Consider the following 70,435-nt stretch of genomic DNA (forward strand, 5'->3'; position numbering starts at 1 on the left):
GGGCAAGCACTCTACGAAGTGAGCTGTGCCCCGAGCCTCCCAAGGGTGTTTGTCCCGTAGGCCAGGCAGATTCCAGCACACTGAGGAAGTGTGCATGGGGGCGAGTCAGATTGAAGAATCTGAATTTTTGATTCCTTTTTTTAATTGCCTGGCTTCAACCTGCACCAAGGGGACGCCTCAGTGTCTCTATATAGACAATCTAGATTGCTGTCCTTCCGCAGTCCTCCCAACCACACGAGGCGACAAAGAAAAACATTATTTTTTGGCGAACCCGGAGAGCCTCTTTCTCACGAGCCTTCAGGGACCCAAGGCACAGGCGCCACCCACTCGCTCCCTCACGCCTCCATCTATCGTTCACTGCGCACGCGCGCCCAGGCTGGCATCCTGGGGCGGGGACACGCCCAGGTTCTGCTTGCACGGCGGTTGGTCGGAAGCCAGGCACGTGACCGCAGTGTCTTCGCCCGAGCATGCGCAGAGGGGCCCAGCGTGCCCGGGACGGCACGCTGAGGCGTGGGTGCGCGACCTCGCCCGCCCGCCTCGGTCCCCGCCCCTTGGCCTGCCGCTCCGCCCCCGCGGGGCGTCCCGGGCCGCTCGTCCCCTCCGCGGCGGCCGCGCGCGGCCCGGGGTCGCCGTGAGTACTCTGAAGGCTGGCGTGTGGGGAGGTTTGCGCGGGATGGGGCGGGGTGGCCGGGCGGCGGGCGGGGTCCGCCCTGCTTGAGGGACCGAGTGAGGGGCGATGACAGGCTTCGCTCGCCCGGGCGGCTGGCGGCGGTGAGCCACAGACGGCTTCTTAACGGGGAAGGCCGGGGCTGGGGGCCGACGGGGGACGTCTGGAGCAGAGGCCTCGGGCGCAGCCCTGCCAGCGCAGGTGTCCCCGCGAGCATCCCAGTCCTCTCCCTCCGCAGGTGCCCGGGTTAGCGCTGGCCCTCAGGAAGCGCCCCTCCGCGCCCGGCTGCGCCCTTTGTTTAGTAGCTTAGTCCTCCTGACACTCCTGTTGGAGTTTTCCTCTCCTAGCACACAGAGCTGGGAGTCAAGCCCAGCGTGTGGACGTTGAGAGCAGAGGCTTCTCTGGCTTGGTAGATGTCAAACGGTCACTCTGAAAAGTGCCTGTGGACCTAGAGAAAAAGACCTTTTGTGAGTCGTCCTAAGGATTATTTACCTTTGGCAGAATCTCGTAGAAATAGATCAAGCGTGTGTGCAAGCTGCCATCACCCAAAATAAACAAACACTGAGCGTAACAGCACTCTTCTCTGGTCACTCTGATAGTCTTTGGCTCAGCTCCTCTTGAGAGGTTCCAGGTCTTTTTTCTTCTCTTAGTGCATTAACCCCTGCATTAGTTACTGCCTCATCACATGAAAAATGGATATATTTAGGACCTATCAAATGTTCGAGTTCCCTGTGCAAGTTATGTGACTTCCCTAGGTTGGAGTATTAAATATATAACATGAAAACTTTGAATCAGGTCATCTTTCGCCCACCCCTCTTCTTTAGTGTCTGTGAATCCCATGATCCACCACCTGCCCCTTCCCACTCTCCGGCTTTCAAATCTGCTCTCCATCCCTAAGGGAAGAGTATTTAGTGTCTAGGGTTCAAGTCTCTTTCACTAAAACATCCTGGTTTGAAAAGTTGGTCATTTCATAACCGTCTTTTCCTTGGAAAAACTGATTTTTTTTTTCTCTTTTTAATAGCAGAAGCCAAGCAGCAAACCTCGAAAAGATGCTCACTTTTTCTTGACTTCTGCGGTGAAAGACCTTTGAAAAAGTTGGCACTTGTAGTCTAAGCTGCCATCGTTCTCCTGCTCACCCCAGGACAACCCAGGCTGGACAGTAGTGCTTCCTTCCCTCTGTATTCCTCCATGGTCGTCCATATCAGCACTTGACTGTTTATTTTCAAATCTCAAAAAAAACAAAACAAAAAACTCCAGTCCCCAGAACTTCATAATTTGCTTCTCGGCTGCTCTTGAAGGTGAAGGAAGTCTTGACTTTTAAAAAGCATTTTGTGGTTGTTGCTGATGTATGGAAGCAGTGATAAGTTCTTATGTTTATCTCCTATGTAGCTTCGGTACATAGCTGAGGGGTCATTCACTAATTCAGTAAATGTGTTATCGAGGCTGAGAACAGTGAAAACAGTAAAAATCTGTGCTTTTAGAGCTTTGACTCTGGCAAGAGACAAGTGTGTGTGAGAGTAGCCAGAGTGTGGGGAAGGAAATAATTGGAGAGGGATAGGGAATGCTGGTATCGGTATTATTATTACTCTAATTATTTTTTAGTGGATTTTTTTGTTTGTTTGTTTGTTTGTTTTTCCCCGAGACAGGGTTTCTTCGTGTTGTTTTGGAGCCTGTCCTGGACCTTGCTCTGTAGCCCAGGCTGGCCTCAAACTCACAGAGATCAGCCTGGCTCTGCCTCCCAAGTGCTGGGATCAAAGGCGTGCGCCACTGCCGCCTGGCTAGTGCAGGTATTTTATATAGGGTATTTAAGGTGACCTTTGACCAGAGTGTGAATATCTAAAAAGGCATCCTAAAAGGGGAGAACAGGAGAGACAAGGCTGTGTAGTGGAACTATGCTTGCTGTGTTTGAAGAACAGCAGGGAGACCAGGGGAATCTCCCCGTTAATGTGTAGAGTTGACTTTCTAGGGAGAACCTTTGATTTTAAATTGCAGTTTTCCAACTGTATACCAAAAACCAAGAAGTGTAAGAAACCTTTGTGTGGTGATATTTTGTTTGTGCTTTAACAAATAAAGCTTGCCTGAAAAGATCAGCGGGCGGAGCTAGCCACTAGGTAACCATCTCGGCCAGGCAGTGGTGGCATATACCTTTAATCCCAGCATTCCTCAGCATCATCAGTTACCAACTTTTTTTTTTTTTTTTTTTTTGAGACATAGCACCAGACTGGCTGAGAACTCAAAGAAATCCACTTGCCTCTGGAATGCTGGAATTAAAGACATGTGCCACCATGTCTGACTCAAAGTTATCAACATTTTGCAAAATTTATTTAATCGGTTTCCCCCTTATTTTATTTGGAACTGGGGTAGTACTTAATTTCTAAAATTAAAAATAAAATTCTAGTTGACCTACAAAACATTGAGTTTTTTCATACATATAATTGTACTCTGCTCATACTCATCCCCTCAGTAGATTTCAAAGCACTTACCAGATACCAGGTTATCTCGTCTCTAAGAACTTCAGTTGTAATTGACTTTTGCATATTGTTTTTTAATCAGTGAGGCAGTACTGTCAGCTCAAGGACTGCTATGTAGAGTTTGCTTTGGTATTGTGTTTTATAGCCACACACTGGACCAATTCCTAGGTTTAACTTGGTATCTGAGAAGAAATGACAGACCCTTGAAAGATGCAGTGACCTAGTTCTCAAATTTTATCATGCAGCGTAATAACTTTAGGGCTTGTTAAAACATCACTGAGTTCCAGCCCTGGTTTTTCTACTTCACTAAATCTCAGGGGGTGAGGGCTAAGAATTGGCATTTTAACAAGTTCCCAGGTAATACTGATGCTGTAGGCACACCAGCCTACTTAGAACCAATGATGTAGAAAAGTAAGGTTTGGTAGAATCATAATAAGGACCAAGAACACCCCAGAGTAGTGTGGAGTATGTTAGATTGAGGTGTATGTGGAGCCAGGAAGGACTAGAATAGTGATTCCTAGTTTTGGCTTAATAGTAGACAGCATTTAACTGATTTAACTTTTATGATTAATTCCTATGAAATTGTACGAGTTGGTTATGGGATAGGGCTGTGTGTGGTCTAAGCTGAAAGCTCCCCAGGCGATTGCAATGTATAGGTAATGTTTGTGGCCTACTGATCTAGAGAGCAGCAGAAAGCTTTAAAAGCCTACTATTATAGTAGCTTTGCCATCCTTTACCATTCAAGCCTTCATAATTTCATAGCTGAGTGTTTTTTCCTGATATGTTGCCAGTGAAGGCTTCAGTGGGGCTAAAAATAACCTGTTATAGGATGAAGGTCTTCTCGAAGTGGGGGAGGAGCTTAGTGCTCTTCTGAGTGCCTGTTTGGCCATTACTATAACTGTGTGGAGGTTAGGTTCCAAGACAACCCTGATAACTCAGACAGTGTTTACCAGAGCATCCTCAGTATTACTGAGAACTAACTCCGTACATTAGATGGTTGTCATAGAGTGGCTTCTAGTAATATTGCTTTTATTTTTCAAAGATTTATTTTTAATTTTTTGAATATGTGTATTCAATCCCCTGGAGCTAGAGTTATAGGCAGTTATGAGCTGCTCAGTGTGAGTGCTGGAAACCCAACTCAGAGCCTTTGTAAGAGCACTATTACCCACTAAGCCATCTCTCCAGTCCCCTTGAATTAATTTATTTTTGAGACAGAGTCCTCAATGTAGCCCAGGCTGACCTCAAACATGTTATCTTCCTGACCCTAGATCCCCCTCCTTATTGCTGGGACTATGGGTGTGCACTACCAAGCTTAACTAAAGCTGATGTTTTAAAACCAATAATGAGGGATTAGGGATATGGCTTGTTGGTTAAAATGCCTGCCATGCAAGTGTGAGGACTAGAGTTTGGATCCCCAGAACCTACATAAATGTCAGGTGGGCACAGTGGCTATGTGTAGTTTCAGCTTTGGGAATGTGGGGATAGGATCTCAGCAAGCCTGCTAGCTAGACTGAGATCTTTTCTCAGTCAGGCAGAAAATGAATGAGAAAGACTCCAAGAGTCAGCCATAGGAGCCTACGCACACGCACATGCACACGTACTTGCATATACATTTGCCTGCACACACATACACATGCAAAGAAATAAAAAGTGATAATGGCCCTTTATGGGAAAATAGGAACAAAGAGTGTAAGAAGAATCTGGTTCTGGTTCATAAGGCTGGTGAGGATTGGTATTGTGAAAGCTGTTCATAAATGAACTTATTGGACACAGAAGCATAAGCAATTGGTCCTGCCACTGTTACTTTTCGCCTTAATCTGATTGTAACCTTATAGACTAGAGCAGATAGTTACTCCAGTCCCAACTTTCAACTTTCAGTGGATTAGACAAATGTATATTCTATTTGTAGTGCTTTCAGCTTGGATAAGAACTACCAAAGTATGTGTGTTTGCATGCATTATGCCTCTTTATATGTGACTATATATGGATAAAATATACCTGTGTATATACTACCCAGCTAATAAATGGTGAACCCAATTGTTAATCTACTTTCCACAGGACAGTGACTTATTACCACAACAGCAGAGCCTGCCATCCCCAGCAGATCGACAGTACCTATGACATCATCACCTCCTTTTTCTCATCCCGTGATCTCCTAAATGCTCATCTTGTTGGCCTGGGTTCAGTTGGTGGTATGGAGGGGTGCTGCCTAGCACAGACCTGAGAGTGTGTGTGAGACCCACTGACCCAATGGTGAGGACTGACTCCTCATGTCTCCTAACTAATCATCTAAGGGGCAGATAAGACAAAAAGCTGACTTCACCTTCTCCTGGTATTTCCCCTCTCTTGCCCTTTTGGAAATATCTATTTGAAGTTAAAGGAAGGAGGAGTGTGGAAACAGTGTTACTTGAACTGTGTAGGGCTGTTGTCTTCAAAAGGAAAGGGAGAGGTAAACACTTGGAGATAGAAGAGTAGGAGTGAGCGTTGGCTGTGGTGGCTTGTACCTTTAGTCCCAGCACTTGGGAAGCTGAGGCAGGTGAATTGCTGCAAGGTCCGGGCTAGCCAGGGCTACATAGTGAGACCCTGCCTCAAAGACAAAACATAAAACGAGAGAGATGAGGAAGTGATGATGGAGAGCTTAGGTATGTTTTCCTCTGTCCCACTGAGTCAGAGCTAGACCATAGATAATATTGGACTCAGTAAGAGTGAAGTGAAAGGTGTAAGAGGATTAAGTTATTAAGGCTTCAGTTATTCTATCCCAAGAAATGTGAGGGTCTGTTTCCCATCCTGTTACCCTACACTAGTCCATGTTGTTTTATCTCCAGGACATCAAAGGCCAGTTCTGGAATGATGATGATTCAGAAGGAGATAATGAATCAGAGGAGTTCCTATATGGAGTTCAGGTGAGGTTGTATTACCCCAAACTCACGTTGGATGATTTAGACTTTATATGCTGGGTACATCAAGAAGGAAAGAAGTTCTGTTGAACAGAGATGAACTAAGAGAATGTTAGTGGGATCTGATCTGATGGGAATCTTTGAGAACTGATGTGTTGTCCTTGCTCATGCCTAGGACTTGTCATTGTCCCATAGTCAACTTCTCGGCAGAGGCAGGTGGATCTCTGTGAGTTCGAGGCTAGCCTGGGCTACAGAGTGAGTTCCAGGAAAGGTGCAAAGCTACACAGAGAAACTCTGTCTCCAAAAACCAAAAAAAAAAAAAAAAAAGAAAGAAAGAAAGAAAGAAAGCCTGCTTGTTGGCCTACTGAAACCTTCTTAGTCTGCAGTAGAGAGACTTGTTCCATGGAATTTGTGCTAGGGTTACAACCAAGAGCCTATGTGCTGCACTTTGGTTTTTCCTGTTCCTGGTGTATCTTCGTATTCTTTTTACTCTCTTTCTTACTTTCCCTTTGTTTATCTCTTTCTACCCCTGCTACCTCACTATTTTCACTGATGCACCAGGGGAGCTGTGCTGCTGACCTGTATAGACACCCACAGCTTGATGCAGACATTGAAGCAGTGAAGGAGATCTACAGTGAGAACTCTGTGTCTATCAGGTGGGACTCCACTTCAGGATGACAAGGATCTTTAAAAGGCTAGAGTTTCCTTTTGATGGTGTGATGGACTGATAAATTTATGAGTTTAGCAATAGAAGGTTGCTCAGAGTATTTAAACATGGTTGACTATGGGGTATAGGAGTTAAAACTACTTTTCTTAGCTATTCCCTCTCATCCTAAATACCTCTAGGTCACTAGTTCCCTTTGATGTAAGAAGGGCTATGGTCGCCGGGCTGTGATGGCACACACCTTTAATCCCAGCACTCGGGAGGCAGAGGCAGGCAGATCTCTGTGAGTTCGAGGCTAGCCTGGGCTACCAAGTGAGTTCCAGGAAAGGCGCAAAGCTACACAGAGAAACCCTGTCTCAAAAAACCAAAAAAATAAGAATAAAATTAAAAAAAAAAGGAAGGGCTATGGTCATAAGTGGTCTGATACACAGCTAAGATCTTAAGTATGGAGCTACCTTCCACCCTTCTCCTGTTTCCAGGGTTAGTTCTTCTTTACCTCTCTATTCCCTCCTCTCTTAATGAGCCTCACATGTGGTTGCCTGTGTCCCTGTAGAGAATATGGAACTATCGATGATGTGGACATTGACCTCCATATTAACATCAGCTTCCTCGATGTAAGTGGTGCCAACAGCATGTGTAGCTTGCCTTACCGATTTTTTTCATGTAGGCTTTGCGTCTTGTTCTTGAGTGCTATATTTGGAGCATATATTCTTCACCTCTGTCTTTCCTAGACCATCAACAGACACTGGTGTGTACTGTTAGGTGCATGTGTGTGTCATATAGAGGAAACTTGTAGTCTGTTCCTCTCTGTGGTAAACCAAAAGCTATTTCTCTTACTCTCTTAGGAGGAAGTATCTACAGCTTGGAAGGTCCTTCGAACGGAACCTATTGTGTTGAGGCTACGGTTTTCTCTCTCCCAGTACCTTGATGGACCAGGTAAAGGCAGTGACTTTGGGCGAGTGGATAATCTATGTGTGGTCTGATCCAAAGTCCTAAGTTAACTGAAGTAGAAATGAAATTGGAAATAAGACCTTTGTGCTCACCCTTTGTTTTCCATTTCTTGTCATTAGTGTCCTCGTCCCCAGTCATCTGATAGCCTTCTTCTTGACTCGTGAAATTGTTTTCTCTGATTTGAAGATATTTATTCTTCTCCAAACCTCTCAACTTCCTACTGAAAATACTTGAAATTTAACAAATAGCTTCTAGAGTCTACTGCTGTCTCGGGTTTTCTTCCTCCACTATGCAGGCATGTCCAACTTGTTGACATTCCAACACATTGTCCTCTTCAGAATCCACACTCAAGAACTGAGCTATTGGTATACCAAAAATAAATAAATAAATAAACAAACAAACAAACAAATAAATAAATAAATAAAATTTACAAAATTCTCATAATGTTTTAAGTAAGTTACAATTTTGTATTCAGCCACATTCATAGCTATCCTTAACTGCAAGTTGGATATGCCTGAAAGTATGTAACAACTACTGTGTCTAGAGTCTGAGGACGCTATCCTACTAAACTGTGACTTGGACTTTGTGGAGATAAGAGGTATGCACATATTGGAAACTTTCTCTTTTCTTTGCAGAACCATCAATTGAGGTTTTCCAGCCATCGAATAAAGAAGGGTTTGGGCTAGGTCTTCAGTTAAAAAAGTAAGAACTTTTTTTTGTTCATGGACATATGAGGGAAAAGGATTGAGATATATGTATCTTAGCCAGCTTTCCATTTCTGTTACAGAATAACTGAACTGTTCAACTTAGAAGATAGAACATTTTATTTTAGCTCACAATTTGGAGATTTCAGCCCACAGTAGCTTGACCCTATGCATATCTGACAGCACAGTACATCATTGTGGAAGCATGTGGTAGAAGGGGTCTGTTCAACTTACAGTGTGGTTGGCAAACACAGACAGACAAAGACAGACACACATACACATGAGGGATCAAGGTACCAATATCCCCTGCAAGGATATGCCCCCAATGACTTAACTTTCTTCCACCAAGTCCTACCTCTTAAATATTCCACCACTTCCCAGTAGTGTCACAGGTTGGGGGCCAAGCCTTCAGCAGGTTAACCTTTTGGGGACAGTCACAATCCAGACTATAACAACAAATGTGTCAAAGCCTTGAACATCATATTTTCTTCCAAAAATGTCCTTCTCAAATATTCCTAGGAAAAGTTAAAATAAATTTGGGAATCCCGGTCTACAGAGCAAGTTCCAGGACAGCCAGGGTACACAGAGAAACCCTGTCTTGAAAAACCACCACCATCAACAATACGAATTTAGGAAGCCAGATTTGTGGCTTCTTAGGATGGGAAGCCTATTTTTTTGGGTGTCTGACATGACACTTCATGGAAATTCAGAGAAAGGCTCATTATTACCTAGCATTTAAAGAAAAGTAGAGTCAGCAGCCTAGAATCAGAGCTCCACTATTCTTGTTTTCTCTTATGGTTTCCTCAGAAGGGTTCCGGAGGCTTAGTCAAGTTTAGGGTATAGAATGTATTAAGATGTTTGTGCTGAAGTTTTGAAATTTGAGTGTTTGATACACAAAGAGAGCTAAAGCACATTTTCTATGTCAGAGTTCAGTCAGGTTTAACAGTTTAGAAGGACCTAGAGGAAGGAGTGGCTCAGTCTGTGGGCAGGGGAGGGCTGTGAGTGAAAGAATGAAAGGAAGATGATAATGGGTTTGAAGTGTGGCTGAGAATTACCCACATAGACAGACTCAGAGTACATAACACTTGCAGGGACATAGTCAAACAAAGTAGCCTGTGTGTAGGGAGATGTTGATGGTAAAGCCCAAGCAATGAAAGCAAGAAAGCCAGAAAAGAAAGCTTCAAATCCAGGAAGATGCTGAGCTTTTGGCTCAGGCAGTGGGGACACTGAAATGTGGTTTGTTGGTTTGTTTTGCTTTATTTTTTTATTTTTATTTTTGTTGTTGTTTTTGAGACAGGGTTTCTCTGTGTAGCTTTGTGCCTTTCCTGGAACTCACTCTGTATCCCAGGCTAGCCTCGAACTCACAGAGATCCACCTGCCTCTGCCTCCAGAGTGCTGGGATCAAAGGTGTGCGCCACCATCGCCCAGCGCTTTGTTTACATTTAACATAATTTCTTTATTGAATCTTTGGGAATTTCACATCATGTACCCCAATTCTGCTCACCTCCAAGTTCCTTCATATCCTCTCCTTCCCACTGCAACAGCCCCCCAAAATGAAAATTTAAAAAAAAAAAAAAATCAGACCAAACCAAAACAAGCAAACAGAAACAAAAAAGAAGCCAAAAAACAAAACAAAAAACTTCTTCCCTCCTCCATCTTTCCTGCCTCTCCAACACCTCTTCATTCATCCTGGTGGCATTGGGAGCCTCAGTACCTCACCCAGTCTACCCTTTTGTCCAATCAGCTTTATGTGCAAATGTTCATTGCAATGAGTCATTGGTCTGATTCAAGGCCTCTGGTTTCTGGTACATGCTTGTTTGTTTTTTAAAGTTATATATTTATTTATTTTGTGGGCATGTTTGTGTCATGGTGCATGTGTCACAGTGTGTATATGGAGATCAGAGGAGAATTTGTGGGAGTTGGTTCTCTCTTTCCATCATGTGGGTCCCTGGAATCAAACTCACTCAAGTCTTTATTTACTAAGCCATTTTGTTGGCTTCTATTGAAAGGCTTTTTTTAAAAAAGATTTATTTATTTTTATTTTATATGTCTTAGTGTTTTGTCTATATATAAGTGTGGTAGTGTCCATGGAGGCCAGAAGATGTTGCTGGATCCCCTGGAATTGGCGTTAAGAGTAGTTGTAAACTTCCATGTGGGTTCTAGAAATTGAACCCTGATCCTTGGGAAGAGCAGCCATCACTCAAAACCATGGAGCCATCTCTAGCCCTCATGAAAGGTTTTTAGCAAAGAAAGGACATGGTCTGATTTACTTTTAGAAAACTACTCTGGTAGCATGCAAAATACTAGAAATTTTTTTATTGCCAGGCAGTGGTGGTACACACCCTTAATCCCAACACTCAGGGACAGAAGCAGGTAGATCTCTGAGTTAAGGCCAGCTTTGTTTACCGAATGAGTTCCAGGACAGCTAGAGCTACACAGAGAAACCCTGTCTCAAAAAAAAACAAACATTGAGTTACTCATATTATATACGAATGTTTTCCCTACATATATGTAGACAAAAGATTTATATGTTATAAACTTAGTAATATTTGACTGATTTGGATATATTGAATGTTCTAAGAATCCAGAAATATTGGAAAATTCCTCTTGGGTTTCTAGCCCAAATATCTGGGTAATCTTATACTACCAAAAAGAACATAAGAGGAACAAGTTTGTAGGATAAGAATTTTAAACATGCTGTTTAAAGGCAACTTTGGAATATGCAAGGTGTTCGGTATACAGTATATCAACTTGATTTGTACAGGAGAGGTTAGGGTTGGAGAAATGTTCTGGCCCATTGGTTAGGTAATGAGAGTGAATGTTTATTCCTAGGATGAAGACAGTGCTTTAGGACAGATGGTATTTCCATATGCCAGTGTCATATCAAGGGAGGCTTTAGGCATACATTATTCTATCGTAACTAGTTTTATAGTGTATGAGTCTGTAGATTAGTTGCCTTTCTTTGTCCTTTTCTGCCTGATCTTGCCTTTTGATCTTGATCTCCTAGGATCCTGGGTATGTTTACATCCCAACAATGGAAACATCTGAGCAATGATTTCCTGAAGACCCAGCAGGAGAAGAGGCACAGTTGGTTCAAAGCAAGTGGTACCATCAAGAAGTTCCGAGCTGGCCTCAGCATCTTCTCACCCATTCCCAAGTAAATAATTCCCTAGAGTTGATCACTTCCAAATAGCTGTCTTTTCATCTTCTTAAATGCCTAAGTTGATTTCTTCTGTCTTTAATAAGAGTCTGGTAAATTCTGTACCTTTTACTACTAATAATAGCACATGGCCCTGGTCTCCTTTGTATCCTTACCTTTCTACTCTGATTCTATTTATTTATTTATTTATTTATTTGTCTATCTATCTATCTATCTACCTACCTACCTACCTACCTACCTACCTACCTATTTATTGTGTATGCAGTGTTCTGCCTGCAGGCCAGAAGAGGGCACCAGCAACCATGTGGTTGCTTGGAATTGAACTCAGGACCTTTGGAAGAGCAGCCAGATGCTCTTAACCACCGAGCCATCTCTCCAGCCCCTTGAGTCAATATCTGTAACTAATTCCTTATGTAAAACACAATACCTAGCTTTTGGAGACATGTGTATTATTTTTCCGTCGTTTTAGAAAATTATTTTTATGTTTATAGGTGTTTTGCTTGCACTATGTGTGTGCCTGGTGCCCTCAGAGGCCAAAGGAGGGTGTTGAATCCCTGGAACTGGAGTTACAGATGGCTGTAAGCTGCCATGTGGGTCCTGGGAACCAAACCCAGGTCCTCTGCAAGAACTCCTTAACTTTTATAGCCCTTTATCTTTCCATCTTACTTCAGCTCTCATCCTTATTTCTTGTCATAAAGAAGCAGAGTAATGGACACTAACTTCTTGCTCTTATGTAAGATGTACTGATACGTAGGCTCTGTAAATAAATATTGCTCCATTCTTTGACACTGGTTCTACATTTCTACACTTTGGTGTCTTCTGATTCTCCAAAGGTAGACCCAAAGCTATATTTGTAGTGTCCCACGGACCACCTTTGATGGTTAATAGTTGATGTTAGGCAAGCTTTAGGATCAACTACTTGCCTAGCAGAGTGTTGAATGCTTAGTCCTTTTCTCTCACAACATAGAATAATTATATCATCTTTAAGGAGTGTACTTAGTCATACTTGGTCTTAATGACATGGTAGCCTAGGCTCTGCCTCTGCCTTTTCTGTGCCACAACCTGAAGAACATACAGATAATGATAGCAGAAGTCAAATTTGTGATTTATTTTTCTCTTTTGACATTATTTAAGATAACATAGACTATCCCCTTGAATTTATGATCATCACTGGCCTACGATGTTCTTTTCTCTAATTCTCTTCTAGAACTCATAATGAATTCCCAGTTTTATTACTTTTTCTTTGTTCTTTCTCTGCAGATCTCCCAGTTTTCCTATCATACAGGACTCCATGCTAAAAGGCAAACTGGGTGTACCAGAGCTTCGAGTTGGGCGCCTTATGAACCGTTCCATTTCTTGTACCATGAAGAACCCCAAAGTAGAGGTGTTTGGCTATCCTCCCAGCCCCCAGGCAGGTCTCCTGTGCCCCCAGCACGTGGGCCTCCCTCCCCCAGCACGGACTTCTCCTTTGGTACATGGGCTGGGGATGGTGTGATGTGGGCATCAGGAGGGTGGGGGTGGAAATGTAGGGGAATAACTTTTCAAAGGGGTGAGGGGTAGAGCTGTCCAGCCAAGTTCAGACATAATATCATGAATGTATACAATGGAAGTTTTTAATTATTAAAAGCTTGTATCTAAATATATATAATTAAATAATGATTTAATTATTAAGTGCTTGTATCATGTCTGACAGGCCTGTCTGATAGTTTATAAAGCAGAGTCTGGAGATTGGCATGCCACGGAGAAGTCATGTATAATATAGTTAGGTTATGGTTACTTGGTAATCAGCTGCTGTGCCAACCTATTCTAACTTTGAAGGGAGTTAAAGACAGGTGAACCTTTCCAGAACCTTTAACAAAAACTTCTAAAGGTCTCTCCAGTTTTGTGATTACTTAGGCTGATCTGAGCTAAGGCTTAGCTATTTTAGGTGAATCCTGGATGAGGGTGTGAATGAGGGTATGTGTTGGGCCCCACTCTATAGGAGACTCATAGGATCTGTCTTGAACTCTTACTAGGTCAGTGGTCACTGCAAGAACATCCCCACTCTGGAGTATGGATTCCTTGTGCAGGTAATCAAGTCCAGAGCTTTTTCCCAAAGCTCTTCCCTGTTGCTTACCCATCTAACTGCCTAACCCACAGCTCTTGAGTTAGTTACTTCCTGAGTTGATTTGTTCGCAGAACTATATTGAGTGGACAAAAGGAAAGAAGACATAGATTCCATTCTTAAGGTCAGAGCATTATCAAGAACACTTAATGCAGTGGTTCTCAACCTTCCTAATACTGCGACCCCTTAATACAGTTCCTCATGTTGTGGTGACCCCAACCATAAAATTATTATCCTTGGTACTTCATAGCTATAATTTTGCTACTGTTATAAATCATAAGGTAAAATATCTGATATGTAGGATATCTGATATGCTATCCCTGTGAAAGGGTCGTTCGACCCCCCAGGTTTAGAACCACTGACTTACAGGCTTATTAACCAGCCCATAAACATGTGAACAGCCTAATTTATACACAGGAACAAGTTAAGTCAATGTTAAGTAAATAAAAATTTAAAACCAAATAGTTTAAGATATTGTTGCAAGAGCTCTGGATTTGTGCCATCTTTCTTCAATAGAGTGTGCGCTTGCGTGTGCGTGCGTGCGTGCGTGTGTGTGTGTGTGTGTGTGTGTGTGTGTGTGTGTGTGTGTATGTATGCATGTGTGTGTTTGACTAAGAGATGGGTTAATTGTCCTAGGTGGTAGACATGACTTAAGTCCTGCCTTCTAGCATCCAATCTTGGATTGAATACTCACATGCCACAAATAGAAAGTCTGTAACGACTATAGCTACTGTAACTGATTAGTTAGTACCTATTTATAAAATACTTTCATGAGAACCTGTGAAATGGCTTAGCTGGTAAAAGCACTTGCTGTGTAAGTCTGACAACTTGAGTTCACTCCCTAGAATGCCTGTGAAGGCTCAAGGAGAGAACTGATTCCGTAAAGTTGTCCCCCATGTCTCCTCCTCTCATCAAATACATAATGATGAAGACTAAAACTAAAATTTTAGTTTTCAAATTTAATTAATTGAGGAGAGAGAGAGTATGTATGTGTTTGTGTGTGTATATGCATGCATGCACACACATGCATAGTGTAGCACTTGTGTGACTGTCAAAAGACAGCTTGTGGGAGTTAGTTGGTTTTACCTTTCTATATATGTGTCTCAGGAACTCAGGTTGACAGGCTTGATACCACCTCCCCAAATTTAAATACTTTCATGGACAGATCTCATTTCTTGCAGTATACTTATGAGCTGCATAATGTCCTGCTTTATAAATGAAGAAAACAAGGCTAATGTATCTGACTTGCCTAGTTATATTTGATAGTAAATAATAGATGTGAAATGTTAACTCAAGACTTCTATGTCAAAGATCCTGCTGGTCTACATGTATAGTATCATACAGGGTTAGTAGTGTAGTGAGGACATCAGTTTAAGTTCAGAATCTAAGCTAGAAAAGATTCAGTTGTTTCCATTATCTCCAAAACAACATGAAAAACTTCTATACTTCCAAAAGATATAGAATCTGTTCTCTCTCCAGATCATGAAGTATGCAGAGCAGAGGATTCCAACATTGAATGAGTACTGTGTGGTGTGTGATGAGCAGCATGTCTTCCAGAATGGATCCATGCTTAAGGTATAGGCTCTTGCTCTGACCCTCTTACTTGGCCAAGGCATTTTGCTTCCTATCTTTTCTTTCTTCCTATGCCTTTAGAAAAGGATACATTCTGTTCACAATCCTATAGACTCTAGAAAGAACTGTTTTCTTAGAAAACAAATTTCAATAATCCTCTCTGGAGAGATAAGGGTATAAACATAATTTTGAAGACACCATTCCCACCTAACATTTATAAACAGGGTGTATTTGGCTGTTCCCAAATCTAGGTGGGTAGGCAGAACACTTAACTATAAATTATAATCTGTGTGTATATATTTAAGAACAAGGAACACCATTCTGGAAACTCAGAAGAGAGAACATCCAACTACCTTAATGACCAGAGAGAATTTTATAGGTAGATAAGATCACTCAAACTTACTAGTAAGGCATTTAAATTTTTAATTGATAGTCCCCCTCAACACACACACATATCTTCTCAATACACAACTCATCCCTTCTTATATCTTCTCCATACATGACCCATACCTCTCCTGTCTGTTCAATATGTCTCTTTAGCCAGCTGTCTGTACTCGTGAACTATGCGTCTTCTCCTTCTACACACTGGGAGTCATGTCTGGAGCTGCGGAGGAGGTGGCTACTGGAGCAGAGGTATGAGAGAGGAAAAGGACACTGGGGAATTGGGATAAGAAAAGCGAAAGAGGCCAGGTATGGTGTCAGTGCCTTTAACCTCAGGATTTGGGAAGCAGAGACAGGAGGATCTCTTGAGTTCGAGGTCAGCTTGGTCTATACAGTGAGTTCTAGTACAGCTAGAACTACATAGTAAGACCCTATCTCAAAACAAACAAACAAAAGCAAAGGAAGCCAGCTATTTCATTCCTTAGAATTTAACCCCAAATATGCTTTCATGCTTAATGGTGCTCACTAAAGTATAAAGTTTATAATAAAGCTAAAATGGATAATGAACTCTGTAGGAGGTCCATCCAAATTATGGCATATCCTTACATTGAAAATACTGATAAACGCTGGGCGGCGGTGGCACACGTCTTTGATCCCAGCACTCGGCAGGCAGAGCCAGGCAGATCTCCGTGAGTTCGAGGCCAGCCTGGTCTACAGAGTGAAATCCAGGACAGGCACCAAAACTACATAGAGAAACTCTACCTTGAAAAACCATTAAAAAAAAAAAACCTGTAATATGTAGTTATGTCCAAAATCAAATACCAAGCCAGGCTTGTGGTAGCATGTTCCTTTATCTTCCTAGCTGCTTGGAGGGCTGAAGCAGGAGGATTACTTGAATTAAAGAGTCGCAAATGCAGTCCCAGCACTTGGGAGGCAGAGACAGGCGGATCTTTGTGAGTTTGAGGCCAGCCTGGTCTACAGAACGAAATCCAGGAAAGGCGCAAAACTACACAGAGAAACCCTGTCTCGCAAAACCAAAAAAAAAAGTCACAAATGCTTAGCCTAGATGAGGTCGTCAGTTCGTTTTCCGCCCCCTTTGCCCAAGAAAGAAAGAACAGATAACTATTTGTATATCAAAATATCTGGAAGGATATTCATCAAATTTTGTAGTTACTTGGGAGCAAATGAATTTGTTTGGTGGATTGGAGATGGTATCTCTGTTCTTTAATTATTTTGCTAGTATTTGAACTTTAAAGATTTATTTTTATTTTTATGTGTATAAGTGTTTTTCCTGCTTGTATGTATGTGTACCATGTGGGTGTCTGATGTTCATAGAGGTCAGAAAGGGTTTCAAATCCTCTAGAATTGAAACTACAGACTGTTGTGAGCTGTCATATGGGTGCTAGGAACTGAACCCTGGTCTTCTGCAAGAACATCAAGTATTCTTACCCACTGAGCCATCTCTAGCCCTATTATTGAATTTTTATAAATTTGTATTTTCGACTTAGAAAGCATTGAAAACATTTGCAATAAAAGGAGCGGCGGGACATTCTGGAGACCACTTGACTGCCAGAACTGGACAATCATTTAGTTCTTCCCTCTCTTTTCTCCTAAGGTGGTAGATCTGCTGGTGGCCATGTGTAGAGCAGCTTTGGAGTCCCCTAGAAAGAGCATCATCTTCGAGCCTTATCCCTCTGTGGTGGACCCCACTGATCCTAAGACTCTGGCCTTTAACCCTAAGGTATAGTTGTTTGGGAGGAAAGGGCTAAAGGACAGAAATGTTAATGGTGGGAGGTGGGGTTGCCATTCCAGTACACACAACAGATTGAGTAAAGGACAGAAGAAATGGAACACTTGTTTCTTGGTACTCTTGAACACTGGGGTTAATCTGATGAAATAGCTGAGCTTGTCAAAAGAAAGGAAGAAAAATTAGTACCTGTTACAACATGATGGAAAGAATACAGGCTTGGGCTAGATGTGGTTGCTCATACCTATAATCCCAGCACTTGGAAGACTGAGGCAGGAGAATGGCTTAGGGTTTAAGGCGAGCCTGGACTACATAGTAAATTTCAAGCTTGCTTACTCTAAGAATGGGATTATGACTGGTGGGAAAATAAAACAAAACAACAATGACAGGATATAGGCTTGATGGGAGTAAGCCAGACTGGATTCCACCAGAGGGTCTTTGGCTTCATCGTTGAATGATGCTAGGGAAAGTACTTAATCTTTCTCAGTTTCAACTGCCCTGCCTGTAAAAGGGGGTAGTGGTTATTTTGTGGACTATAACAAAATGAGAGATAATATATAAAATACCCTGTGGGGATTCTCTGGAGAAACAGCTAATAGGCTGTGGATAACTATAAATATATTCCATTCATTTCCATATATATTATAGAGGGAGGATTTTATTATGAGGAATGGTCCCACCTAATTAGGGAGGCTGAGGAGTCCCCACATCTACAATCAGCAAGCTGGAAATTCTAGAAAGTCTGTGATGAATGATGTTCTAGTTCTAGTTCAGAAGCCTGAGAACCATGTAGGCTCAAGACCCACAAGGGCCAGTTTTGTAATTCATTCAAATCTAAAGCCAGGAAAAGGCTGATACCCAACTTGTGAAGAATACCTTTTTATTCAATGGCCAGGATTGGGAAAAATTAGCTTTCTTACTCTATTTGGGTCTTTATTTGGCTAGATGAGATACTTATTAAGAATGGCAATTGACTTTGCCTAGTCTACTCATTCAGCTGTTAATCTGAACCCCAAAATACCTTCACAGACAAACCCAGAAACCATGTTTGACCAAATATGTAGGTACCTTATAACCTATTCAAATTGACTTTTTGCAGCAGTAGCAGGGGGTGGGGGGTGGTTCAAGGGTTTCTCTGTGTAGCCTTGACTGTCCTGGAACTTGCTCTGTAGACCAGGCTGGCCTTGACTACAGAGATATGCCTGCCTCTGCCTCCCAAGTGCTGGGATTAAAGGCATGCACCACCAGCTTTCAAATTGACTTCTAAAATTAATTAACCATCACTGCATATCACAGTGCCTCATTGTTATCTGTCAGTACTATATGTTGGGCACAGTGCTAGATTTATACATTTATTTAATTCTGAGAACATCTCTGAGGATGGCCACAGAAATATTTTTAGTTACAAACGGGCTGGAGTATAAGTCAATGTAGAGCACTTACCAGCATGTGTGAGGCTATAGACTCAACCCTAGCATCACCAAAATCCTGACATGAAAAAAAATCAAACAAGCAGAATACCCCCTGTCATTTGTAAACAGGGCGTGTAATACTTGAAGGTGTTCTGTGACTTACTCAATTAATTTCAACTGGTAAAAGACTAGTATACAACGCTAAACGTTTCCTGATAAAGTTTGTTTTTTCCGTGGCATACTTGAGTCTAGACTTAAACTGACCTCCTTTTTTTTGTAAATCATCATATCTTTGTATCTACTATTTTTCTTCTTCTAATTCTTTTCTTCCCATTGATTATTAACAGAAAAAGAATTATGAGCGGCTTCAGAAAGCTCTGGATAGTGTGATGTCCATCCGGGAAATGACCCAGGTATTTTGCCCTCTCTTTGCCTATCTCAGTGCCCTTTCCTGCTTGTAATTCACAGGACTAGGGTAAAAATTTACAGAAGCTACTCAAATTCTTATGTTTTCTTTGTTTCCTTTGTAACCTTCCCAGTTCTTGTTCTCTGTTTTGTTAGCTTTCTTACCCTAAGTCTCCTAGTGTCTCTCTCAACCTTTATCTTTGCTGCATATTTTTTCACAAGTTGTTCATGTTTTAACTGTTTTTCATAGTTCTTGGGGAATTAGAGAAACTAGGGAAAGACCTCTGCCCAAGGTTGGGAGGGTGAAGAGGGACTTGGAGATAAGGAGCTAGATCCAGGGGCTGCGTCTTCTGTCCTTCTAGGGGTGGGGCAGCCACACGGAGCAGTGACCATCCTCTGACTCAAGGCTGTCCCTCACCAGATTTCCCCACCCCTCGTCTGCAGTCTCTGCATGAATAGACATTCATTTGTACTCACATTTACAGGTGGGCCTCTTCTCAGCAAATCCTATATATCACAGTGCAGATTAACACAGAAGGTACACCTAGAAGGGATGTTTACTATTAGAAAGACTGTTTTATGTGAAGATTTGCACAGGATTCTTTAGCCTAATCTTTGGGGGACATTGATTTTATTTATTTTTTGATTTATAAGCACCATCTTTAGAGCTGTAGGAGTTGCATAAAATGAGGGAGACCCACCTGCATGTTGTTTTGTAAGCATCTTCAGTCATTTTCATATTTATAAGTCTTGCCAACCTGACTGAGCCTCTTTAAGGGTGGGAACCCCCTTGTCTTCGTTCTTCCAATCGCCTATCTTGCCTTGGGTCCCAGTAGTCTGTTGAGAGTGGGAGGGGTCCTTCCTCTCCTGGGAGATAATCTTATGGCCATTGTCTTGCAGGGCTCATATTTGGAAATCAAGAAACAGATGGACAAGCTGGATCCCTTGGCCCATCCTCTTCTGCAGTGGTATGGATAGAATGGCTCAGGCTTTACAGGGGGTGGAGAAGGAAAGAGTTGTAGGCATGGATCTATACTTTCTCCTAGAGGCATTCAGCATTCTTTACAAGGCTCTGTATTATGACTACTTTCTCTTGGTGTTTTTCTGACAAGTCTCAACTTGACAGTAACTACAAAGCGCTCACAAATTCTGATGTGATTTCTCAAGTTCTCTTTAAGTATTCCATATTTCCCCAAATGTTTGTTTCCTTACTTAATTCTTTAATTATAAGATTTGTAGAAAGTGTGTGTATTTGTCATGTACAACATGCATTATATAATGGTTCATTAGAGTTTTTTCAGTGCTAGGATATTGTCCATGATGGCTCAGCAGTTTTCAAACATTTATTGTTATTAACTATTGTTGCCATTAGGAAGTTTTGAGTTTTTCTTATACAGTTCTTTTCAACTTAGTTTTCTGTGTGTCCAAAGAAATTCATCTCCACCTCCTATCTCCTTCCCTGATGAAGAGCAGCTAGAGCCAGATGCACTGTTGTTTCCTGCTGCTAACAAGAGGATTGGACTGTTCCATTCCTCTCCCTTCCTCCTGCTGCTTTCTCCTGTTTTCCCGACAACTTCTCTTTCTAGTTTGCCTCCGTCCAGTGCAGTAGATTATCCCCACATAGCATGAGTAATTACCAGACATAGACTTCTTTTTTTTTTTTTGGTTTTTCGAGACAGGGTTTCTCTGTGTAGCTTTGCACCTTTCCTGGAACTCACTTGGTAGCCCAGGCTGGCTTCGAACTCACAGAGATCCGCCTGGCTCTGCCTCCCGAGTGCTGGGATTAAAGGCGTGCGCCACCACCGCCCGGCCAGACATAGACTTCTAAAGTAGCATCATAAGTTATGGGGAGATTGCTTAGTTGGTGAAATATTTACCATATAAGCTTGAGGACCTGAGTTTAATTCCTGGCACTCACAAAAACAACTCAGGGATGATGGCATATACTTGTAATCGCAGCCCTGGGAAGCAAAGATAGGCAGGTTCCTGGGACTCACTGACCAGCCAGTGAGCCCCAGATCCCAGTCAAAGACTTGTTTCAAAAAACAAGGAGGCAGAGGCAGGTGGATCCCTGTGAGTTTGAGGCCAGCCTGGTCTACAGAGTGAGTTCCAGGAAAGGCGCAAAGCTACACAGAGAAACCCTGTCTCAAAAAAACTAAAAAAAAAAAAAAAAAAAAAAAACCAAGGAAAAAAAAACCCAAGGTGGACATGTCCTAAGGAACAACACCTGCGGTTGACTGTGGCCTCCACGGACCTTCCCAATGCATACTTGCTTATACATACACAAAAATTTAAACAACTACAAAATAAGTACATAGATGATGTACAGAGAGTACTGTATCCACTGCAGGAGATAGTACTCTTGCTGAACCCTCAGTGTTTTATGCCTTTGTTCTCCTACCCTTATGTTCAAGCTATATACAGCCTAGTCTGTCCTTGACTCCTCAGAAAGTTCTTCTAATTTCTTTTGGGTTTTTACCCCTAATCTATACAGTGTTTTTCTATTTTCCCATCCCTGAGATCCTTTAGGATTCCTTTGAGGTTACACAGGTTTTAAGACTTTAAACCCAAACACAAGTTTAACCATTTTTGATTCAGACCTCTCTCTCTAATTGGTAACTTCTGATACTCTTTTTGTTTGTTTGTGGTTCTTTTTTGTTTTTTCAAACAGGGTTTCTTTGTGTTGCCCTGACTGTCTTGGAACTCAACTCTGTAGACCAGGCTGGCCTCGAACTCAGAGATCCACCTGGCTCTGCCTCCCGAGTGCTGGGATCAAAGGCGTGTGCCACCCTGCCACCACCCCCAGCTTCTGATATTCTTTTTGTTCCATGCTTTTCTCTCCTTAGATGTAGCAGCCTTCCCTCTGACTCTTTTTTATCCGTTATTTAATTCCTTGATAAGTAACTGGTCTGGTTGGTAGCTTCCCTCTAAAATCTATATAATTATATGTGTAATTTCTATGTAAGCATTATCACTTAAAAGAAATATCAACTATGACCTGGAAATAATCGCACAATTCAGACATTGGAATCTTATTTGCATACCTAGATCAGAGGAAAGTTGCCTTTTCAGGATAGCCTCACCACATACTTTTTCTGTCCCTTCCCCTTTTTCTGTTTCTTCCCAGGATAATTTCTAGCAACAGGTCACACATTGTCAAACTACCTCTCAGCAGGGTAAGTAATTATTCTCCCTCTGTAAGCTTCAGACTTAACAGTGAGAGGCAAGGAGGGGCTCTGGCCCACTACCTGTATTGGTCCCTAATTAGCTTGGTTGGTACTGTCTGTCCATCAGCATAGTCTTTGAGCCTAAACAGATTTCCCTTGATTGGGGTTAGTGTAAATCTGATTTGTTTCCTGTTTCCAACCTTTCCCTCCCTGATCTCTATTTCTGTTCTGTTTTTTTATCCCACCCCCACCCTGGGCAGCAGCTGAAGTTCATGCACACCTCACACCAATTCCTCCTGCTGAGCAGCCCTCCTGCCAAGGAGGCTCGGTTCCGGACCGCCAAGAAGCTGTACGGAAGCACCTTTGCCTTCCAGTAAGGCTGGTGGAGCTGGGCAGCAGTAGGTGGGATAGGATGGTAGGGCCTTGAGATATATGAGTTTTGTTTTTTTTTTTTCGTGATTGTCAACTAGTCAGCAGCTATTTATTAAATGCCACTGTGGTAGGTGCTCTACAAAGGATAAAGTACTGTATGTGACATGGTCTTTATCTTTAAATTACTTATGATGTAGTTGAATGAAAAGAATATTTACATGCAAATAGATATGAAGGAACAGATTGGAAGGATAGATTTGAAAGTTTGGAGAAGAAATCCACAATTTATATCTAACTGTGGGAGAGAAGAAAGAGAAAAGTATGAAGGATAATTTAGAGGGAGTCTTAGTGCTTCTTTAAAAAATACAACATGGCTGGGCGGTGGTGGCACACGCCTTTAATCCCAGCACTCGGGATTAAAGGAGGCAGGTGGATCTCTGTGAGTTCGAGGACAGCCTGGTCTACAGAGCGAGTTCCAGGACAGGCTCTAAAGCTACACAGAAAAACCCTGTCTCGAAAAAACAAACAAAGAAAACAACAACAACAACAAAAAATACGATGTGACCTCTAGACTAGAAGCTATATTTGAGATCAGTGATAAGTTTATTGAATTTGAAATTAACTTATTGAATTTGAAGCATCAGGAAAATAGGCAAATGAAAATCCAGGTTTAGGATGTGGTTAGTTGAACAACCGGAGATGTAAGGTTTAACCACACACTCACATACATACATATACACACACACACACACACACACACACACACACACACACACACACACACACACACACACACACACACACACCCTTGCTGCCTGTGACTGTATCTGTGAATATATCAGTCATTAGGTGTGTCTGCTCATCTGCATGTACTGTGTGGGTAAGGGGGAGGGGGGTAATGGCAGTCTTGAAAGTACTCCTAGGAATCTCCTACCATGAGGGGACTTACATTCTATCCTGCCTTACAGTGGGTCCCACATTGAGAACTGGCATTCCATCCTGCGCAATGGGCTGGTCAATGCATCCTACACCAAACTGCAGGTGAGGCAGCGTCCTTTTCCCTTTCTTTCCATTCCCTGTCTCACTCAGCTTGTGGTAGTCTGCTCTAAAGTGCTTGAATATCTGTTCATGCCTCAGCATCATCATGCCCAGCCTATCTTGAGAAAGATAGAGCCTCTCTACAGAGGAAGTTGGCACTGTAAATATAGAATGAATGTGGCTGTTGTATATTTTAAGTTGAGCTCTGTTTTTTGGTTTAGTGAATAGAAATTAACCTATTATGACAGAGACTTTCCATTTTGTGACTATTGAAGTTGTTGTTACAAAGACTTATTTTATTGCCCTGAGAAACTACTGGGAGTGGTTTTTGTTCCTCTTCCTGCTACCTCTTCCATAGTTCCTTTGTTTGAGAATCTGAAAATGTATGAAGGCTTGAGGTCCTAATTATGAATGCTGAGGCAGGGACTCAGTGGCTCTGCTACTCCCCGTTCTCCAAGGCATTAATCTTTAGTATTTTGTAAGCAAGCAGTTTAATCTGATCCCCTTTCCAGCCAATCAGCTTTTCAAGAGTTAGGTGCCTAGAGTTATTTGAATGAGTGAGAAGGTAGATAAATGAAGGGACAAAGGACTGTATAAGTGTTGTGGATGCCTAATATACAGCCATGGGGAGCCCAGGCTCATATATTCATCCTGGTGTTTCCCTGCAAGCTGCATGGAGCAGCCTATGGCAAAGGCATCTACCTGAGCCCCATCTCCAGTATTTCCTTTGGATACTCAGGTAAGCAATATTCTTTGGCCACCTTGACTCTTTATATTACATCCATTTGTGAATACATGATCTGTGCTGTCTTCTCTCCCATTGTGGATACTTGGTCTTTGTCAGAGCCCTCCTCAATCATGGATACATATTCTGTCTCTTTCTATTTTTCTCTCATTAGAAATTTAGATTATTTATGAGGCAAGGGTAGTTATTGTGAAAAATGGTAGTTTTATACATTGTAGGAACTAGGCCATGGGGATGGGTTAATGAATAATAAATAGAAAGAAAAAGGTCTTTGTGTAGACCAGATTTGTTTTCTTTTCTTTTCTTTTTTTTTTTTTTTTTTTGGTTTTTCGAGACAGGGTTTCTCTGTGTAGCTTTGCGCCTTTCCTGGAACTCACTTGGTAGCCCAGGCTGGCCTCGAACTCACAGAGATCCGCCTGGCTCTGCCTCCCGAGTGCTGGGATTAAAGGCGTGCGCCACCACCGCCCGGCTTTGTTTTCTTTTTTTAAGACTGACTTGTGTAGTTGATGTTGTCCTTGAACTCAGTGTGTATCCTAAGATGACTTTGAACTCCTGATCCTCCTAAGTACTGGAATCACAAGCATGTGCCATCATGCCTACGTAAACCACATTTTTTATATAAGCAATTACAAATTATGTGCATACATGTGAATTCATGTGTGAATATTCTTGAATGTTGGGGTCTTAGAATTTGCTTATATTTTTGGAGATACTGTTCTTTTCTCCCTCCACCACCTTTTAAAATTTAAATGGTGTATAATCACACTATTGTAATAGTTAACATTGAGTGAAAGAGAAAGTGCTTCATTCTAGAGACATGAATGAGGTCCAGATTGTAAGGAGATAATTCTAGCATTATTTAGCTTAGGAAAAGAATTGAAGTTGGAACTCTTTCAGTCTTCCAGGTTCCTGTTCCTCTTTGGTCTGCTTTTGTTCTTGTTCAATGGAGTCTCTGTCTAAGCAACAGCAAACCGTGCAGTTGCATGCCCACTATAGGAAGGCAGTTATACTAGTTTTTTTTTTAATAGATTATTGTTTAGTATTTTTAGTAATTATAGCCATTATAGAAATAAAATTAAAAAAAAACATATCTAGAATCACAGAACTAAGACAGGCAGTAGTGACGCACGTCTTTTCTTGATTTTTTTTTTCTTTCTTTTTTTGATTTATTTATTATGTATACAGAAGAGGGCGCCAGATCTCATTACAGATGGTTGTGAGCCACCATGTGGTTGCTGGGAATTGAACTCAGGACCTCTGGAAGAACAGTCAGTGCTCTTAACCTCTGAGCCATCTCGCCAGCATGACGCACATCTTTAATCCTCACACTTGAGAGGCAGAGGCAGGCAGAATTCTGTGAGTTAGGAGCCAGCCTATTTTACAGAGTGCGTTGCATTCCAGGACAGCCAGCCAAGGATACACAGAGAAACCCTGTCTCGAAAAGCAAAAAAAAAAAAAAGCAAAACTAATAATCTGTGTGTGTGTGTGTGTGTGTGTGTGTGTGTGTGTGTGTGTGTGTGTGTGTATATGTATATATGTATATATGTATATATTATGTATGTATGTATGTATGTATGTATGTATGTATGTATGTATGTGTAATCCCAGATATTCAGGAGGCTGAGGCAAGAGGATCATGAATTTAAGGTCAGGCTGGGCTACTTATTGAGATCTTGTCTCAAAATAAATTCATAAGATGCCTAGAAATGTAGGTTGATAGTGGAGTGTTTCTTAGCATACATGAAGCCTTAAGGACAATCTGCACTACTACAAAGAAACAAACAAGGGGCCTGGAGAGATGGCTTAGCGGTTAAGAGCACTGACTGCTTTTCCAGAGGTCCTGAGTTCAATTCCCAGCACCCACATGGTGGTTCACAGCCATCCGTAATGAGATATGTTCCCCTCTTCTGGCACACAGGCAGAACACTGTATACATAATAAATAAATAAGTTTAAAAAATCTAGAACCCTTTTTAATGATAGAACAGAGGAATCAAAAAAGAAGAGATGATGATAGGTAGGAAGGAAAACCAGTGTGCTAATACAGACACTATAGGGAAGGACTGAAAAAGCCAGGTGATTCAGCTGGGCATAGTGACTAGTGCCTTTAATCCCAGACCTCAGGAGGCAGACAGGAGGGTCCCCATGAGTTCAAGGGCAATCTGAATTACATAGTAATTTCCAGGCCACTCTTGATTACAAAATGAAACCCTGTTTCAAAAACTAAACAAAATGAGAGACCAAGAGGTAGCTTAGTGTTGCAGTCCTTGCTGAGCATGTCAGTGAGGCAACAAAACAAAAATAACTGGTAGGTAGATTGTGGTTAGTTTAAGAAGAATGGGTACACACGTGAACAAAAACACTAGCATAACTATAGATGTGCCAAATGATTTGAAGCTTAGAAGAAAAGTCTGTGAATGTTCTAGCAATAATTTGAAACCTTTTGGTAAAATGCCTGGAAAAATGTAACTTGATAAAACTGACTAAGAGAAATTAAAAACATGAATGACGACCAACTCTAAATACTATTTGGGGGTTTTGTTTGTTTGTTTGTTTCTTTGGCTGGGGAACCCAGGGCTTTGAGCATGATAGATAAACACTCTACCTCTGAGATATCCCTCTCTAGTCTTTGGAGTCTTAAACTATCAAGGAGCGGATTGTTTTTAATCTTAGACAAAAATCTAGAGAATGGAAAAAGGCATACAACTAATAGAAGTTTGGCAGAATCTGATTGAAACTAAGCACTCCATTCATCAGAGCATATCTTAAAGAAAATGTAAAGACAGGCTACAGACTTGGAGAAGATAGTTGTAAGATGCATAAAATCATAAGATTAATCATAAAATGTACTTCAAAGGTGCTGGAGAAATGGCTCAGTGGTTAAGAGCACTGTCTGCTTTTCCAGAGAACCCAGGTCCAGTTCCCAGTACCCACACAGCAGCTCACAACCATCTGTAACTCTAATTTCAGGAGATTCAACATCCTCTTCTGGCCTCTGAGGATATGCACATGGTGCACAGTTATATACTTAATACTTTATGTATGTATTTATTAATAAAGAATTTAAAGTGTATCTTAAAATTTCTTAGCCAGGTGTGGTGGCATACGGTTGTATCTTGGGGAGCTGAGAAAAAAAGGACCACAAGTTCATGGCCTTCCTGGGCTAAATAGCAAGTTCAAGGATAGCATGGGCAACTTAGTGAGACCTTATTTCAGTTGTTAAAAGAAGGACCAGGCTGGGCCAGTTGTGGCACACACCTTTAATCCCAGTACTGGCCAGCCTAGTCTACAAAGCAAGTTCCAGGACAGCCAGAGCTGTTACACAGAGAAACCCTGACTTGAAAAACCAAAAAAAAAAAAAAAAAAAAAAAAAGTCCTGTATACACCTATGTGGTAGATCATGTACCAAGTCCTGAGTCCAATCTCAGGTGATATTAAAAAAAAAAAAGTATGGATCAATACAAAGCCTATTCGAAAAAGCAAGCAAATAATGTAAATGGTGATTCCATTGAAGAAATGCTCCTCCCACCCCCATGAAAGCTGTTTCTAGAGGGAAGTAAAATAAAAAACCAAAGTGACTTGTACCCATGTGGATCAACAAAAAACCAGAAATCTGATAATACCTAATTATTCCAAAGGCTATAAAATCCACAGGATCTCCTTTACTGTTTGTAGGAATATGAATTGATACAGCATGTTAGGAAACAGTTTTCTTTTTCTTTTTTTCTTTTGTTTTTGTTTTTCAAGACAGAGTTTCTCTGTGTAGCTTTGGAGCCTGTCCTGAAACTTGCTCTGTAGACCAGGCTAACCTTGAATTCACAGAGATCCACCTGCCTCTGCCTCCGGAGTGCTGGAGTTAAAGACGAGCACCACCACAGCCCGGCCTAGCATGAGCATTTTAATCTGCATCATACAGGGAGGGCTGACTCCCTGGGCACGGGGAATAGAATGAGGAAGTCAAAGCCAGTGCACCTCTGGGCTACAGTGGATTCCTGACATGTGGAAAAGGCAAAATGATTTTTATATTTTTATATTGCTCAAAGGCAGACAAAATCAAACTTAACAGGGCTGTGTGTGATAAAACCAAATAAGAGTGAAAATATGAAAGACTTCTAACTCTGGGCTGGGCATGTCAGTCACAGTAGAACATTTGCCCAGCATGTTGGGCCCTAGCTTCAGTTCCCAGTGCTGCAGAATAAATGTTACCTGAGTTTCAGAGCAACAATTCTCTTAGATGTGTCACTTAGAGTCAGAATGTCTTGAAGTACCACGTTTAATCTACACAGGGTAAGTGCCCTATGCATCCTGAAAGTGTAAATGAATCCTCGGCTGTGTTTCAGGTTCACAGTGGGAGTGGGTTGAGTTAGTCTTTTTGGCTTCTTTGTCAGGATTTTTAGTTTTTATCTTTGTTTCAGCCTGAGCGTTCCTCTGGTTAAGTTCTTATTTTCCAGGTAATCAGATTCTCCCGTCTTTCAGTTCCCATATTCTTTCCCTTTCTTTTCTCATCTCTTACGAAACTTTTCCTTTTCTTCAAATAAGAAGTAAGTACTTGAATATCTTCAGTTACCAGGGTAGAGCCAGGAATCTTTATAGATTTCTTGTCTTTCCTTAGCACTTTACTAACTACATTAAAACATCTTATCACACTGCCCTTTCCAAACCGTAGGATTATAGATCCAAACTGTCATAGGATTTTAATAAGAATTTGCTGTTGGAGTTATTGATCATCTAGTTTAATTCCATATTATTTTATGAATAATCTGATACATAGAAAAGCCAAACACAGCCGGGTGTTGGTGGCGCACGCCTTTAATCCCAGCACTCGGGAGGCAGAGGCAGGCAGATCTCTGTGAGTTCGAGACCAGCCTGGTCTACAAAGCGAGTTCCAGGAAAGGTGCAAAGCTACACAGAGAAACCCTGTCTCGAAAAACCATTAAAAAAAGAAAAGCCAAACACTTTCTTTAGATCATACAGCTTTGAGTAGCAGAGATATGACTGAAATCCAAGTCTCCTGACTTGTAGGCCATTGTTCTCATTATTATATTGACTGACACAAGGGGAGGCTTTATTTGAATCACTGGGTTGTTGGGGTCCCAGAAGATAAATAGAATCTTTGCAACACTGGGTGGGATGTATGCAAATGTCCCAGTTACCATTTTTATGGCATTTGACCAACTCTCTTGCATGTTTTCTTCTCCTTAGTCTCCTCTGGTTTTCTGTTTCTTTTTCCTCAGGGTACCTTTGGGTTGGTGGCATGGGGTGTGCTTAGAGAGCATGCATTTGACCAATGGCACTGCTAATAACTTGGCCATGAATGTGAGAAGAAATTAGGGACAGTGAATGGAGTTGGAAATTTTCTTTGTTTAGTCCTGTTTAATTCTTGGGGGCTGAAGAGAAGATTCAGAGGTTAAGAGCACAGGCTCCTCTCCCAGAAGTCCTGAGTTCAATTCCCAGCAACCACATGGTGGCTCACAACCATCTATAGTGAGATCTGGTGCCCTCTTCTGGTGTGCAGGTGTGCATGCAGGCAGAACATTATATACATAAATAAATAAATGAATCATTAAATTTTTTTTAATTAAAAAAAGAAATTAATTCTGGCCAGGCGATGGTGGCATACGCCTTTAATTCCAGCACTTGGGAAGCAGAGACCGGGAGATCTCTCTGAGTCTGAGGCCAGCCTGGTCTACAAAGAGAGCTCCAGGACAGCCAGGGCTACACAGAGAAACCCTGTCTCAAAAAGCCAATAATAATAATAATAATTCTGTACACAAAAGTGTCCAGACATTATTCTAGACATCAAGTAGTATAGTCTGAGCACAGGAGTGGAATAATCACTGGGTCAATAAGAATGGGACAGTGCCATAGTTACTTTAGTTACTTAAAGTACTGCCTCTAAGGCTACCAAAGAAATCAAATTATTCTTTTTTCTTCTCCTGGCTGCTTTCTCTGGAATTGAACCAGAATGGGAATTTCTCTTAGAAACTTGGCAATGAAATGTCTTGGCTGAGATCATGATGTTTGGATGCAGAGTTGAGCCTTGTTAAGGATGATGGAGAAGGTGTCCTACAGGAAGAAGGGTTTGGGAGTTCAAGCTGAGTTTTGTTCAGGCCATGAATTTACCATGAGGTTATAGTGTAAGTGTGTGTTGGGTTGACAGCCGGCTTGCTCAGTGAAGAATTTCAGTCCAGTGGTTATCAACTCCCTCTTCTACACCGTGGCCATTATAAAACCAAGATAAACTGGTGAGATAGTTCAACCGGTAAAAGTGCTTGATGCCCAAGCCTCGTGGCCTGAGTTTGGTCCCTACCATCTTTTAAAAGTAGTCTTCTGAGCTGGGCATGGTAACACACATTGTCTTTAATCCCAGCACTTGCAGAGGCAGGTGCTCTTTATGAGTTCAAGGCCAGCTTGGTCTATATAGTGAATTCTAGGTCAGCTAAGACTGGAAAATCAAAACCCAAGCAAAAGAAAACAAAAACAAATCCCAAACAAATAAAAACAAAACAATAAAACCCAAAAAGTTTTCTTCTGACCTCCATATGCACCTGCACTCACATCACATACACATAATAATAAATAAAATTTAAGTTAAAATTTTGATATAAAGACAGTGGCAAAACCAAGAATTAAAGCAGAGTGAAGTTGTAATAAAGTAGAATGGTGAGGCTGGAGCCCTGTTTGTGGCTTGTAATGATAACAGCATCTTCATATTTGTCCCATTTCCTTGGTTACAAACCCCTAACTGATAAGGCTGTGATTATGGTAAGCTTGGAGACAGGCTGAAATCCTGTCCTTAGGCCAAAAAAGGGGGCATATAGGTATTATTTGATTCGTAAGTAAAAATCCTATTTCAGTCTTTACAAACAAGGCCTCTTCTATAATTGCTAAGAATGGTAGAGGGAAAAAAAGAATTTTTTGATTAAAAAAGCCAGGCATGGTGGCACATACCTTTAATCCCAGCACTCGGGACACAGAGGTAGATTGATCTCTGTGAGTTTGAGGTCTACAAAGAGAGTTCCAGGACAGTCAGGGCTACACAGAGAGACCCTGTCTCGAAAACCACCCCCCCAAAAAAAACAAAAAACTAAAAATAAAAGGGGGGGAGTGGTAGAGAATTTATGCACTGAGATACACTGAGATAATGTAGAAGTGAGAGGCGGTTGGCACTTTTTCTAAAGGTAGGACTCTTCAAGGTGCTTGCCATTGTGAATATCTGTGGAGAATCAGTATGGAAGGGCTCTGCTTTCTCCTTTTATCCTGAGTGGTCAATCTTTTGTGTAACTTTAAAACGACAACATATTGAAGTTCCTCTGCTTGCTTTCTCCCAACTCATGTCTCTGACTTGTCATTTGACTCTGAGGCATTGGTATCCTACTCTGCTGGGCCCTTCTTTTTTTTTTTTGGTTTTTCGAGACAGGGTTTCTCTGTGTAGCTTTGCGCCTGTCCTGGAACTCACTTGGTAGCCCAGGCTGGCCTCGAACTCACAGAGATCCGCTTGGTTCTGCCTCCCGAGTGCTGGGATTAAAGGCGTGCGCCACCACCGCCTGGCATGCTGGGCCCTTCTTTCCTGTGTTACTTCCCTGCGTTAGAACCCTTCTGTGGTTTCCTGGTGTTCTTAGAGGATCAACTCCAGTGGGCTAAACAGCCCATAGGCCTGCTTGAGCTAGCTCTAGTTTACATCTTTTACATCATTTTTTGCCATTCATTATACTGTATGCAAAATAAGTCTTGTGGGTCTACCTGTCTTTATGCTTTCCATATTCTATTATACTAACTCTTCCTAATTCTGAGGTCCTGATCTTACTGCACCAGGACATCTTCAAACCTCTGGGCTAAGCTAGTTCCCGTACTCTGGTTCACACGGTGCTCTGTAAGCTCACCATCACAACCCTCACCATACTGTGTTGTAATTACTTATTCCTTGCCTGTAGTCTCCACCAGACTAAATTCTGTGTGGGGAAAATAGCTTGTGTATTCACCACCGTGTCACCAAGTGTCTCTAGTTGGTATCTGACATATAGTAAAGTACTTCTATACATGTTTAAGAAATGGATGAATTAACTGAGTTTGTTGTTCTGTGACAGGAATGGGCAAAGGACAGCACAGAATGCCTTCCAAGGATGAGCTGGTCCAGAGATATAACAGGATGAACACCATCCCCCAGGTATTGTTTGCTGGTTCTGCATGAGTTAGGACCCTTCCCTGGATCCTGCTAAAAATAATGGAGGGAGAACAGTGGAGCTGGGGCCATTGTAGGTCATTTAAAGGCATTAGGTATGTTGTAAAATGATCTTACTTCAGTCATATCTGTTATCTGAAAGCAAGGTCACATGAAAGCAAAGGCAGGTTAAATGAAAAGATGAACATGGAAGCTGTGAACCCATCGGGGTCATTATATGTAAGCAAACATTTGGAGGGTGGCTGGGAGCTCAGGAGACCCAGCTCCTATCCCTGTCATCCCCATCATCAATAACTAACCAGCCTCTTGAGAGCAAGCTCTAACATTTTACCTTGTTCTGCTTTTCTCTGCTGCTTTCTCTTTCAGACCCGATCCATTCAGTCAAGATTCCTGCAGAGTCGGAATCTAAACTGTATAGCACTTTGTGAAGGTATGTACTTCACCCAGTTCATGTCTTTTGAGATCCCAGCCTGTATTTCTGTTGCTCCCTTGGCACCTGATTCAGCCAAAAGTTAGGTTGAAGCATCATATCCTTCTTCCCTACCTGGACTGCCTTAAGCTTTCTGTCTGTGACTTCTGGCCCCTCTTCTCCAGTGATTACATCTAAGGACCTTCAGAAGCATGGAAACATTTGGGTGTGCCCTGTGTCTGACCATGTCTGCACAAGGTTCTTCTTTGTGTGAGTCTAAAAAAAGCCCTTGGGATTACTTGAAGGGTGAGGGTGGTAGATGGTGTGTGACTACTGAGGATGCCCTTTTTTTTTTTTTTTTTTTTTTTTTTGGTTTTTCGAGACAGGGTTTCTCTGTGTAGCTTTGCGCCTTTCCTGGATCTCGCGCTGTAGACCAGGCTGGCCTCGAACTCACAGAGATCCGCCTGCCTCTGCCTCCCGAGTGCTGGGATTAAAGGCGTGCGCCACCACCGCCCGGCGAGGATGCCCATTTTTGTTGTCTGAGTTCTGTCCCTTGCTATCTAATTTAGCTGGCACTGGGACTTTGCCCTTAGGGATAAGGACAGATCATTGGGGTCTGTGTCGAGAAAAACTGCTGAGCTGATCTCTTCATCCTGAAGAGCAGCGATAAAATCTTTAACTTTGGGATGAAATGGTCGCATCTTGAAACACTTCTGCTGGCAGACATGGTTTGGTATTCTGTTCCCCTTGTGCTCACACTTCCCCTGTCTTTGGCAGATATGAGGATGGGCAGGTGGGCGATGCCAACATTAATACTCAGGACCCCAAGATACAGAAGGAAATCATGCGTGTGATCGGAACTCAGGTTTACACAAACTGAGGGGGCCCCAGCCCTCGTACCACTCTGTTCCCCCAGGATCCATCTGCCCTTGAAAAAGGGCTCAGGAGCAGCAGGTGAGGCTGCCCTGAGAAATTTCAAGGGGCAAGGAAAGGATGGAAGAGGCGGCCTTCTTGGTGGAGACTGACCCAGGAACCACTCCACATCTGGATGGCCCTGACTGACTCCCACCCCGGTTTGCCCAGTTGACTTCACCCTGTTTGTAAATAAAACAATAAAATGGAAGGTGCTGTGGACTGGATCTGATCACTGTGGTCTGCCTAGCCTCAGCCCAGCACCTCACCACGGCCCTGGGTAGGGCTGTGTGCTGTGGGATAGACTATCTGAAAGTTGGGCCTGTTTGTGTTTCCTGAAGTAAAAGACGTATCCATTTAGTTTCAGTTTTGTATTCTATAGATTTGTCAGTATTTTTAGTCAAAAGATTAAGTAAAGAGGGGAATTTATCAGTTATGCAGATGAAATAAACAGGAAGAAAATTCCACTGACTGTTACTAAAGATTTAAAAGGGTCTTTGAGGCCAGAGCAGCTCTGATTTTTTTTTTTTTTAAACCTTCAGGACCAGCTGCTTTCTTACACAAAACCAGCCCTGCCAGTCATCTTCTCTTTGTGTCTTAAGAGACTGGGTCCTTAGTCTTTCTCCTGCCTGGCTTTTAGTTGGGATAAGTGAGGTGAAGGGGTTAAGTTGGCAGGTGCAGGAAGCTGGCTTCTCTAACCTGAAGTCCTTTAAGAAAGGCTATTCTAGGCTGTGGGTATAGCTCAGTGGTAAAGTGCTTGCTTAGTATGCATGAGGCCGCAAGGAGGCCAGAGGCTGTCAGGGTTTGGAGTGGGAACTCACCAGAAGTTGGAGCTTCCAGAATAGGTAGGTGTTCTGAAACCACTGCCTTTCTTTGACACTGACCAGCCTGGGAGGATTGGGTTTGTCTTATTAAGAAAACTTCTGGCCTTTCAGACTTGTTCTATATACCCAAAACTCTTACTTAATTTTTAAGACAGGGTCTCACTATGTAACCCTGGCTGGCCTGAAACTCACTATGTATAAACCAAGCTGGTCTTGAACTCAGAAAGCACCACCTGCCTTTGTCTGTCCTGGGATTAAAGGCATTGCCACCATGTTGGTTCCCTTAGTCAATTCTTTTGTTTTGTTTTGTTTTTCAAGAGGGTTTTATCTGTAGCTTTGGAGCCTGTCCTGGAACTCACTTTGTAGACCAGACTGGCCTCGAACTCACAGAGATCCACCTGCCTCTCCCTCCCAAGTGCTGGGACTAAAGGCGTACAGCACCACTGCCCGGCCCCTTAGTCAATTCTAATCATAGCTGAGACATGTTGAACATTTTCAAATATTTTATGAAATATTAATGAAAAATAAAAATGTAAACACAGAAAACACCACAAAGCTCTTTTAAAAGCCTAGCTTTTCAATAGGATTTCAAAATCTGCTATAGTTCTTGTTTCCAAAGCCAGCTCTAGACTAGCTCTTGTCTTCTGTGACCTTCAGTACCACTCTTAAAGACCCTTCGCCAGAGAAACTGATTTCTTCATTGTATTACAAGCCCTTTATGACTAGAACATTTTAAATGAGTATGGTAGTATACACCTGCAGTCCTAGCTGATCTCCTGGGTGCCAAGACAGGAGAATCAGTTGAGCCCAGAATGTCAAGACCAACCTGAGGAACTTAGCAAGACCCCCCATCTCAAAAAGAAAATAACTAGTATATCCCAACACTCCCAGCTCTGTAAGACTCAGGCCTAAGACAAATAACGTTTCCTAAATAAATGACTACCAGTAGACACATGTAACTGAAAATCCTGCCTCCTAGAAAGACTTTGTAACCCATAATATGGTATCAGAGACAGCTAACATAATTCAATTCTTATAAATTAGTTTCCAGGTAGTGTTCAAACCACCCTAATAATTTGCTAACATTTTATATTATTGTATAGATATATATTATATATATTGTTGCAAGCTCCCTACATATATTGGCTCATAATTCTCACAAAAGCCTCAGAAATAGATGCTATTATCCCCATTTTGGAGACAGGAAAATAATCTCACATGGTGAATAATTTGCTGTATTTCACAGCTAATTGTAGTAAACTGACTCCAGAATTCCTGTTCTGCTTCTATGATTATAGCCTCTGACAGCAAACCTGGGAGACATGTTTTCTTCATCTTAAATGTGTCTAGGACAGTGGTTCTCAACCTTCCTAATGCTGTGACCCTTTAGTGACCCCAACCATAAAATTATTTTTATTGCTACTTCATAAATAATTTTGCTACTGTTATGAATTGTAAATATCTGACATGCAGATGGTCTCAGGCAACCCTGTCCGAGGGTCAGTCGGACAGGTTGAGAACTGCTGGTCTAGGGTCTCGCAGCTGACTGCCTGGTGACAATGCTGGATTTTTACCAGGCCCCTCCAACTCCAGAACCTGAGCTCTTGCCTTCCTACATCCTAGAGGGTTTACTATATAGCCCTGCTGGCCTGGAACTCGCTGTGTAGACCAGGCTGGCTCCCAACTCAGAAATTTCCTGTCTCTACCTCTAGAGTGCTGGGATTAAAGATGTGCCCTACCACACTGGGCACCTAGAGCTTCTCAATCAGCTGATGCCCTGCTTGGACCTAGGTATGTGGCTGCTCACATGTTATAAAACATTTTTGGCAATTTCAGAAATTAAGAAACTTTTCCTACATGTAAACATTTCAACACCTGCCATGCAAATGCTAGCAAATAGTGGAATGAGAAGGAGTATAAAACTAGTTTATATTGCCCCCAAAACTCAGATAGCTGAGCTAGTCTTGTGGTATCATTTCGTTTTGTTTTTTGAAAATTAGCACAACAGGCTGCATGGTGGTGGCACACGCCTTTAATCCCAGCACTCAGGAGGCAGAGCCAGGCGCATCTCGGTGAGTTCAAGGCCAGTCTGGTCTACAGATCGATTTCCAGAACAGCCAGGGCTACACAGAGAAAGTCTGGACAGGCTGGGGGGAGATAAAACAGCACAGCATTATAATGATTATAATGATCTTTTTACATCAATGTAATTATATGTATCATTTATAGTTCTCTACTAAAAAGCTGATCTCAGAAGTTCATAAAGCCTGATAATTCAAAACACAAGTTTAAAATATCATAAAAAAAAAAAAAAGCTGCACCTGTGGTTCAGCCTTTAGCCCTCTGCTTAACATGTACAAAGCTCTGGGTTTATTCCTCAGCACTGTAAGGAAGAAAAAGCCTTTTCTGACAGAAGAATGCCCTCATTGCAGCGAAACTTGCTTAGTAGGGTCCTCTGTTTCTGGAGAGGTATGCTCTCAGCTTGGAGGGAGAATTGAGGACCCTGCTACTTTGAAGGTGAGAGGACTGAGGTCCATGAAGACATGTTTGAGCTGCAAGACAGCATTCTTCACGGAGGCCAGGGCTCTTATTGCACACACAGTGACAGCCCACCTTCCACTTATCTGAGTGTAAGCAACCTTGCTTCACTTAGCTCTAGACATGCTTGAAGAGGGATAGGACCAGGAGAAGGAACTGTTTTCAATTAGTGCCAGGTGGAGAGTATGTAGCTGGGACTCAAAACTCAAATACTCCTTGAACTTCACCTTCCCTCCTTTGCTGGTAGTTTTCCATACAGGCTGGGTGTGGTCATGACTCAGTTTGTGGTGAGGATGTGGCCATCAGCTGGGGAGGAGCTTGCTTCTGCCTCTAGTTCTAGCTGGGAAGGAGCAGAGTCTGGTGCTGAGTCATTACTGGTTCTTACCAACTCACAGCATTATTCTGCGTAGGCATCGAGGAATATCTTGGCTTCTTATAGAGGCAGAGGCAGTTCTGTGGGTCACAAAATTCCACTGGAGCCCCCCAACCCCAGGAATGAGAAGAGGGTAGGCTTCAGTTCATTAGAAGAGGCATTAGCCTCTGGAGCATAGGGCTTCCCACAGATTGAGTTTAAGACCACCCACCCTCTCCCTCTCACCACCATAGGGCCAGAGATGCTACGGTTTTATACAGGAGAGAGCCTACAGTCTTTTTAGTTCTAGTTGACCTTGGGATGAGTGAGTGAGGTAGCTGGCAGCTAGTCTTTAAGAACAGACATAGGTGAACATATCTAAGGAGAAGGTAGGACTTCTTGGGAGGAGGGCATTTGATCCATTGTTTCCTGGCCTTTCCTCCCACCCCCCAGAATATTAAGATTGCTAAATAAACAATTTTTTACTTCCCTTTTTTTTTCTCTTTGGTTTTTCGAGACAGGGTTTCTCTGTGTAGTTTTGGTGCCTGTCCTGGATCTCTGTAGACCAGGCTGGCCTTGAATTCACAGAGATCCACCTGCCTCTGCCTCCCGAGTGCTACCATACCACCACCACACCACCACCACCACCACCACCACCACCACCACCACCACCACCACCACCACCACCGGCTCACTTGTCATGTTGAAAGTCCCTTACTGGAAAGGTAATTCTGTCTGATGACGGACAGCAGTCACAGTGATCATTCTGGAATTCCACATTTCTGTTTCTTCTTGAGACATAGGTTTTTATTATTTCTGCAGTGTCTGATGGCCCCTGACCTAGCAGCCCACCTGGGGCTATACTTACTTTAGAATGATATGAAATTATAGAAGAGAGAAGGAAGTTCTGTAGTCTCACAGCTTCTGAGGCACTGAGTTTAGAATCATCTCTTCTGAATGGGAGCCTTACTGATAGACCATGTGGATTCACTACTTGGATGACTTTGCTGGTGGATGCCATCTTGCCCATCATGCCCCCTTGGTCTTCCAAATCTTGACACCCCATCCCCAGTCTCATCACACAGCTGTTGAGTCAGGATCTTTCCCTTCCTGTCCTTGGGATGGAAAGTGGCAGACTATATGCCCAGAAGGACTTGTCCTGGTAGGTTCTACCTATTCTCCGGTTTGCACACTAGGGAGCTTGAGCTACACACACGTAGGGAGAAAGGGGAGCACAAGACCTCCAGGGAATAGTTGGGTGGGTAGATTACACCACTCAGTCCCGGCAGTTCTGGGATAGAAAAAAAATTGGAGGTCATGTCAGGTGACAAAGGCCGCCTTGGCTGAGATAGTGCTTTACAGAGTAAGTAAGGACTCCATGCTTATCTCTGGCTGCTTTTCATTGCTGATGCAGCATTTGCAAGATGCTGGGAGAGACCAGACATAGTTGCACTCAGAAAACTTGTAATTTCAGTATTTACTGAAATTTCATTCATTTACTGAATACTGAACATTTTGGAGAGGCGCTTCATACCTAAGATGACTTTCCATGTGAAGCTCAAAATGTTTTCTCCTACTCGAAGCCTTCTTTCCCACAGAGACAACTCTTTCTCTTTATCCCTAACTCCAAAAATCCATCATTTTCTCCTTTCCAGGGTTCCTCTCCAGGAAACTTTGCTCTACCATTGTGATAGAAGAATATTTTAGGTCTGAAGAAGGCATAGTGTAAAAAGGCCTACTGGGAAGGGTGGTAAACACTTATAATCTATGAATTCAAGATCATTGTGGGCTATAGAGTGAGACCCTATCTCAAAAACAAGTCCAACAGGTATAGTTTTAGGGGCAGGTAGGGCTGAAGTGTTAAGTTCTGCTTTAAACCTGATGTTCAAGCCTTGTGGGCAGCTCTGGTAGTCTGTCTTGTCCTCAGAAATAACACTACCATTTCCAGAGACCAATAGGTCAATATGGGACACCTTGTAATCTCACCATTTCAGCAGGGCCAAAGTTTATTTTGCAGCTCCTGGGTTGGAGTATGATTTTTTTTTTTAAACTTACCCTTGCCCAAGAATGCCCATTGAATTTTAAGAACTTTTAAGCCATTAAAACAGATTCTGTGGTCTTTTGGGCAAAAATCTGCAGTACAGTGAATCTCAAAACTCACTCTCCCATCCTGATCAAGTCAGTGAACACAAAGGAAAGGCTTACTTTAGGCTGGATGAGGAGGCTATGTCCTTCAACCTGGTTTCCTGTAGTCTTGGAGTTGCTGTAGGTCAAAGGAATGCAGATTCAGAGGGATTGCTCAGAGAAGGCAAGTCTGACTTCAGAAAGTTGTTCTGCCCGAGTCACCAGAAAGCCCTCTAAGGCTCAGCAGTAACCAAAGGAAGGTGCCTGGTGGACACTGTTGGACTCATCCACCTATAATTAACTGATCAAACTCCACCCTGCGAAATAGGGGTTGTCCTCAAGTTACTTTTAACGGACTGTACTTGTTAAATTACAGGTATAGTCATAGGGCTAGTGATTAAAACTAGAACAGAGATAAGATACAACCTAACCTTACTCTTCTATATCATGTGGATCTCTCAGAAAAAGCAAGACAGTGACCTTTAGGAAGCCGCTCCGACATGTCTTGTCATCTAACGTGAACAAGACAGGCTGTAGTCTGCCACTTCCCATGAACCCCATTTGTGTAACTGTCACATCACTGAAACCTGCAGATGAAGGGCAATTCTTAGCTGCCACCAGTTCTCCAGTTTATTGGATATTCATGTTAATCTTGGGACCATACCCAGATTGGCCTCCGGTCCTGCCTCTGTCTCTTAAGTGCCAAGATCACAGACTTGGGCACACATAGCTTTTTTCCTAGATTTGTGGTGATGTGTGTGTGTGTGTGTGTGTGTGTGTGTGTGTGTGTGTGTGTGTGTGTGTGTATGAGAGAGAGGAGAGAGGGAAGAGAGAGAGAGAGAGAGAGAGAGAGAGCGCACCTGGGATCGCCTAGAGCTCATTGTGTAGCTCAGGCTGAGCCTGGACTCCGCAGTTTCTCCTGACTCAGCCTCTTGAGTGCTGGGATTACAGGTGTGAGCCACTATGCCTGACTTCCAGTTAGATTTAGAACTTTGGGTCGCAGTATGCACAGTAGACCTCAGCATGAGTAGATAGCTGTACCGTGTACATATGGTTCTTAGTTTTTTTTCCTACCCCTCTCTGGACAGAAAGAAATTCGATTCTCCGCATAGCTGTGACTTCAGGTGTTCTCTTTCCACCTTAACAACCAAGCATTTACTTCTCCTAAACTAAGGGGACCATAAAAGGCTTACAGAGGAAATTAAAAGACATTATTTCACTACAAATTACATTTCTGCTGTCATCCTCCGCTAATCTAAACTGACAGGAAGTGGAATGAAGGCCTGTGATTCAGTCACAAGGAGGGTGTCTGTTTGAGTTGGTCGCACCCATCTTTTTCCAAGAAAAAAACAAAAAACCAAACCTAACCTAAGAGACAGTCTTCACATTTAGAATGTGGCAACATTGTATCTGCTTTCAAAACTTTGCTGAATGAGGACCAGTGTTAACAGATTAAGCCCGATAAGTACTCTGTTTAAGACTAGAATTGGGAAATTAGAAAATACCTTGTAGGAAAAAAATTAAGGAAGGCTCCTATCCTACAGATTTAAATACTTGACTGAGTCGAAAACCAGTGCTGACTCCTGCATAAATATTCGCTGCGTGATGGTCAGTTCTGCACTGATGACCTTGGATTGGTTTTCTGCTCCAAGGCGCTTAGTGCAGGATTGGAGACCTTACCGAAAGTATTAAGATGGCCCCAACTTGTCCTTTCTTGTTATGAGGCCGCGCTCACGCTCCAGGAACAGGCTCCCAAGTTCCCCCTACCCGGCCTCTAAGGCTGGAACTTTCTGGCCTAGACCTCCGACCATCCCCTGCTCACATCACCCCAGCTTCCCGTTCCGCTCAGCCTCGGAGGGTGCGCTGGGGCGTGCACCGGGAGGGTGGAGAGTCCCCGGGCGGGGCTGGAGGAATGTTCGGGGACCTATAAATCTGGGCACCGCCCTGGTAGTCCAGGGCAGATGGGGCGACCTGGGCAGAGGGCCAAAAAGGGAGCCCTATACAGCAGCCCAAGTCCTAAGGCAACAGGTGGCCGAGGCGCCTGGGTATGGGGGGGGGGGGTAGTGGTGTCGGTGACTCCGAGGGCGGGCCCTGCCTCCTCGCCACTTCCCCATTGGCCATCAGAAAAACCGAAGCGCAATTTTGGTCTGCTGTGTCCTTCCGCCACAGAGGGTAGTTCTCCTCAAAAGGGCAACCTGCCTGTCCCGCCTCCACCGCGCTTCTCTGAGAAGGTGCGGACGCCGGGCGAGACGCGAGAGGCGGGGCGCGGCTGGCTGCGGCGCGGATTGGGCGAGGGGCGGGGCTGCGGAGGGATTGCGGTGGCCCGCAGCTGGGATAACCTTGAGGCCCAGGAGGCGCAGTCCCGCACAGCAGCGACGCGACCTGAGCGTCCAGACGTCCGCCTTTGCGATCGTTGCAGAATCCGGAGTACGCCCGAGGTGAGCGGGGAGAGCCTACACCCTCTGTGCCCAGGGCCGACGCCTGCGTCTGCGGAACGCAGGCCTGCCTGCCCACGCGGGACCCAGGCTCCTGGCATCGTGCATCCCAGTCCGGGTTGGGGGAGAAGCTACACTCGAGCCCAGGTCCTGAGCTTCCAAAGTCAGAGGGGCCAGCCAGCCTCTTCCCCACGCGCTAGTTCTGGTCCCTCTTCCTTCTCAATCTGGTTCCACCCTCTTATCTTGCTCCGGCCATCCTCTCCACCCTGTTCCCTCCCACTCTTCTCCGATGCTCATCCTCCTCCAGCATTCACTAGTAGTTCTTGCGCCCTTCATCTTGGCTCTGTGCCCTCCCTCTTTCGGTGCCCGCCTTGTAATCTCCCCTTGAAATAACTCTGCTGCTGGGCTGCTCCCCCCCTTCTGGCCCGTCATTCATCCCCCATTCAGGTCAGCGTGCTCTTCCCGCGCCCGTGCTCGCTGCTCCCGGTCGCCCCTCCCCCTCCATTCCGGTCACGTCCGCGCCGCTGCATCCTTTCAGCATCCGGATCCTCGCCCCTCCCCCTCCGCGCAGCTTCCCCCTCCCCCCGCATTCTGGTCACGTCCGCGCCCTCCCCGCCGGCCCTCGTGGTCCGGGGCGAGTAGGTAGGATGCAGTCAGTCGCGGTCCCGGGAGATGTAGCTACGGGTTACATAACGTCAGTCTTCCCGGTGGCGGGGCAAGAAGGGTTGGCCGCTATTCCCTCCTGTTTTCTGCCGCCGCAGATTCTTCTGGTTGCCGGCCAGGCCTGCGGGGCGCCTGCAAGAGCTCGCGCGCTCCATCCCACGGTGGCGGGGTTGCACGTACCGCAGGGTGCCTGGACCAGCCGGTCGCGCTGCTCCCACGTGCTGGCGGGGGACGGGGGTGGGGGAGGGAAGTGGGCGATCAACCAGGAGCGGTTTCCGAATGAAGCTGGAGCCCGACGACCATAGCCCACAGAGCTCAGTCTAAATAAGGAAGCAAAATTTGTCAAATCAGTGCTGTGGGGAAGATGGGGCTACACAGGGTGGTCCGCACACGGGGTTTGAAGAAGCAGGAAAGCACCTAGTCTGAAGGTTACTTAAAAACCCAGGAGATTGATAGGAAAAAGTGAGCCTCATAATGAAGGTCCAGTCCTGCGTGCAGGCAGCGGGGGATAAAAACAGGTTTTTGGAGGTGGTTCCGCCTCTGATCCTGTGTCCCAAGTAGACATTTGCTCCAGGCTGCTGAAGTTACTGGTCTCCGTGTAAGTACGGGGCATGCCTAATGCAGTGAGTAGTCTCGGGTGAAATGCCCAGAAGGGCATGCATATGTCCTCTTTTTGTCAATGAATGAAACACAGTTACGTTGAAGGCCGCGAAATTGAGTCTTTGTCTTCCAGCTATTCCTATACACATTAGTGTTAAGCTTGGGGAGGCAGGAAAGCTCTGAATACCCGGTATCCCCCTGGAAACAAATTCTCTCTGGAATCTGTCGGTGTTTACAATGTAACTATGTAAGTTACATTGCAACTCTCCTGAGAAAGGAGCCTGACATCTAAAGAGAGAAGTGCGGGCAGCCTTTGTCTTCGTCTGTAAGGGTAGAAACAAAGAAGGTACCCAAATCGATGCCTTCCGATTCTCATCCCTTATTGTTCATGTGAGACCTTACTGCATGCTGGCTTGTAGGAAGTTAGGTTTGGAGGCTGTTGCAGTAAGTTCTGTTGCCACAATACTCAGGGTGTGGCTACTTTCTAGGGTACAGAAGGGAGGGAGGGCCTTGGGTCAGGATTCAAGGTACCATTGTTAGCAAACAATTTACCCTCTGGTGGCCTGAGGATGCTATTAGTAAGACTGTGAGGCTGTTCTGTGGGAAAGTGTAGTCCAAACCACCACCGGGTCTGTGGGCAAGATGACTCAGCCTTTCAACTTAGCGGCATTTGAGAGGATTCTCATCCTTGGGTGAGTAGGGAAACCTGGTTCTCCCAGATGTAGTAAGGTCTCCTATTTAGTGAGTCAAATGCTGAACTGGTGTGCATTTCCCTAAGTTAAACAATGTCTCATCCAGGCTGAGTGTGGTGGTGAATATAACTTTAATCCCAGCGCTGGAAAGGCAGGGCCAGGCTGTGAAACCCTGTCTCCGTTGTGTGTGTGTGTTGGGAGGGGGGTAACAAAATGCAGGTGACCAGGCCCTTTGTGCTACCCTAAGAGCTTAAGTATGCAGTGGCTGGTCCTACTCTGTATACCTTCATTCTTAACTGATAGGTACAGCAGCTGCTATGGAACAACCTGTATCCAGAATGGCAATTTCTGTGAACTCATTTTCTGAGTTCCTCCCTAAGCAAAATTGTATGGATGCTAATCACGTACTTTTTTTTAGTACACAGCTATTTTCATTTTAAACATTATATTGAAAATTGTTATCTAATTCATGGGGAAATTTGCTTTACAAAGAATTATTATTAAGAGCCATGTTCTAGCCAGTTGTAATGGCCCAAGACTCCTTTATTCCTAGCAGTCTGGAGACAAACACAGGCAGGTGGCTATGAGTTCAGGCCAGCCTGGGCTGTATATAGTTTAGGCTTGCCTAGGCTACATAGTGAAACGTCTCAAGAAAACCATATCCCCAGTGAGTGACTTGGCACATTTCAGAGCCGACTCCAAACAACTCAACATCTCATGGGGGTTGGATATGCCATCTGTGTTGTGACATGAAGGTGTTGGTCACAGGAAAGGACGTCTTATTTCTTAAAACTGTTGATTTCTTAAAATTGAGTAGAAGAACTGAAACAGCCATGGACAGGAAGGTAGAAAAAAATGTCTCTTGCATTAAACTCACATTACTTGGCTTTTTAGTGTCTTGCTGTAGCTTTTCTGCAGGAAGTCAAGATGAGTTGGCCAAGAACTAAGGTGGAGATTTGAGGTAGAGGAAAATGACTCACTTGACTTTAAGTTTCTGAATCATCCCAAATACCCACAGCCAAGTTAACTGGTAAACTGCAAGAATGAGTTGATGGCTGTAAAATTACTACTTTTCTGGTAAGCGTACTTAAGGACTGAGTCATCCTTGTAAACTTCACTCTGGTGCAGATAGGAATAAACCACAGACTTTGATGTTTGATACTTTCTTGGATCTTGCAATTTTTAGACTTGATGTGGAGTATTCAGATGGAGAGGTGAGCCCACGTGAGGGGGGGCCTGCAAACCCCTGCTGGCTCTTAAGGCCCAGAACTGGAGTGGTCTTCGAGCCACCAAGCTGTGCAGTGAGGCCACACCCCTGCCTAGTTTGTGCCTGTCTGCACGTAGGAGGGACAACTGAACTGCAATACCTCCAGTGGCCTCTGAGACGCCCCCTGCTTCCCCGCTGAGGTCTGAGGAGCAAGCTCTGAGTCTCTTTCCCAAAGCAAAGTCTAGAGGAAGCCGCATCCCTTCCAAACATTTTTAATTTAACCCACCGGTCATATTTTGGTTTTAAACTGCTGGTGTTTCCAGCCATGAGTGTAAAAGATTTTACCCTATGACATGCTCATTTTGGAGGAGTCCAAACTTTTGATTAAGAAGTAGGGAAGAACTGGGTGCTGGGTGGGGTGGTGCACGCTTTTAGTCTCAGGAGGCAGAGGCAGGCAGATCTTGAGTTTGAGGACAACCCCAGATTCTGTAGAGACACTGTCTCAAAAAGCAAAAAAAAAAAAAAAAAAAAAAAAAGGTAGCACTGGTAACATGGTAGCAGATGCCTGTAATCCCAACATTCAAGAGGTAGAGGCAGGAGAATCTGAAGTTAATAGTCATCCTCCGCTGCTCAGTGAATTCAAGGCCAGTCCAAGGTACATGAGACCCTGTATCAAACAAAGCCAACAACAGGATTGGGTGTCCAAAATCCAGGGTAGGGGATGGGGACAAAGGAATGTGGGAGAGTTAAGAGGAGTCAGGGGTTGGAAGAATGGGGTTATTTATGGATTGAATAAAATCAGAACACTTTTATTTGGGGGAAGTCTAAAAATACAGGTCAGCATTGATGCTGAGTTCTGGGTGGTAGAAATAGTGGGGTTTGAGGCTCCACTCTCCCTTGTGAAGAAAGGCAATAGTTGTAATCCTATAAAGGTCACTGTAGGCAGGCACTCACAGTAAGTAGGTCAGTGCTCTGGGACAGCTGTGCTGCCTCCCCACTTTAATCCCCCCACAGACTGGTTCAGGGCACTCCTTTAAATGCTGAGCCTGTGCTCCAGTTGTGGAGGCCGAGGTGCATTCTGCTTACACCTGGTTCCCAAGGCTCCTAAGCCAGTGTCCAGAGTGTGGGCATCATTCCCAGAAAGAAACACTGGCTCCTTAAACCTGCTAAGAGGCACTGTGTGCCAGCAGAACAGAAACTTCTCCCAAATCACCTCCTTCTGGCTCAAACTAGTTCTCTGCTCAGCAATGCTGAGATGGAGGCCAAGGAGACCTTGGTACTGAGGACTGGAGAATTTCTTTTCTGTCCTAAAGTAGAATGGTCTTTCTCGGGGGAGGGGAGGCCCCCATAATTCCACAAGAGTTTCAAGTAGGACTGTGACGGGTAAGATTAAATAAATGAGAGCTGGTTTTTGCTTGTTTCTCCTATTTTTTTTTTTTTTTTTTAACCACAGGAATTTTAACTCCAAAAGGTGGACTCATGTTCTGAATAGCCTTGGTAACACCAGACCTTTCTGATAGAGAATTTGCTGGGCTTAAAAGATAGACCTCCCGCAGGGTATGGTAGCAAATGCCTTTAATTCCGGCATTCAAGGGGCAGAGGCAGATGGATCTCTTGAGTTTTAGAGTAGCCAGGGTTATATAGTAAGACCATGTCTTAAAAAATAAATAAGCCAGGCAGTGATGGTACATGCCTTTAACTGGGAGGCAGAGGCAGGCAGAGCTCAGTGTTCTCTGCCAGGCTGGTCCATAGAGCAAGTTCTAGGACATCCAAGGTTACACAGAGAAACCCTGTCTCCATCCGCCCAGAATGTTTATTGGCCGCAATGATTTGGACCTACACGAAGATCTAATAATAGGTAGACTGAGGCATGGAACTCTTCAGCATGGCCCGACAGCAATGCTAGCTCTAGGAGTAAGGGTTGCATTGGGCATTTTTTGTTATTTGTTTTTATGACCTTTGTGCCTGACATGAGGGAAACATGTGAAGGGCCAGGAACTGCCTGAGATGGTAAAGGGCAGAGCTGAGCTGAGCTGAGCTGGGCCTGTGCATGCCTCAGCCTGCAGCCCACACTGAAGCCTGGGCTGGTGTCTCCTTTCTCACAGAGGGGCAATGGCTCTGAGGAGGATACTGCTGCAGAGGCTCAGGCCCAGGAGTAAGGCCCCTGCCTCAGAGCACGGTGTTGGCTGCTGCCAGTGGACATGCCAGGCTTCTGCTGCTGACTGGAGGTTGGCTGTGCATGTGGGTGCCTCCTGAGGAGGATGCTGGCGTGGGTGGGGCCATGTGTCCTGGCAGGCACTACTATGCAAGTAGCTAGCTTTAGGGTAAGCCCTTCAGAGGCCCACCATGCCCTAAGAAACCAAGGCTGGGGCTGCTTTCTTGGGCCAGAGAAGACCTCAGAAAGGGTACTGTGTAGATACTATAGATAGGTAGTTGGTTTGAGTTGTGGGGCTCCATGGGGGCTGTGGGATAGGCAGAGGAGCCCTGGTTGGGGGTAGGGAGGGGGGGCCCCCAGGTCAGAGGCTGGGAAGAGAAACAGCTCAGTGAGCTGGGCTCTAGAATGGCAGGGAACTTGAAACACTTGGAAGTTTGTTATAAAGTCTATTTAATTGTATCAAACCATTGATTGTTACATATTTCCATTTGTCACTTTGTATCTGATGGCAAGATACTCCAGTCTGCAAACTTCAAGTTAATTCTAGATGGGTTAATGGGTTGTGTATTTGGAGGACAAGGAAATTTTTGAAATTTTACCTGCTAAATTGCATATCCGGGCCCTGAAGGCAGCAGCCCTTGTCTATCAGAACATCGTTGTCAGTATAACAAAGGTTGTACTGTCAAGTCTGAGAGCAGTCTAAACAGGGAAAGAAAACTGCTGAACTCTGGCATGGTGCTGACAGGTTTGGGTCATGAAAGTTTTCCATGGATTATATTAGGTACTTTTTTCTTTTGGCTTTGGGGTCAATGGATCAAGGTGCCCTTCCCAGGTCAGTGAACCTGCCCTGAGAGGCACACTTGTGACTGAGGGCATAGAGGGCACACACAGCTTTCACTCCATTTTAGCAGCGTAATCCTGAAGGGCGTAGGGCTGATGTGTAGAGCTTCACCTAAGATTTATTTACACTTAGTTTTTCTTAAAGCATTTCACATCAATAATTTTATTAGTAAAGGCTATGATGCTGGGTACGGTGACACATACCTTTAATCCCAGCATCAGAAAGGCAGAAGCAGGCGGATTTCTGAGTTGGAGGCAGTCTTATCTAAATAGCACCTGCAGCGGGTCAGGGATACTTAGTGAGACGCTGTCTCAGAAAGGGAGCAGGGAAGGAGAGTTTTCTCAGAAAGGGAGCAGGGAAGGAGAGTTCATGAATACTACCGCCCAGGCAACAAGATGATAATTTTGACATTTGTCCTCTTAAGCCTTTTTTCCTTTTATCATGAGGTGGAGGGAACCAGGTTTTTTATATAAACTGGAGAATATGGTGGTGCACACCTGTAATCTCAAATCAATAGGATGATAGTAAATTACAGGTTTAAAGACACTTCGGGGGGCGGGGGTCAGTCATAGTGACTCACTCCTGTACTTTTTTTTCCCCAGAGCTGAGGACCGAACCCAGGGCCTTGCGCTTGCTAGGCAAGGCTCTACCACTGAGCTAAATCCCCAACCCCCCCTTTTTTTTTTTAGGATTTATTTATTTATTATTATGTATACAGTATTCTCTGTCTGCATGTATATCTGCAGGCCAGAAGAAAGAGGGTGCCAGATCTCATTACAGATGGTTGTGAGCCACCATGTGGTTGCTGGGATTGAACTCAGGACCTCTGGAAGAGCAGTCAGTGCTCTTAACCACTGAGCCATCTCTCCAGCCCCCAACTTCTGTGCTCTTAACACTTGGGATGTTGAGGTAGGAGGAGATAGCTCAGTGGATGAAGGAACTTATTTCCCATGACCCTAGTTCTGTTCCCAGGACCTCACTGGTAGGAGAAGGAGAAAGCAGACTTGTCTTCTGATCTCAGCACAGTGCCCACCATGCACCCCCTAAAACTAAATAGCCATTTTTGGGTGTTAGGGGATAAAGTACCACAGGGGAGCCAATAGGGGGTCACATTTACCTCTAGAGTTTTATTAATCATGTCTTCTCCTCTGTGTGTTTAACGTAGCTGAATCTCTAAGAGCAACTTCTACCTGGTTATTAAGGTAACTCCCACAAAGACCTTCAGTTACACTCAGCTTTTACCTTAATCCTTGTACAGCTCTCCAGAGCAGACTATACTCAGCTCTGAGCGGTCTCTCCAAGTGGGGCCGAGGAGTCATCCTGAGTCAAAAAAAGAGCAATATGTCACCGGAAGCCCAGGCCCAGAAAACCAAAGGTATGACCTGATCATCAGTGGCCTCAGGCAGGAGTTAGCAAGGAGATATAATGTCTCAGATGGAGAGAAGAACCCCCTGGTGACTTTTCACTAAAGTGGGTTCAGAGTCTGTTCATGCTGACTTCAAGTGAGATCTGAGCTTACTTTACACAGCAGGGCTACATAAGGGGTGGATTGACCACAAGCGTGGTTACCAGGTGTTTGGAAGGGTCTGCACTTGGCTGTGCTGGGGGGAGGTCTTTTGCTCCACCCCTTGGCATTTCTATAAATAGCCCCTTAGAAGAGACAGAAGGGGCTGGTGGGTTTTGATCCAGCTGCCCCCTCCCCCCAGGCTATCCTGTGTTTTTTGTCTCTCCCCTCTATATTTCTATCTGAGTATTTCTCACCTCTTTCAACTCAAGAGTACCCTCAGGGAAAAAAGTAGGGGAGGGTCTCCCCACAATGTACCATCCGTACTGTTCCCTCAGCAGCCACCTAAGCATGGCTGGGGGCCATGGGAGTTTGTCAACCATGTTTGTTTCAACCATGGGTAGACAAAGAAGCTCACTGCCTGGGGACATCCTGTGTGAGGACTTCCTAAGATCTGGGGAAGGGGAAGAGGGAGAACTGATCTTGGCAGAGAGGCCTTAATGAGACTGAGTACATTTAACAAACACTTCAAGGTGCTTGGGGTAAAACCCAAGTAGACCTCGAGGAGAGGTTGACTGTCTTGGGGAGTTAGGGAAGAACAGTGTTGGCCACCAACCATAGCTCACCCCTCCTTAAAAAGTTTTCAATTCTTGCAATGAATGTAGTGGTGCACCCCTGTAAGCCCAGCACCCAGGAGTCTGGAACATGAGGACTGCCGTGAGTTCAAGACCAGCCTGGGCTACATACAATGAGAACTTGTCCCCTGAAAAGTTTTCCATTTCTGTGGTTGAAGACTTATAGGCCTCCATTTTCTTTGGATCACTTGTAGGTTGCAGAGGTCTCTGGCTATTGCCAGGTCTCAGCAGAGTTTTAGATGAATATTCTTCAGGCGTCCAAAAAATACATTCCGTAGAGTGAGGGTCCTTGACTGGCAAGGCAGAGCAAGGGCAAAGAGGGGCTTGTTATAGAACTCAGGCTGAAGACTTCAGGCTCTGGAGTTTTAGAGTGTGGTCTAAGAACTCAGGAGAAGGACAGCCAGCTTTGTTCAAGCCTCTCAACGCTTGTTGATGCAGCCCAGAGCTTCTCCAGAGTTCTGTCTCTAACCAGCTCAGTGAGCATTTAATTGTCAGTCAGTCATAAAGTTAAAGCAAAGGTCAGGGCAGCTGTTAGGATTGTGACCTGGGTGGTTAATTACCTGGAACAGATGTTCACACTACTGAGAGTGTGCTACCTATCAGACATGGATAGGGAATCCAGATGGTCGGAAATGTGGCTGGGGAAGCCAGGTCTAAGGTCAGCACTTGGGAAGATCAAGGATAGTGAACTGAGTTCAAGGTCAGCCTAGGTTACGGAGTGGATTCCAGGCCATCGGGGACCAGCTACTGTGTGCAGTTGCATTTCCGAGGTTACAGATGACTCCTTAGTGAAGTCGTAATGACTTTGGAGCTGTTCCAGAGCTCTTGTGTGTAGTCTTGTAGATGTTGCTGGTGGTTTTTGCTAAAGAATTCTGGGATTTTGCTTCCTACCCAGAAAAGCTACATTTTTGTTGCCTGTCATTTTGATCTTAATTCTCATGGCTAATAGAAGCTAAAAAATAAACTTGGATGATGAAGCCAGTGAAAACCTAGAACTCTGGAGCTGAAAAGGACTTGACGTTTATCTCCCTGGTCAGCGGAGCCATTTTGGGTTTGAGTGAACGTGGTAAAGAGGCCGTATGGTTCTCCTTCCAAAGCACATACTTGGAGATTTGACACCTCCTCATGGTAGACTTCCCAAGACACTAAAAGAGGCGCCGGATGTTTGTGTGCGGGAGAGATGTTCCTTACAGCTTGTTTGGGGGTGTTTCTTATTACAACTTTTGAGGAAGTTTCTTCATGTGTCTAAAGTGATGTTCTTTCTAGGGTGGGTGTGAAAGTTATCAAAGTTAAACAGTAAGTAGCTCACACTAGAATCCTGCTTGCTCTGTTCCTTGGGACTATATGCGTTGGATGGGAAGTTGCTTTTGTTCATCAAGGTCTCTGCTGTTTGCTCACAATCACATTGAGCCCTTTGCCCAATTTGAGGAGCACCCACGGAACCAGCACGTGCCAGGCCTCCCGTGTAAATTGTGCACAGAGCAATCATTGAGTTAATGTGTAAGCGGGAGTCAGCTGCCTCTGCCAAGTGGCTCATTAAGCACTGTCCAGTCTAATTGCACTCTTCAACTCTCTGGGACCCAGGACCCCAGCAGCCATGCCGAAACCACACAGCGAAGCGGGGACTGCCTTCATTCAGACCCAGCAGCTCCATGCAGCCATGGCTGACACCTTCCTGGAACACATGTGCCGCTTGGACATTGACTCCGCACCCATTACGGCCCGCAACACTGGCATCATTTGTACCATTGGTGAGTGTGGCCCTCCCCTAAATGGAAGCTTTGTAACTGATTATCTCCTGAAAAGCGTAACAGTTGCAAAGCTTACCTAGGTTCTGACTGAGGACCTGTACACGTTTATAGGGAGTGGCCATAAAGAGCTACACTTAGTTTTCTACAGTAGAGGATGTTCAGGAGGTCTTCCTTAGCGATTCTTTGTAGGAGTATTTCAGAGACCTCGGATCTTTTCCATATGGTCTGTGTCACCCACATTCAGTACTTAGACATCTTGAAGGCAAAGAAAACTGCCTAAATCTTCCCTCCACCTTCCTGATTATGTGGGGCCCTGAAGACTTTGAGAAAATGGCAGTGTTTCCCCCTCATAAAAATTAAGAACTTGGACTAGTACAATTCTTTCTGTTGATTTCTGGAGTTAATGATTGAAAAGCAATTAAAGGATGAAGAGTGTTGATGTTGAACAGATTTCACACATTTTCCTGAGTATCATGGTTTTCTTCCTGTGACTTTAAATGTGTATTATTAATAGGTCCTGCTTCCCGATCTGTGGAGATGCTGAAGGAGATGATCAAGTCTGGGATGAATGTGGCTCGACTCAATTTCTCTCATGGATCTCACGAGGTGGGCCTCAGCTAGACTGCTGGGACAGGAGGGGTCGTACTCATTAACGATGATAGTCCTGGCAGGTGTGAGTCTGGGTCTCTCAGTGAATGGGACATTGTCCTAGCCCATCCCAGATTCCTTCCTCCTTCCTGCCACCTTCATTGGCCTAGACAAACAAGGTCTGCTTTGTCAAGGACCAGGGCCGCCTCCACCCTGAACCTTCACACAGAAGACAGGAAGGGTTTAGCTGGAAACCCCTCTAGGCCATCATGTGTCTTGGCTCTGCGCTTGGCACCCATGCCCCAGGGTTTCAACAGTGGCTCCTGTGGGTCTGGTGACCAAAAGGTCATACAGAAGATTGATCCTGACTTAGTTCAGTTCCGAGATGGTTAAGGAGGTCCAGAGGGGTTTCCACTTGAGACAGTCTAATGCATAGACTACAACAGGTCATATCCCCGTCTGCATTGTCTTCCCAGCATCGGTGCCCTTCGTAAGAGTGAGGTGGGAATGCATTTCAGCTGGGGCTGTTCATTAGATGTTCTCACTGAACATGAACACATGCAGGAAGCAGATGGCAGCTGTTAGAAAAGCCCCTTTGTCCCAGTGCTCAAGTTGAGAGTAACCCTTTCTAGCAGTTGGGCCGATGAGGCATCTAAAGAGCTACCTTTTGAATACTTTGTCAAACTTGACTGGATTTCCTACTGGCATTGATGGAGGAGACAGTCCTCTCCTGCCTCTTGGTTCAGAGTAAAAGTATTACCCTGTGCTCTGTTTGCCCTCTGACCTTTGGAAAGTTGTTTGAACTAAAAATAGACATGGAGGAGCAGTCCAAGAATTGAACCCCTCCTTCCCAGAACATGAGACTCTTCACCATAGATTCCTGAACCCATATTCCATAAATAGCCTGATGGAGGCTAGCCCCCAAATGTCATGGGGCCTAGGATAGTCCAGTGGGCACCCAAACAGTATGTGGCACATCCTTGCTTGGTGTGATGGTACAGAATTTGAAGCAGAATTGTTGAGTTCAAAGCCAGGTTGGGATACATGGCGAGTTGGAGGCTAATTTCAGGAACATAGTAAGATCCTACTGCAAACCAAAAAGCAAGGTGGTTGCTTTCCAAGCTCTGCTGCTCTCGGCAGGAGCAACCAGGAGTAAACACGAGGGTGAGCCTAACTCAGAGGCAGAATTAGAATTAGATCCACTTGCCGTGGTCCTTGCAAGTAGAGTCTCTGTGGACTCTTTGCAGGACAGGCAAAAATAAATTTGGGGACATGACCTTTAGGCTTTTCATTGGCTCTTGAATCCAGTAAAATAATACCATGCAGCTCTAAGATGGCAGTGGCCAGTGAGATCATCCAGACCAGCTGGGAAGGGGCCAGCTCCAGCTTGAGTTTTTAAACTGTAAGAGGCATTTGGAGATTATCTGTACTTTGAATCTTATTCCTAGATCAGGCTTGGGCTTCATTTATTTATTTATTGCCCTTGTGAGTTTATTTTTAGGTTTTAGACTGAGATGAGGAAAACTCCAGGTTTGGGGAGCTGATCTGAAGGCGTTCTGTGATTTCATGTAATGCAAACAGTTTGGCCGAGTGTCAGGTCTCTTATTTCATGTGCTCCTTTGATGAGGAGCTGGGGTGCATTTTTGCTGGTCTTGGTGTTTTAAGTACTCCTGGAGATGCTAGACCTGCACCCCCTGCCTCGGACAGGAACATCTGCCACTGCATCTGCTCCTTTGACAGCTGTGGCAGTCTCCTGATTGCTGTTCACGTGGGCAGAATGTGTTACTTCTTGCTGAACAGGCAGTGCTGGACCGCCACGCTGACTTTTAAATGGCCTAAATTTAGCACGCCTCTGCAAGGATGGCGCTGGTGGACACCAGTCTGCACCATTTGGTAATAAGCCAGCAGAACCAAAGCTGTGATGGTGGAGGACACTATCCACCTCCCAGAAGTGTACCGAGGGCTAGCCATACAGAGAATTTTAGTGATGGACCACCCAGGGTTCTGATTATTAAGATTATAATGCAGTTTTATATACATAAGCTCAAAATACCTATTTGTGTAGAACACTTGTGAATGGGCTGAGGTGTGTAACTCAGCAAGAGCAAATCCCTGGGTTTAATCTCACTCATACTTAAAAAATTTGTTAGGCCAGGGGGAGAGATTTTAAGTCTAATAAAGTAGAAATTATACAGCAATAATTCTTCAATGGAAATTAAGGGCAAAATCGAAGACTGTTGTAAGGGCCTCTCTAAAACAAACCACGGCAGTCTGCTGACTTACTGGAGATTCAGCTTTCAGGCACCTTTGGTCCTTGAAGATAAAGGACTGGTTCCAACCCTCCTGTCTCCTGTAGATAACAAACAGGCTTGCGAGTGTCCTTCCGGCACACAGTGGTCAAAGGACAATGAATAAAGCGATGAATTCAATGGCCCGTTATCAATGATGTCACATGGATCTGTACTATCTACAACTTCTTCAGCTGTCTTGGCTCTGAGTCCACGACTGAGAGAGGCAAAGGCCTTTGGGAGGAGGATTGTAGCAAAGGGCAGTTCCATCAGATGGGCCACTCGTCACCTGTCCCACTTCCCTTTCTAATCAGATCTGAGAAAGTGATTGGGAAAGGAAATGTCTGTGTGACTGAGCAATGAGCTGTTTGGCTTGGGCCATTGTTGACCTACCTAGGTCAACAACTTTGAGTTTGAATTGAAGTTGGGATCGATTGTGGAAACAGACTGACACAGACTGCCAGGCAGACTTCAGACACAAATCCTGGGTCCTTTACCTACCCTGCTTGTTAGCCTTCTTTGAGTCCTAGGCACACTAGAGCAACTGAGGGGACACATAGCTACTTTACTTATAGGGTGGGTTCATGATCCTGCCTTTAATGGATTTTAGTGGTAGAGTCCTGGAATGTTCTAAGCTTTGCTACTGGAGATGATTCTGTGGTAAATGGGGGACACTGTCATTTAGAGAGAAGAATGGAAATTGGTAAGATGAGGGGATAGGGGTGAGGATTAGAATTCAGACACTTTTCTTCCATAAGTGATCAACTTTGGCTCCCAGGTAAGGAAAGGAACTGGAGTCAGGTGTGGTGGGGGCACCTGTCAATCAATCTTCCTCCTTTCTCCAGTACCACGCAGAAACCATCAAGAATGTGCGTGCAGCCACAGAGAGCTTTGCTTCTGACCCTATTCTCTACCGGCCTGTTGCCGTGGCTCTGGACACAAAGGGACCTGAGATCCGTACTGGGCTCATCAAAGGCGTAAGTATCTTAGGAAGCTAGGAGTGCTATGAGAGCAGGCAGGCCTCCCTCTCTGGTCATCTTCTGGTTTCTGTCTGTCTTTAGGTAAGTATTTTAGAGTTTAGGCTTACAAATGATAGGGCCTTTTGGTGTGGGTATGGGTGTTCTGTATGGCTGTGCACCAACCACATGCATACAGTACACTGCAGGCCAAAAATATATATCCCCTGGAACTGGAGTTGGAGATGACTGTGAGACACCACTCCATCATCTCTCCAGCCCCCAAATGAGAATATTTTATTCGTTGCTGTTTTCATCTGCATAGCTAGGAAATAGTGTGTGTGTGTGTGTGTGTGTGTGTGTGTGTGTGTGTGTGTGTGTGTGTGTGTGTGTGTAGGGTCACTTTTTCACTATTTTTTTTTTTTTTTTTAAAGTCTAAAGTCTCACTGGTGAACAGGGTTTTTTCTCCCCATTTCCAAAGACAGAATAAGACTTTATTCCCAGGAGGAAGGTGTCTTGGTTCTTTGGGCCAGGCTTTGCACATCCCTGTCAAGGGGGCTGGCTTCTGCAGTGCACACACTGCATCCCCGTCAGGGGGTGCTGGCCCTACAGCACACACACTGCATGCTGTCTTAAATCTGCAGAGCGGCACTGCAGAAGTGGAGCTGAAGAAGGGAGCCACCCTGAAGATCACCCTGGACAACGCCTACATGGACAAGTGTGATGAGAACACCCTGTGGCTGGACTACAAGAACATCTGTAAGGTGGTGGAGGTGGGCAGCAAGGTCTACGTGGACGACGGGCTCATTTCACTGCTGGTGAAGGAGAAAGGTATGCATGGTCCGTGACCAGTTCCCATCTCCAGAGCTCTGAGATTGAATTTATCATTCATAGCTCCTTTGGTAAAGTATTTGCCTAGTGTGTATGAAGGCCTAGGTTCAGTCCCCTGAGGATCAGAAGTTTAAGGTTATTCTTAGTCTGCATCCCTGTTCTGTCTGAAACACTGCCTCAAAAAACAAAAAAACCCACAAAGGGCTAGGTGGGTGGTGCGTGCCTTGAACATTTGGTAATAGCACTTGGGAGTCGACAGGGGGGAGGTTCTCTCTCAATATGGCATGTACAATACACCTATGTGCCTTTGAATGCTAGATAAAATTTACCCGTTCTAAACAGTTTGTGGAAATTTATTTAAATGGTTTATGTCTTCGTTGTTGCATTTGGTTTTAAGAGGTTTCCTGCAGCCTAGGGTGGGCTTTATTTATGTAACTGAGGCTGGCCTTGAACTCCTGATTCACCATGTCTGGCTATTTATTTGGGCACAAGATCTCACTTTGTAGCCCTGGATGGCTTGCACTTCACTGTACAGGCCATGTTAGTCTTGAACTCAGAGGTCTATCTGCATCTACCTCTTGAGTGCTGCAGTAAAAAAACCTGTGCTACCACAGCCAGGCAGTGGTAGCACACTCCTTCAATCTCAGCACTCGGGAGACAGAGCCAGGTGATCTCTGAGTTCGAGGCCAGCCTGGTGTATAGAGAAAGATCCAGGACAGGCAGCAAAACTGCACAGAGAAACCTTGTCTCAAAAACTTTAAAAAAAAAAATGAAAAAACAAACTTACTTGTGCTACCACACCCAAAACTCAAATTTCCTAGCAACCTGTGAGTGGGTATTTATAGGTGAGGACACTGACTTAATGAGTCAAATTGCCTTGCCTGAGGTGTTGGAGTCTTGCTTGATCGAGGCTCTGGTGTCCTCGGTGTGAAGTAGCATGTAATTCACAGAACTCAGAAGGGGCAGGGGACCCTGCTGCTGGCCTCCTGTACGATGAGACAGACCCTCATCACTGACCCTCCACACCCACCTTTTACACAGGTGCTGACTTCCTGGTGACCGAGGTGGAGAACGGCGGCTCCTTGGGCAGCAAGAAGGGGGTGAACCTCCCGGGAGCTGCTGTGGACCTGCCTGCTGTGTCAGAGAAGGATGTCCAGGACCTGAAGTTTGGAGTGGAGCAGGATGTAGACATGGTGTTTGCGTCTTTCATCCGCAAGGCAGCCGATGTGCACGAAGTTAGGAAGGTCCTGGGAGAGAAGGGCAAGAACATCAAGATTATCAGCAAGATCGAGAACCATGAAGGCGTCCGCAGGTGAGTCCTGCAGCCCTTTCTTTGCATAGCCCAGCCCTCTGTGTGTATGTGGGGGGGTTGTTCTGGATACCTGCCCACCAGAACATAGCCTGTCAGAGGCAGATCATCTTAGGAGCCTGATATTTGGCCTGCATTTTGGGACCCATCTGGAAACTCAGGGCCTGGTCTCCATGCTGAAGCTTGTAGCTTTGTGGTCTTTATTTAGAACACATAATGACTGATGAAGAGTGGGTCTGTTAGCTTCCCATAGGAAAGAAAGCACATCATGCTTTAGTTAAGTTGGTATTCATAAGGATGAGGCAAAATAGGGTGACTAATTCGACTATCTTGATAAGCCATAGGAGCTGGTGGACCTATGGGAGGTAGGGAAGAACTATACAGGGGTATAAGATCCAGGCAGAAGAGACGTGAGTCCACGTGACTAAACCTCATCCCCCTCACCACCTTTCTTCTGCTCAATGAAGTATTCTTAGTGGTGTTGAAGAAACCAAGCGGGCAAGATTGTTAGCCTAGTCTCCCGGTCAAGGTTGCCTGGGTGCCCGCTGGCTTCTGAGTGTCCGAGGGTGTGGCCCTGTGGGACATTCCGAGTCAGAGACCTCAGGAAAGCTTCTGTCCTCCCTTTGTGTTTTCTGCTTCCTGTTTCTTTATTATCTTGCTCTTCTGCATCAGGTTTGATGAGATTTTGGAGGCCAGTGATGGGATCATGGTGGCTCGTGGTGACCTCGGCATTGAGATTCCTGCAGAGAAGGTCTTCCTGGCTCAGAAGATGATGATTGGCCGATGCAACCGAGCAGGGAAGCCTGTCATCTGCGCCACACAGGCATGTGCTGCTTCCTTCCATGTGCTCTGCTTAGGAGACCTGGGCCTTGTCCCCGGTCCCTGTTCTCCAAACATGTGCACCTATACACTATCCAGGGAGTCATCTTGGCAATTATCACTGAACATGGCCCAGAGTGTCACCTTATCTCACCAGATGCTCTTGTCTGTCCCCTCACAGATGCTGGAGAGCATGATCAAGAAACCCCGCCCCACACGTGCTGAGGGCAGTGATGTGGCCAATGCAGTCCTCGATGGAGCGGACTGCATCATGCTGTCAGGAGAGACAGCCAAAGGGGACTACCCTCTGGAGGCTGTTCGCATGCAGCACCTGGTAAGTCCAGACAGCCTGCGGTAGAAGCAAGCTCTCCCGCAGAGGCTTCTGCATCCTCTCCCATGGTCTCTTGGCTTCCTCCATGGCACAGCAACAAGAGTGAGGTGGGGTGTGTGGAGTGCTTGTTTTTTGTGTGTGTTTTTTCTGTTGTACATTCATTGCCTCTACCCTACCACCACCCCTTTCTCTTGCTCTGGAGGATGCCACTTTCATTACATAGGCCACATCTGGCAAGAGATTTAAGCCCTAGGATGCAAACAAAGGATGCCTTGGACCTTCTCCTGGGCGGTTCAAAGGGCCTGGTACCTCTGCTCAAGAAGCCAAGAGTTTGTTCCCAGCTGGTCTCTTGATTTGGTTTCCAACTTGATCCCTGCTAGTCCCGTGGACAGATGCTTCTCCACTGCAGGCTGTACCTGCACTGAGCTGATCTGAGCTGGCCTTGCATGGTGCCTGTGTCCTGGGACTGCCTCCCCTTCTGTGCCAGACCCAAAGGAGGGCTATAAATAGAGCTGGGCGTGGAGGGAAGGGTGCTGAACTCCACAGGCTCTGGACTAGGAATTTGGAGGAAGTGTGAAGACTTTTCTCTGGAGTATGTTCTTTAATACTTTGGTCAGATACGGTGAAGTCTGGCATTCAGAAGATGAGGCAGGAAGATAGCTGTGAGTTTGAACTGCATCACCTCCTTCTGCTGACTGCTTCTCAGGGGTGGAGACCCCGGTCAGTGGCCCTGTGTTCTGCCCTGGAACTTCTGAAGGGTCAGTTATCGGGCTGCTAACTTTTGCCTAATGAAAGAGTATTGTGAAGTAACTTTTGAGCCTTTCTGTTCCATTTTCACCCAGCAAAGGACCCCTGTCCTTTTTGTGACCTTAGTTTCCCACCAGCCCCCAAATTTAAGACAACTGAAAAAAGAAAGAACAGCCCGCTGAATTAGCCATCTTACCTTTCTTCCCTGCATATGTGTCTGATTATTGAGTTTGTGCAGATTCCAAGGTGACCTGAATTCTTGGCTCTGTGACCTTTTCCGTGGTTTATTATCTGTGCCTATATTGGAACTGACAGACCAGCCCTGTCCTAGAAGGGCTGTGTATATAGCTTGGACATTATCACCTGCTTGTGTGATGCAGTTACTGTTACAACTGTTATCGTGGGGTCACATAGCTGCCCATAGCAGGAAGGTCTTGTCCTCCCAGGAAACCATGTGCCTTTGATCACCTCCACAGTCGCTGCCTTCCTGGTTTTATACCACATACCCCTTTCCTAGCTACCTGCTTAGTTGTGTGATCTGCCCAGAGTTAAGGTTGGCATTGACCAGGTATTCTAGTATGTATAGCTGTGGGTGAGTTATGTGATCTCAGGACCTTGCCCTAAGATGGGTTGGATGAGATATTAATTATAGCCTTGGCATTAAACATTTATTGCCGTCATTAAATGTTAGATAAGCCTCTGAACACGTTGATGTAATCTTCATGGCCTCAATTTGTAAACGAGAATCACATGGTGTGGTAAAATGTGAGTTCCAGCCCAGGTTTGCTGTCCATTTGCTGCACCATGCTGGAGCAGCAGGTGTGGACAGGTCTCCACTAGAGTCGGGGTTAGTTCTGATGTCCGTGTCCTTTCTTCCACGCCCTCCCTGGTCTTTCCTATGAACAGACACCTTAGAACCTCGAGGCTGGGATTGCATGGTGCTGCTCAGAAGATGAGTCACAGAGTCTGGGTTAGACTGGCTGCCCCTTCATGGGGTGCAAGCCTCTCCCTCTGCCGTCGGTTAACACTGAACAGCTTCTCCCTTTCCTGTCTGCTGTTTCTGCCTGTGTCTAACCGATGCAGTTCCTGACTTGTAATTAAGAGCTAGGCATCCCAGCTAGGCTGTCCTCTGTGCTGCATGCATTCCATTCTTAACCAAAAGAATGCTTTCCGCTTGTGAATCTGCTTATATCAAATCAATGAGATGATTTGCTGGTTCCTTCTCATCCCTCCCATACTAAGATGCTGATGGTTTTAATTCTCTGAAACTTAACATTTCCTTTCTAATGCCTGGTCTTACCTGAACAGGTAGTCTGTAATGTAACACACTTGCTATCTTGAATGGTTTTAATTATTAAGTTTTAATCAGTGTCTTGAGGGACATGCCCACATGCTTTCACAGGCATGGGTCTCTTCACATGGCTGTTCAGTGTACTGCTCTTAAGTGAGCCAGAGTTTCCACTGTTATGTTTAGAACTGGTACACTGTGCAGCTTTGGCTCTTTTGACCCTTGACCCCAGCTTCCAGAGCTGCCCCAATGTTTCCACTGTAAACACTGGGCAAAACCTCCTGTGTCTGTGTAAACTAGGCTGGAAGCCCTGCTGTAGTCAGGCAGCCATGTGAAGAGGGAAGGGCCTATTCTTCCTGTAAGCAGTATCAGGAGGCAGTGTGGTCAGATGGAAGTGATGTGGCCTCCACCTTGGCATCTTTCCATGTCAAGGTCCTAGGGCCTAATACCACTTTGTCCGTTTCTTAGCTTCAGTCAAAAGAAAAAACAAACTTCTAACCCACATTGATGGTGCATGCCCATTATCCCAGCCCTGGAAGGCTGAGCTGGGCAAAGAATGATTTCGACTCCAGCCGTGGCAAGTTTAAGGCCAGTAAGGGCCATGGAGTAAGATCTTATCTTAAAAACTCCAATGGGGTTAGGGGAGGGTTAAAAAAAGAAAGGAGCCGATCCTAAGGTGGGTAAATAAAGAATGGAAGACTTTTCAAAAGTAAGCAGTGGAAATCAGCACAGGGCTTTGACCACCCTGCCTCTGTGTCTGCCCAAAGGACAGATGTAACTACCTTCCTCTCTGATTAACTCCCTCTGTCTTTCCATGTGTTGTCTCCTGTGTTTTCCTCCTTCGTCCCTCTTCCTGATCCCTCCTGCCCTAAACCTTACAGATAGCTCGGGAGGCTGAGGCCGCCATGTTCCACCGTCTGCTGTTTGAAGAACTTGCGCGAGCCTCCAGGCACTCCACAGACCTCATGGAGGCCATGGCCATGGGCAGCGTGGAGGCTTCTTTTAAGTGTTTAGCGGCAGCTTTGATAGTTCTGACGGAGTCTGGCAGGTAGGGCCCCGAAGGCAGGTATTGCTATAGGATAACCACTTCTCACGCCAGCCGCCTCAGGAAAAGGCAGCTAAGCCAGCCTTGTGCCTGAGCTTGGGCACAGCCTCTCTCCTTCAGGAAGGCGGCCAAGGAGGTCATGATAGGGCAGGACCAAAGGATTCCCTCGTGGGCACAGTGAAAGTCACAGGCACCGGTGCAGGATGGTTCCTGGGGAGTTTGTGTCGTGCTCAGTTCAGAACATGCAGTGACGGCTCCTCCTGGCATTTTTGTGCCCAGGGACGTTTTCCTTCCCAGTTGTCTGTGACTCCTCCCCCCCGTCTCCATTTGTGACAAAGCTCTGACAAAGCCCTGTCCCCCTCCCTCCGTCCCTCTGGACGGATGTTGCTCCCCTAGATTGCCCGAGAGGCAGAGGCCGCCATCTACCACTTACAGTTATTCGAGGAACTCCGCCGCCTGGCACCTATTACCAACGACCCCACAGAAGCTGCCGCCGTGGGTGCCGTGGAGGCCTCTTTCAAGTGCTGCAGTGGGGCTATAATCGTGCTCACCAAGTCTGGCAGGTAGGAGGCGGCAGTGGCTCCCTGGGGATGACCTGCTCAATTGGCACCCCTCCTTGGGGATCCCAAGAGTGGCTTTGGGCCAAGTTTGGCTGCCACCAAAGGACTCCAGGCAGCACTCACAGGTATCCCAAACCCGTTTGGCCCCAATATAAGTTCACAGCCTGCCTCACAATGAATTGGAAGCAAATACCAGTTTTGCTTTAGTTTAGTTACCATGTGGCCTTTAAAAGTCCCGTTTGGAAGGCTGGTGAGGTGGCTCAGTTAGTTAAATTGCTTGCTACGCAAGCCTGACCTGGTTTGGTTCCCAGAAACCATGGAGGAGGAGCAAACTGACTCCTGATCTCACATACGTGCCGGCAGATACAAACACTAATAATGAGCCTTTTAAAATCCCACTTGGAGGGTTTGGAGATAACGTCTCAGTGAGTATTTGTTGCACAAACATGAAGACCTGAATTTGGATCTAGCACCTGTGGTAAGATGAATGCAGACAGGAGGGTGCTGAGGGCTTCCCAGCGAGCCGAGTGAGAGATCCTGTCTCCAAAAATGAGATGAGAGGTGGCCTGGCCTTTGAGGGCACTGGCTGCTCTTCCAGAGGCCCAGCACCTACATGGCAGCTCACGACTGTCTACCTCTAGTCCCAGAGGAATCCGTGCCCTCCTGTAATCCCCGCAGGTATTACATGTACATGGTGCACCGATGCACGTATGGGCAAAATCCTGTTCCACGTAAGTGAAAAAGGAAACGGAGAGTGGTAGAGGAAGATGCCCAATGTCAACTGCTGGCTGTGCACATGGGCACACAGAGGCACGCACCTGTGTGCACCACACACTCCACAATAAATAGTGAAAATACCCAGGTGTGATATCCCATGCCTGTAATCCCACTGCTCATGAGGCAGAGTCTAACCTGGGCTAAGGCTGTGCACATGGACTGAGTAGCAGCAGGTGGGCTCCCAGGAGCTCCAGGATAAAAGATCTATGCTAATCTTGTACCTTAGACCTCTGGAGCTTCACTGAGGAGTTCCTGATTCCAGCAACTACCTCCTTCAAAGCCTGTGGGTGCAGGCCAGCAGGAAGATGGGTATTTTCTGCTGTGCTTTGTCTGGCCCCCCAATACATCTTGTGTGTCTTCAGAGCTTGTTCAGTTAATTCAGCAATCCTGAAGAAGTGGACACTATCATTTGTCATAGGTTGTTTAAGGGGGGGTCCCTAGAAAATCTAGATGGGCCAAGCATTCCTATACCGTGCCTGGGTACCACCCAGATTTTTTTTTTTTTTTAAACCAAGTGTATTTGGGCCTCTAGAGTTCAGTTGTTGGGACTGCCATGGGAACAGCATAGTGCTGCAGTCTTAATACTGTTGGCTCCTAGGGTCTGGTCACCCTGCTGCTGCTGTTTGCAGAGACCAGAAGTCCATAGCTGGGCATGTGCTGCTTGATTTGTGAGTGTTGCTGGCAGCTGTGGGTGCTGGTGAGGTTGCTGCCTTGCTACATGGAAGGGTTCACAATATGGAAGGGATTCTAGCCATGGTCCTGTGGGACTGCCCATACTGTCAGTTTAGAAAGGGCAGGAGACAGGATGGAGGGGCTGGCCTCTCCTTGGAATAGAGTAAGCTCTCCGTGGGCAAGGCCTGTGGCTCAGAGTGGATATTAGAGAGAGCTGTACTGAAGGTGCTTCCCGTCTCCTGGGTCTTGTGACATGTGTTTAATGCTCTGTCCAACTTGCTCCCTCCCCTCTCAGGAGTGCTCACCAGGTGGCCAGGTACCGCCCACGTGCTCCTATCATCGCTGTGACGCGCAATCCCCAGACAGCCCGCCAGGCCCATCTGTACCGAGGCATCTTCCCTGTGCTGTGTAAGGATGCGGGTACTGGATGCCTGGGCCGAGGATGTAGACCTCCGCGTGAATTTGGCCATGAACGTTGGTATGTAGCTGGAAGCAAGAAGATGGGGAGCTGAGCAGTGGCTTTTCTGGGGGTCCCAAAACTGTCCTTCTCTGAAGAGCTGAGCCCCTCTGTCCTTACCCTCCCAGATTAGGGCCCAAGGCAAAATTAATTGCCTCTACTCATTACTGAGGTTCTCTTAAGACTGGCTGGAGCTACTACTGTACTGTGTGTAGGGCACACAGATTACTACGTACTGCTGGTGTGGCCTTTATTCCTGTAAAAGGTTGGATATCCAGGGGCAAGAGAAGCCACCTGGCTCTGACCTTGGGCAAGGCTGACTACACTGGAGTGAACTGATCTCCAAAGGTCCCTGCAGTCTGAGCTCAGCCCTTTTTTAGGCTAGGAGGCTTGCACCACCTTGTGGTAGGAAGAATTGGTTGGGCAGCCTTGTCCCCTACCAACATTGGGATTATAGGTACTCTTTGGAATGTACTTGTCTGGCTTGTGTCTGGGCTAGGAGGGAAAGCGCCACCTTGTGGTAGGGGAGAGTAATAGTGGCTCATTTAGGACCGGGTGGGACTTTGGGGCAATTACCCCACATTACCTCTACTCACCAGCCTTTCTGCTCTTTCAGGCAAGGCCCGAGGCTTCTTCAAAAAGGGAGATGTGGTCATTGTGCTGACCGGGTGGCGCCCTGGCTCCGGTTTCACCAACACCATGCGTGTAGTGCCTGTGCCTTGATGGCCCTCTGGAGCCCCTCTTCCAGCCCCTTTCCCAGCCCCTCCCCCATCCCATCCATTAGTCCAGCAACGCTTATAGTGCTCACTCTGGGCCATAGTGTGGCGCTGGTGGGCTGGGACACCCGAGAAAATTAATGCCTCTCTGAACCGTGGACTAAAGCCCAGCTGTCTATTATGTGGCCCTATCCGAGCCAGGGGTGAAGGAGGAATGCAGAACTGGAAACCCTCTGGCTTTATCACACAAGGGCAGCGACATCTCTGTGTACTTTGTTCCTGTAGAAAGTTGCCCAGAGAATTCCCAGCCCTGGCCTGGAGTCAGGAGACGGCAAGAGTAGGGGCTTAGGGTACGGGGCCCAGGTTCCTGTGTAGATAGCCTTTGGCCCTGGCCCTGACTTGCTTCCCCAACAGCCTTGGCCTTCCCCGCTCCTCCTTGTGCACTCCTCAGCTGTTACTGCAGACACACACACTCCACTCTGCACCTTCCATTCTACCGCAGCATCATCTCCAGGCCTGTTGCTATAGTGCCCACCTGAATGTCAATAAACAGCAGCTGAAGCACCTGTGTTCTGTTCTTTTTCTGCCGGGGAGTGGTTGAGCCCTGCCCTCTGAGCAGGTGAAAATGACAACGGCCTTGTACCCAGCCTTGGGTGCCATGGTTCCACCAGATCACCTGCAAGGCGTAGAAATGGAAAAGCCGCCACTGAATACTATATATGTACCAAGTATATAAATGGTCTCCTCCAGCACCAAGGCTAAGTGTGTTGGGAAGCCCATTGTTCTGTTCACCACGACAAAGATGGGAAAGGCTGGGACATGTTCAGCTAGCACCTATGATGGTAGATAAACTCAGGTGCCCCTTGTGCTGGTGGGCTGACCCCCTGCAGTAGAGGACCCTTGAGGGTGCTGTAGTATGAGTCCCTGCTTGACACCTGAGACCCTCAGGGCCCTTATCAGTTCAGCACAAAGGGCCTCTGTTTTCCTGTTACCCTCTGGAATAAGGTACAGCAGGAACAAGGTGGGATCCTTAGATTCTCCTGGCTGCTGTCGGGGAGAGCCAAGTGGTCCAGTGGGGACACTGAGGCCTGTGAAATTGAGAAGTTGAAGCACAAATAGCTCAGGGACAAGTGGTGGAACGGAACTAGAATGGAACGAAACTAAAGGACCCTGAGGATGCTGATCGCCGGATGTGAGGACTTAACAATAGTTGCAGCCGCATTCTTTGGCTTCTGGGACCTTGCAATTTTGAGACCCAAGGAAGACCTGTCAGCCGCTGGGCCCCACGAGGGCGGCCTGGGAGCGGGGAAGGCTCCACCAGTGAGCTGAGCTCATCCCCAGCCGGCGGCCAATGGGCGGGCGGGGGTGGGTCTTTCCCCTGGGTGGGCGGGGCCCGGAGGGCACTGGGTCTGGCGCGCAGCCCCAGGCTCCCGGAGAAGGCGCTGCGATGACTGCCCTGAGCCGTAGCGAGCCTGTCGAGGCGGGCAGGTAAGGGCGGCGTCCTTGGGCTCCGGATTCCGGAGGCTGCGGCGAGGGGCAGGGCGGCTCTGGGAGCGCAGCGCCTGGGCGTCTTCTGCCTGCGGGCCGGACACTTCCTGGCCGCGGGAATTCCGGCTCGGGTCAAGCTGCGCGGCTGGGACCCCCGTGCCGCCTCCTTGCTGCGAGGTGTCCGAGGGTCGGTCTTGGCGGCTTCGGGCGAGCGGAAGGCACGCTCCTGGACTCACCTCCTGTCGGCCACCTTCGCGGTCCATTCATTTGCGTTTTCATTCATTTCTCACCGTAACGACTCCCCAATCCCGGTTGCCTCCATCCCCAGGCTGGTGCTTCCCTGCGGGCCCCTGTAAAATCCTCTCCTCTCCCAGCGAGATCTAGGAGCACACGCGGCTGCCCCGGAGGCAGCGTGGAGCTGTCCCAGCACGACTCGGCCGCACCCCATTCGCCAGGCCCGGGCGGGCTGGGGCCGGTCTCCAAGCCCGGAGAGCTGGTCCAAAGTCGACCTGGGAAGAAAGGAAAGTTCTTGTAGCTGGAGGAGAGTAAGGGGGCAGGGAAGACACGAGGTGGCATCAAGAATGGGAACTGTGAGTGTAATGTTTACCTAGCATGCACAAGGCCTTGGGTTCGATCCTCAGCACCATATAAACCAGGCGTTGGTGATGCACACCTACATTCCCAGCACGGTATCCAAGATGGTTTATGCTTGCAGATCTCTGGGAAGCTCTTACGTGAGCTGAGATTCAGGGTCGTCCTGGACCACATAATGAATTCAGCCCTGTGGAGTGTGGGATTTAACTCTTGAAGTCTTGAGGGCATGTGGATGAGATTATTTGAGGGAAGACGCAGCTTACGGATGAAACTGTAAATTCCTGCTCCCACCCAGTCCCAAGCCTACACAGCTGGACATCCCTGCTAGTCAGAATGGATCTAGGTAGGACAAATGTGATCTTGTGCCTACATCAACCCTGGATACATAGGGCTGTGGATTTAGCGGCTCAGTCCTCTAAGGATTTGAGGAGGTGAGGTGTCCAGCTGGCTGTTATCTGCCCTTGTCTCTGTGCGTGCTTCCTCCCTCAACATACATGATTGTGCAAAGGTGCCCCTCCTTGCAGAGACCTGACAAGCTGGATGTCCACCCCACTTGTTAGCTCTGAACTCCTCTCCTGATGCAGTAAAGACAAAGTATTGCCAGAAGAGATGGGTAGATGGTTCTCTCACCCTGTGGGCTGCTCTGCAGTCTCCTCATGAGGCCACTTGGAGTCCAGCACAGTGGGGACACTCTTGAGTAGAGGTTATAGTTTGGAAGTCATTAAAAGTATCCTCAATGGGTACCTTGGGGCAAGTGAGCAGGTCTGGAGGGCAAAGCTGACTGGCGTCTGCTGAGCATTCAGGAGGTTTCTGCTGGGGCCACCTGGAAGTTTTCCCCAACTTCTCGGAGGGCAAGGATATTCTAAATGGCCTGGAGAGGTCAGCCTGGGCCCCATCCAGGCCTTCCCGTTGGTGTTGCTTTCAAATTGCTGAACTCAGGTGGGTCTCAAAGCTCTATTTGGGATTAGAAATACCTGTATGCTTATTCATTCACTGGGGATGTTCTGGTGACCCACTGAGGGTGAGGACGACAGTATTCGAGATGGCTTATGCCTGCTCCCCTCCAGGGAGCTAACTCTTCCATGATCAGCTAGTGCCTGTCAAGGTGACTCCACCCAGCACTTAAGCTGGCTAAGCTGTGGCTTTGGCTGTTGAGAGACACGGTCCCTATTTATAAGACTGACATGAAGAGCTTCACTCTGAGAGTCAGATTCAGTCAAATGCTGCTCCCATTTTGCTGTGACTTGGAACAAATCACTTCCTTCTCGGGGGCCTGCTTTACCATGAAGTAAGGAGAGATGTGGCTTAGACTCCCTCAAGGCCCCTCCACACAGTCAGTGCACTAACACGTGTCCTCCTCCATTTCTGAAGGTGTCTCATTTCTTTTCATACTTTGCCCTTTGCTATGACATGCCTTGGAAACCCATCCAGCCAGGAAGAGTGCAGTGTGCCACTTCCACGTCTAGTATCTGAGTCTGGAGACGGGAAAATAAGGTGTTTGTCCTCCTCTGAGAAGGGAAGACAAGTCTCCTTTGATTCTGTATCCATCTTTGACGCAGCTCTAAGCTTGACGGAGGTCAGGCTTGGCCTCTGTACCTCTTCACCTGGGCTGTAGGGCGCCGATCTCTCGCATCACCTGTTCTCTAACCTGGAAGCTGTGATTAATTCTCCTCCCTGTTTACTAATGTAGGGGAGGAAGGGGATCGGGCAGAGAGCCGAAGGAGGAGTTTCCCGAAGCTGGGAGGTGCCTCAATAGACAGCAACCGTGTTGCTTTGAGGGTGAGGGCCTGAGCTCCAGCTGGGTATGGCCACTTGCACCTGTAACCTAGCACTAACCAAGGAAAAGGTAGAGACATCATTGAGACTTGCTGGCTGCCAGCCTAGCTCCAGGTTCAGTGAGAGACCCTGTCTCAAGGGACAGAGAGTGATAGAGCAGGACACCCTCCTCTGGCCTCTTTGAATGTACACAGGTACTCACCTACAACACACATACGCAAATGAGCTTCCCCCGAGGTGTAGCTGCCTGCCGTGACAGAGTGCATTATTCTTAAGCAGATACACTTCAAAGGGACAAACTGTCATGTCCTGTTCCCCCCGCCCCCCAGCTTCTCACATCTGCTTATTTTTGTTAGTTGAGAAATGCTTGGGTAGAATTTAGAGTTAGTTTGAATAACTAACTGAATCAATCTTTTTTTAAAAAAAGATTTATTTATTTATTATGTATACAGAAGAGGGTGCCAGATGTCATTACAGATGGTTGTGAGCCACCATGTGGGTGCTGGGAATTGAACTCAGGACCTCTGGAAGAGCAGGCAGTGCTCTTAACCTCTGAGCCATCTCTCTAGCCCCTGAATCAATCTTTAAATCAGCGGTTCTCAACCAACGGGTCATGGCTCAGTTTTTTTTTTTTTGGGGGGGGGGAGGTGTCCGCATATCAGAAATTTACTTACAATTCATAAGTTATGAAGTAGCAGCAAAATAATTTTGTGTTGGGGGTTACTACAAGGAACTGTAATAAAGTGTCGCACGTAACATTAGGAAGATTGAGAACCACGGCTTTAAATCCTTGTCCTAAAATAATATTTCCTCAATGATGTTTACAATTACATTAGGCTATCTACCTACCTGCCTGCCTGCCTACCTACCTACCTATCTACTTACCAATTGGCCGACCTACCTGTCTTGCAGT

The 70,435-nt window shown here is 45.6% G+C and overlaps 3 protein-coding genes across 15 annotated transcripts in view; all 3 read left to right on the forward strand.

Annotated features, from left to right (window-relative positions):
- Positions 1-514: 514 nt before the first annotated feature.
- Parp6 (poly(ADP-ribose) polymerase family member 6) lies at positions 515-34,186 on the forward strand. 10 transcript variants are annotated; one of them, XM_052762589.1, is made up of 24 exons: positions 515-631; positions 1,692-1,965; positions 5,197-5,391; positions 5,964-6,041; positions 6,597-6,691; positions 7,253-7,313; positions 7,545-7,635; positions 8,286-8,352; positions 11,362-11,511; positions 12,775-12,985; positions 13,530-13,583; positions 15,098-15,193; positions 15,731-15,823; positions 17,187-17,312; positions 19,078-19,143; positions 20,036-20,103; positions 22,263-22,311; positions 22,563-22,675; positions 23,643-23,715; positions 24,382-24,451; positions 32,544-32,623; positions 33,005-33,068; positions 33,233-33,317; positions 33,825-34,186. In XM_052762589.1, the coding sequence occupies exons 3-24, from the start codon at positions 5,389-5,391 to the stop codon at positions 33,925-33,927; spliced, it is 1,896 nt and encodes a 631-aa protein (XP_052618549.1). In that variant the 5' UTR covers positions 515-631; positions 1,692-1,965; positions 5,197-5,388; the 3' UTR covers positions 33,928-34,186. The 10 variants fall into 10 exon arrangements, 9 of the variants coding, with proteins under 9 accessions (XP_052618549.1, XP_052618541.1, XP_052618591.1 ...); XM_052762581.1 differs by having other exon boundaries at positions 520-631; positions 1,689-1,965; XM_052762631.1 differs by having other exon boundaries at positions 520-631; positions 1,689-1,965; positions 22,566-22,675.
- Positions 34,187-42,037: 7,851 nt separating this feature from the next.
- On the forward strand, positions 42,038-65,792 carry Pkm (pyruvate kinase M1/2). Its single transcript, XM_052762669.1, is given in 12 exon segments — positions 42,038-42,235; positions 52,114-52,280; positions 52,795-52,886; positions 56,002-56,133; positions 56,757-56,943; positions 57,985-58,255; positions 58,925-59,075; positions 59,253-59,405; positions 62,879-63,045; positions 64,787-64,910; positions 64,912-64,969; positions 65,565-65,792. Coding segments are annotated over 11 exon segments (1,596 nt in total). The 5' UTR covers positions 42,038-42,235; positions 52,114-52,126; the 3' UTR covers positions 65,672-65,792.
- A 1,265-nt stretch (positions 65,793-67,057) lies between these two features.
- Gramd2a (GRAM domain containing 2A) overlaps positions 67,058-70,435 on the forward strand; it is a 34,888-nt gene continuing 31,510 nt past the window's right edge. For 3 of the 4 annotated variants that reach the window (XM_052762682.1, XM_052762690.1, XM_052762701.1), the window contains exon 1: positions 67,064-67,152. In XM_052762682.1, the coding sequence (XP_052618642.1) occupies positions 67,112-67,152 (41 nt within the window). In that variant the 5' untranslated portion in view covers positions 67,064-67,111. Of the gene's footprint in view, positions 67,153-70,435 lie in introns of all 4 variants that reach the window. The other variant, XM_052762707.1, reaches the window with a different exon arrangement.

This window comes from Peromyscus californicus, unplaced genomic scaffold, assembly GCF_007827085.1.
Source record: "Peromyscus californicus insignis strain IS unplaced genomic scaffold, ASM782708v3 Scaffold_11__1_contigs__length_118956290, whole genome shotgun sequence".
NCBI classification, from domain to species: Eukaryota; Metazoa; Chordata; class Mammalia; order Rodentia; family Cricetidae; genus Peromyscus; species Peromyscus californicus.

Coding starts and splice junctions, on each gene's coding strand:
- Parp6 (XM_052762589.1), top strand. Junction 13,584..15,097: donor AGTATGGATTCCTTGTGCAG/GTAATCAAGTCC, acceptor TTCTCTCTCCAG/ATCATGAAGTATGCAGAGCA. Junction 23,716..24,381: donor CATCCTACACCAAACTGCAG/GTGAGGCAGCGT, acceptor TTTCCCTGCAAG/CTGCATGGAGCAGCCTATGG.